We start from the raw sequence: 72,089 nt of genomic DNA, 5'->3' as shown, positions 1-72,089 counted from the left end.
ACAGGGAGACATCTAACGGGATATTTGAGAAGTATTGTATCTGGTATCTGGAGAGAGACTCGTGGCTGGCGGCAGGTATGGCAACCAAAGCTGGCTTGCTTAACCCACTTACGCTTGCATTTAATAGCAGATATAAACAAATGAATAGGTTAGGCAGGTTAGTGTTGACGTAGCTTGCACAACAGACAATTAATACGTGACGTCAGAGCATTCACTGTTGACAGTATATTTTTTACTTGCTAAATTTGTCGCTATAAGTTCGTTGTAGAGACTAAAGTAGCAAATCAGGCCTTCCCGTTAGCGAAGTTGTAACGCTTTCAACTTGTAATTGAGGGTTCTTTGGTTCGATCCGCGGTGGTGAAACATTGTTGTTCGGATCCAACTTTAAACTGTAGCTCCAGTACCGATTAACTTATATCTGCATAAAGTGAACGTAAAAGAAACTTAATTAAGATGCCAGTAATCTTGAAACATACTCCTTTCCCCCTTCCTGCACTATATACTGAACGTTGGTGTCCAATGGCACTCACATTTGCATTTATGTCGGTGCTGATTTTGTCAAAAGAGTTAAACGTCCCTGCAATGACGTAACAATGCAATGGATTAATTGATACTTTCTTGACCAAACAATTTAGTATTACTTTATGATGTATCCACCCTTATTTTTGGCGTAACTACAGGGTGATTCAAAAATATCTTCACACTTTAGGAACGTCACTTCATTTCAGCTAAAATGGCGACACAAGTTTGTATAATGGAGTTCTGCACGACAAGCTCCGTCGCCATGGTACAAGCTTGGAACACTTTCCAAAACGATTGCACCCACTTGTTCGTTTCTGACCACAAAATGAAACTTTCAGAATTTTGCTACCTATTCGTGTATAGTACGTTACTTTAATGTTAGACAGCAAAGTGTCAAGATATTTTTGAATAACTCTCGTATATGTACATCATTCTTGCTTCAATCTATGGGTATACACATCATACAATCAGTGTAACCAGAAGATGGGTTCAAAAATTCTGTGAGTCGCAATCTCTCATTACAGATAAACTACGAATGGAATGGATGAAGGCAACAAACATTAATGCCTCACCAAGATTTGAATTTGGTATGCTCGAACCATTGCACTATAGGGGCAATTACGAGTTTAGCGAAATGATATCTAACTGTTTGATTTATCTACAGAATTCTCGTTATAACCAGTTTTAGCAGAAATGTTTTAGTTCTTGACAATTTTCACAGAGGGGAGCACCGACAAAAGTTAGGCAGAATTTGCACTGTAATTTTGCGAAGTGGTATTTAAGATGACGTAAACTACCGAAATATTTGTGTTTAATCTAACTTTGATTGTGACGGTACAGTGGAATCCATTAGTATTACCGTGCAAACTGCCCTTCACCATGCTCGTGCACTTTATTTGACCCAATTAGTGCTTCAAGAATTAAAAGAAAACTCAAAACAAGCTGTTGACAACATCTGCACCAGCATACATAAAAATCCATCGCTTAAAAATTAATGAAAATAGTAATGAACAATTTGCACGGCAATACTCATGGATCCCACTGTACCAACCCTAATTATGTCTAAAACTATACAGTGTGGCCGAAAAGTCTATTACAGTTATAGCTGCATGGCTTGTGGCAAAAGAGAAACTCAAAAACTGTTCCCCTTTGTTCTAGATAGAGGCTGAGTTGGTATAGGAGGTGCTGCAATCTATTGAACTGAAAATGACCTCACTATAGGAGAAAGCTTAATGTGATCTATGGTATCATGAGATCAAGTCACAGAGTGCTGTAAAACGAAATTTTTGTAATCAGGTGGTGGTCGCTCCTAAAATTTCGCTGTAGAGCACTCTGTGATTTGGTCTCATAATACCATATATCACACTGACGTCATTTTCAGTTCAAACAATTGCAGCGCCTCCTATACCAACCCAGCCTCTATCTAGAACAAAGGAGAAAACTTCTTGAGTTTCGCTTTCTTTTGCCACAAGCCATGAAGCTGTAACTGGATTAGTTTCTTTGTAATAAACTTTTGTAATGTTGGAAAGACTTTATAACCACCCTGTAATATTTAAATGTGTCAAATTCTTAGCGACAGTTTATATACTGTAAGTAACCCTACCAGAAAACCGAATACATGGAAGTGCTTGTGAATGATCGACACCTGAGAGAACATGGTTAAAAAAATAAGTGAACAGCTTACACCTTAAGAGCACCAGAAAATTGTAGAAATTTTTAAGGTGAAATCCAGCACCTGGTGCGGTAAATTCCACTGCATGAATGCTATTCGCGATTATATATAATTGTAGTGTCATCTGGTGAGAGATTCTGGAACAACAGTGGGTGGAATTACGAGCGGCTAGAGACAGCTATATAAGCTTAGAGATATATCCTAATTGCACCAAACCTGACCTGCCTAACCTGCTCGCGATTGCATCAAATAGCAGATATAAACATGTGGGTAGATTAGGTCTTGTTTATTTCTGCTATAAGAAGCACACTTGAGTAGGTTTGGCAGGTCAGGTTTGGTGCTGTTAGGATATATCTCCATGTTCCGGTAGCTGTCACTAGCCGTTCGTGATGGATTTACATGCTTTGACATGTGGACGTAAATGGAGAAAACACGTGACAATCATGTCGATTATTGAACAAGGGTTTACTTCTAGAATCTTGAAACTAACGACAACTATTCATTTCTATGTTGTCATCGCAGGATATTTGGGAAAATCAACAATGCGAGACAAAAAATGGACTTCAACATTCACACTTCATAAGTTTGCCGATTTCAATTCACTGTTTTAATTACAATGTTTCAAGCTCTGCAACATAAAAAAAAAAACTCCGCAAAATACACGCTTGTCAAGCCTAAAAATTATTTCTAAAACAATTTCACACGGTATGGTCTACTGGTTAAGAAGACTTAGGTGGACTGGCCATGAGGCACGACTAGGAGAGGAAGGAAGTTTACAGGATTCTTGTTGGGAAGCCTGATGGTAAGAGACCTGTAGGAAGGCCAAGACGAAGATGAATGGATAACATTGAAATGGATCTAAAAGAAATCGGTCATGGAAAGCATGGAAAAGATTGAATTGATCTTGCCCTGTGTAGAGACAGATGGAAGGCTTGTGTTGCTGCAGCCATAAACCTTCGGGTTTCTGAAGGCTAGAGATTTAGTTATAGTCAACATGCTTCCTCATATAGCAAAACGTTTCTCTGCACTAACTACATGTTTGCGTAAATGAGAAAGCCAATACTCTTGTGTGTGTTGTGTTTCACCTGCTACGCCATAAAAAACTGATTGGAGAAATTATGGTCTAAAACCGCCACTTTGTGTTGCCTCCCAAACACCGAAATATGACCATGATAGTTTTCTTAAAGCATTAACTACAATTGTAGGTTCCAAATAAAGGAATGAATGAATTAACTACAATTATAAAGATACCGTAATGAATACAATTTTAACGATTCAGTTTTAAAAAATATATTTATACCATGATCTATTTTACTCAAATTGAAATAAGGGGTGTGAGTGGTGACCCTTTTTAGTACCAGTTAAATGACCATCTCTCTTTCACGTAGTATATTCTAGACTGTGTTTTGTAGATTAACGAAGCTCTGGCGTCTATACTCATAGCCAAAATGTAAAGAAAGCTCCTTCACGTTTTTTTGCAAATTAATAGAGGGGTTGCTAAATTCTAACGGTTGAATAATATAAATTAAACGGCGATTTCTTGCAGTGCAAAGCTTTGCAAATTGAAGTAAATACGTGAGTCATGTGAGCAGTTATAACATGAGGTAAGCACGGTTTCACTATTTTACATTGCAAATGCATATGCACTTATTCTGATTGCAATTGTTTAAGTATGAACTGCACGAATTGCACTCAGGCCGAGAGGCTCTTTTTTTTCTTAACCATAGCCCGTAATGATTCATTGATTTAGTTTATTTGACTTCGCGTTTTGTGCCTCTTGGCTAATTTGCGAAGATGGGGATGAGTTATGAAATTGATGAATGGACATTCACAAACAACCAAGCCCGAGCGGGATTCCAACCCGGGATCATTGGCGTCGCAGCGCGGTGTGCTAACCACTCGGCCAGCGGCATAGCCCGTTATGATTCTTAGTATCTGCCTATGGGTTAACTCACATTTAGAATTCATTATTTTAATAATAATTGCTAATGCGTATAATTTAATTTATAAATATATTATTTTCTAAACATAGTATTATCGTGGCTGTTCAATGGCTGTTATATAAGAAGATAAAGGAAATTTGAAAACATTTTTAATTTGCGAAACTCGGAACTATCTGAATACTTATGACCAGTATCGGCGATAGGGTGCCAAAACTGGGGAATGGGGAGGGGGGTAAGGAGAGTTATTTTCTCTTGGTAGACAAGAGCATTAAGAGGCAATAGTAAGGGGGCAAAAGTGGCAAAAAATAAGTCGGGGGCACCTGCCCCCAGGTGCCCCCAAATAACCGCTTATGTATAGTCACGGACAGTTCTGGGTTGTAACAAATCCATTGACTTTTAATGGAGTAATTACAATCCAGAAGTGTCCGATTTGGCCCCTCCCTCAAAAAATCCTGGGTATGATTGCACTTCCAACCTCTTTACACGTAACTGATTTCACATTGGACTCGCAATAAGCAACAACAGTCCGTTAGGTCAAAATTACTTCCATTCTAAACGAAGTTATTTACTATCCATCACGCTGTAATGATGAATATTGACAACCGTTTTATCCTACTTATAGCGGCCATAGAGACGGTGACACTAGCGCCACATCGGTAAATCTATATCGAGATTCTCAGCCGATTATATACAGGGTGTCCCAGAAATGTACACCCACGTTAACAGGAATATCAAAATCAAGTTTCCGCTGCATCTTGAAGTAGTACTGGCATTGGAAGATTTACATTCCAAGCGTACCTATATTCTCTCAATGCAGATGCTCCGGAGACGCATTTTTTTTCCAGTCAACTTGTGAATGCGGTTTAATTTCTTGCTGTCTGATTGGCTGTTGGAAAGTTGTGAGAATATCTTCTTTGCGCTGTACTTTAGGTTAGGTTAGGTTAGATTATATTAGAAAGCAGCAAATTTGCGCTAAAAATAGGAAATAAGACTTTCTCACAATCACAGCACCGTCATTTTCCAACAGCCAATCAGAGAGCAAGAAATGAAACCGCATTCACAAGTTGACTGGAAAGAAATAATCCGTGATCCGGAGAGTGCAGTTTAGTGAATGGTACAATGGGATGCATAAGCATTACCAGGCATCCATCATTATATTTTTTCTCTTTGTTTTAGCCAATGTGAGCTTTATGAATTGCAACAAAACGCCAAACAAGCTGCTGACAACCTTTGCACCAGAGGGCGTAAGAGACATTTGCTTAAAAATACGTAAGATGCAAGGAAAATATTAACGAAAATGATCATTATAGCCTAGCAATACTTGCACATCTCACTGTACTTGAATAAATGTGTCCAACAGATGGATTGGATGAAGAGGTTCAGAAGAATATCATCCGTGTTAACCAGACCTCACGCCACTAGACTTTTTGCATAGGGATGCATAAAAGATAAAGCTTACGGTATAAACCGGCAAGAGACAACGAATTGAAGGCAGTCATTAAATGCTCCGAAATACCGAAATCGCCATCTCTCTCTTTTGATTCTTCATTTTTTTCTCTCTCTCTCTCGTTCTTTCTGTGTCACTTCATATCTCTCTCTCTCTCTATTTTTGTCTCATTTCTTCATTTATCTTTCTCTCTCGTTCTTTCTGTGCCACTTCTTTGTCTCTCTCTTTCTCTCTCCGTCCGCTCTCTGTGTGTCTTATTTCTTCATTTCTTTCTCTCTCTTTTTCTACCCTACTTCTCCATTTCCCTTTCTCTCTCTCTTTCTGTCTCACTTCTTCATTTATCTTTCTCTCTCTTTTGCTGTCTTACTTAGAACTTTATTTCTCTATCTCTCTTTCTCTGTATCTCACACATTATGTTTCTTCTTATCCTATTTCTTTCTCTGTATACTGTATCTCGTTTCATTCTTTCCTCTTCCCTTCATTATCTTTGTTCCTTCATTCCTTCTTTTCTCTGTTCTCTCTCTCATCAACATACATACAACAAACGGACAGAAGTTTCCAATTTTTACCCTGTGGACATGCATTTAATACCTTATTAGTTGCGAAATGAATGTGTAATATGAAATTAGACTTCCTGATTCAATCAACGCTGGGGAATCTTTGCCTGGAACTTCTAAGGCTGGAACCGAACACCCGGACAAGCACTGGACAGAAGTTGAGAGACCACGAAATTCCGGCCAGGTCATCTTTAATCAAAGAGGACGACATCTGGCGTGCTGCCTCCTGGTGATGACCACAAGAACTACCCATCGACTTCTCCTTCTCTGGAAGACAAATGAATGGTCCCTGTAGAAGACAGACCTGGGAAGAAGGGGCTGCGAAGAATTCACAGAAGAACGTGGTCGAGGGCGCCAGGCAGTCAATAATTGAGTCCTCCCGTTCCCTCGGGAACAAAAAAAATCAAAGAAAGACGGAGGGAAAGGTTTGGGGAACAGCGGGATGGAATTTCGAACTTCCAGTTCCAGAGATGAGTTTCGCTTCGCTTTCATTGCTTAAAATTTTTTTCTTTTTTTGTTTTCTTCAGGGTTCGAATCCCGGCCTGTGAGTGTCTCCTCATCAGTTGCATCATATCATCACTCATCCTAGCCATCCTCAAATAAAAGTGGGAGAAAAGCGAAGTAAATTAAACCAAGTCAATCAAACTTTTTTTCCTATATTCCTTTTCGCTAGGAATCTTGATTTTTTGCAAACGCTGTAACACAGGAAAATGTCAATTTCCACAAAAAAAAAAAGTATTTACGAATGTGCAGTGACGTGCAAATAATCACGTTAAGTGATTTAGCTGAGTTATTAATTAGAAAGACATTTGTTAGTGACTGGAAGTTGCGAGAAAATAATCTCTCGTTTATTGCAAGATTGCAAGGTAAAGGTAAATCCATAACCAATTGGAGCAGTTTACGTCGTTTTTGCAACCCATCATGGAAGTACAGCGCCACATTTCAACCTGGTGGCGGAAAATTGAACTTTCTTTTTTTTTATCGCCATCCTCTTCCCCATGTTCTGCCTAGTGGATTCATCAAATTTCAGAGTTCTGCGATGCCTCAAACAGGCTACAGAGGGCTCTGAGTTGGGTATCTTTAATTCTGGCCACCCGGTATGTGAAAGTGAAACATGATTGTGGGCTGAAACTGCCACGACGGATATCTTACATTTATGTGTCTACGATTATTGTCGCATTGAAATGATATTCCATTGTATGTGCTCGAGCGTGTGGTCCCATGCAATACTCTACGTCTGAAAACATTATTCACCCATTCGAAATCGCTAAATAACGAGAATTTGGCATAAAAATGGCTCTTTGTTGCGAATTTCGACACATCTTGTGCTAAAACAACGAAAAATACAGCGAAAATCCAACATTCTTGTGATTTACGCTTTAAAATACAAGATGTACCATATTTATACGTGTATAACGTAGGGTAATGTGGCCTATAATGACACACTCAGGTACAATGACATAGTGCGTGTTTCTAGGATGTGGAAGTCTACAGCCCTTCCGATGCACAGTGTAAAAAAAACTTGAACCTGTGAAATGGCCAATGTGTACGACGAATGTTCTGTTGTTGGCAAGTGATTTTGTGAAAAAGTAGGTGGTGAAATTTTCTCTTGCAAGTAACAGGAAATGTATTTGCACATCTTAAACTGAACACTATCGGATTAACAATAGGGGTTTCAGTGCATAGTGTTCAATGGTTTAAACTAGAATGTACTGTCGCGTGGAATGTTCTATTTGCGTCTGAAAAAAACACTTTATAACTTCTTTTCATGTTGTCAGGTAAAACTACACATTACTGATAAGCCTAAAATTACAGTATGTCATTTTACCCTAATAGTGAAAATGTGGAAACATTTATCTTATACTTACCGTCGTCGCATTGAAATCAAGGTGTACCGGGTTCGATACCCGGTGGAGGCACATAGTGGTTCGGATCCCACTTTAAACTCCAGGTCCAGTCCAGATTAGCCTTTCTGTGCGTAAAGTGGACTTAAAACAACAATTCAATCAAAATTACACAGTATGTCATTTTACCATCACTTACTATGTCATTTGAGGCGTACTATTTCAGTACTTGAAAAATTTCATCTTACACTTCAAACGATTATTACTAGTTGTTCTTTGAGCATATATCATTCTAATTATTTTTATATTGTAGGTAAAGAATGTAACAATGGGTTACAATAAAATCAGCTTTCTAACCTGTAGTCTTGTCCTATTTTCAGGCGTTCTACAAAAAGTGTCATTTTATGCCAATTTCACCTACATGTTTTCCAACATTTTGTCAAAAGGAAAAACTGCAATAGTTGTTCATGCATCAGGGCTCGTGTAGCACACAAAACATGTATATCCGAACACTATCTAAGTCACAGTATACGCCAAAAGTCGAAAAAACAAAATGCGATATACGTATACTCGTATGCAGCGGCGTCGATTAGGGGGGCGAGGGGGGCAGTTCCCCCCCACACTTTTCGCCACTTTTACCCCGCACTATGCTAAATCTTATATACAAAGGGGAATATACTGTCTTTGCCCCCCCTAGTTTTGGCACCTTGCCCCCCCCCCCCAGTTTTGGAACCCAATCGCCGCCACTGCTCGTATGTCACGCCCCGGATTTCGACTTTGTTATTTTAGCATTCTTGTCAAGAATAGAGAATGCAAGCTCAATCTTTTGCGATGAATGTTTTAAATATACTTTGATTATGTCATACGATATTGGCAGTTTCAGTCCATAACAGTCTGTATCTTAAGGACAACAGGAGGCGAACCACGTTTCAGCACTTGGCAGAAGGTTTACCAACCTATTGTTTTGATAGAAATAGGTTTACTACCTATAGGCAGGGTTGTTAAATGTCCAGGAATTTTAAATAAATTCAATTCCGGTCCAGGAGAGAAAATTAGTAGGTGTAAATTAGTTTTAGGCCATAAAGAACCTTCTTATGTATAAAGTATTTAAATTCGGTCCAGAAACCTTTTTCCAATGAAGCGATACGTAACTTGGACCGAATTTAAATTGCGCGAGTAAAACGGTTAAGGACCTGCAGCGGAACACAATAGAACCCATTAGAATTTTTGGGTTCGTGTACCTTTAACAACCCTGCCTATAGGGTACCGTACCACTACATGAAGTCACGACCCAAATATTCTTTTTTATTCATCCTTGAAATGTGCTCAATTGTTTATAACCACCCTGTACATTTACATACGTAACATTTTTAGTGCACATAAATCCGTTCAGTGATTATTTCTTAGTCGCCAGTGCAGAATGTCCTAATTCTCTCTTTTGGACACATTTACGAACCAACACGTCACGAGCCTCGACCGAAACTTAGCGCTGGACACAAACCGCCACTTGATGATATTAATCCGAGTCATTTCCCTGAAATTACAGCCATGTCTGAAGCTTTGCCCCACCCTCCCACATCAAGTTTCCCCCTTCCTGAAATACGACCGTGCGTTACATAAAGTGCACCGCGTCCGAAGCCGTTGCGTTCTGCTTTCAAAAACAAAAAAAGAAGAAAAAAAAGCCATTTGGTCCCGTACGGTCGTTCACGGAGACAAAGCTCTTGCGAGTGCTGCACGGAGACCATAACTGCAAATGCATTGAGCGGGCTGCGATGATTTTCTGCTGGGAACCAGGGACGTAAAATCCGGCTGCTGGAAAACCCGGAAGATATTTCCAACCTTGACCGCTTGCTAGCGCCATCAAGAAGGCCTTGAAATCTCCCCCTACTCATAAATACACTGCTGGACAAAAAAAAATCCCGGACACCTTAATATTTGACATCTGAATTGTAATCACTTATGAATTACGCTCTCAGTTACGTATTGAACAATTGAACATTTTCCATACTTTTCCCGTTATTATTTATTTACTTACTCGTATTTACTTATTTGGAACACCTAGTAGGCTCAAAATCAATTCCATGCAATTTTGTTTTAATTTATTGATTTTCAATCCCTGTTGATATTCTTCTTCTTCTTCTTCTTCTGACCCTGTCAGACAAAACACTGTCGACTTTGGCCAACGTTCCTGTATTTGTACTATGGGACAGCAGTAATCTGTGGTATGGGATTTCAGTTACACAACTTTTCCTTACAATACACAGACAGATGACACTAATCAATCTTCATTTTTACACTTTTACATTCTATGTTCTGTTTATATTTCGATTTGACATTTTCGAGCGTATCCATATAAAATCCAAATAATTGGTATTGATAATGATTACCAATTATTTGGATTTTATATGGATACGCTATTTTGTTTAATGTCTAGAGAGCCATGAATTTTAGTTCATAGTAACCATAGTAACAGATATTATTGACATTGTCATTGCTGTTGTTTTTCTTGCAAGTGTATTGTAAGTTTGCAAGCTTGAAAATGAGACGTGGAGAGGTAGTAAAAGCAGTAGCTCTTCGCGATGATGGTCGTAGTGTGCTAGGGTGCTAAATATAGCACGAAGTACTATCCATGAAGCTCTCAGACGGTATGACGCAACTGGTTCCTATGGTAGAAGACCGGGTTCTGGTCGGAAACGATGCACAACAGCACGGGAAGATCGTTTAATGCGTATCATAGTCTTAAGAGACCGTCGTACGACTTCAAATATTGTGGCACGGCGTTTGAGAAATGTTCATAGAGCTGTGGTTTCTTCACGAACAGTTCGTAGAAGACTGAATGAAAGTGGTTTATCATCTCGGAGACCTGCTACAGGTCCCAGGTTGTTAGCACGTCACCGGAAGCGAAGACTGGAATTTGCTACACAACACTTACATTGGAATGTGGAGCAGTGGGAAAAGTTTTTATTCTACGAAGAGTCAAAATTCAACCTACGTTCATCAGACGGGCGTGAACATGTGTATAGAAGACCTAATGAGCGTTGTGCGCAATGTTGTTTCGTTGAAATAACACCCTTTGGAACGGTGTTGTCATGGTCTGGGGAGGTGTTTCTTTACAAGGACGTACAGAGTTGGTTCTTGTAGAGAATGGGGCAATGGCAGCTCGCAGGTATATTACAGAATGTTTGGCAGATCATGTAGTACCATATGCACCATTCATAGGCCCGAACTTTGTTTCTATGCATGACAATGCGCGTCCTCACATTGCGAATATTGTCACGGAGTACCTGGACGAAGTTGGGATTACGCGATTAGAATGGCCACCACAAAGTCCGGATCTAAATCCGATAGAGCACGTCTGGGATCAACAGAAACGACATATCAGGAACCGCGCAATAGTTCCAGAAACAATTGAAGAGCTAAGACGTGCTATTCAAGAAGAATGAGAGCAATTAAACCAAGAAGTGATTGCCAACCTTATTCGAAGTATGCCACGGCGATTACAAGCTGTAATTGATGGCAGGGGAGGTAACACCCGATACTAGACAGCTTATATACCCCCACCAGTACCAGTTAACAATACGTATTAAAAGAAATATTGCTAAGATTTCTTTATTTTTTTTGGTAGTTTTCGTAAATTTCGTTTTTTTCTAATATAACTTATTAACAATAAATTTTAATTTGTTTTCTGTTGAATATATACAGGTTTTCGTATTTCCAATAATTTCTGCAACATTTAGTTAGCCTTGGAATGAGAATTTATGCGTTATCACAAAAAATGCAAGTGTCCGGTTTTTTTGTCCAGCCGGATATATATATATATATATACAGGTAATGGACAAAATAATATGAACACCTTGGTTTGAAAAGGCCTATATACGCCGTCGTGGAAAAGGAACAACACTCAGCAGAGATTTCAACCATCTAGTGGCGATGAAAGCAAACATATCAGTCTATCAGAAGCTGGTGTGAGAGTTGCATGCGAGCAGTCAGCTATCCGTCAAATGCAGGAATGTCCGACCTTTCAGACTTCAAAAGAGGCATGATCATAGGAACCTGCCTGGCTGGAGCATCTGTGACAAAAGCAGCTACACTTGTTGGTGTAGCACGGAGCACAGTGTCAACTGTTCTGACAGCCTACAGACAACATGGAAAGACAACGTCTGCAAAGGAGAATAGTGGGCGAAAAACAAAGTTATCCAACAGGGATCGACGTGTGTTGAAGCGAATAGTGACTCGAAAGCACAAGACAACACTGTCCCAGATAACCGCAGAGATGAACAATCACCTCCAGGACCCTGTATGAACGAAAACCATTCAAAGGGAGCTGCATTCTGTGAACATTCATGGCAGAGTTGCCATCCCCAAACCGTTGGTGACTCCACATAATGCAGTGACACGAAGAAGGTGGTGCCAAGAGCACAAGAATTGGACACAGCAGCAATGGGAACATGTGATATGGTCAGACGAATCGTCTTTCACATTATTTCAAACCACATGACGTGTTTATGTGTGGAGAACTCCTGCTGAAGCATTTGATATTGACTGCTTAGTGCCTACCGTGAAACATGGTGGGGGGTCTGTGATGGTTTGGGGGGCTATATCTTGGAATGGTGTTGGCCCACTTGTCGTCCTGCGTGGGAGAATCAACGCAGAGAAGTACTGCACCATCCTGGGTGACCAGCTCCATCCCATGGTTCAGACTTTGTTTCCCGATGCATGCCCCACCTTCCAAGATGATAACGCCCCTATTCACACTGCTAGGTGCGTTGATGCATGGTTTGATGCGCACAGTGATGAGGTAGAACATCTCATCTGGTGTCCACAGTCCCCCGTAATCGGTTTTCACCTCCAATGACACTTTCGGAACTTGAGACTGTTTTGTGCGAGGAGTGGCTACGTATTCCAGTTCACACTGTACAGGACCTTTATTTGTCTATCCCACGTAGGATACAAGCTGTCATTCAGGCAAGGGGGGGCCCAACCCCCTACTAATACAAGTTTTCTGCAATTGCATTGGTGTTCATATTATTTTGTCCATTACCTGTATATATATATATATTGATTGATTGAAATAAAAGTTTTGGGTGCGCCGGCAGTTAAGGCCATTTTGCATCCTTCTATGTATTCGGGGAAATATCCCCTTATCTAAAATTCTGACTGAAAAGTTAAAGCAAGGGGTGTAAAAAGCCTCTTGGGAAAAATAGAAGTGCAAGGCTGTAAAAAGACGTGAACAAAACAAGCACAACACATTAAAAAGTCAGAAGGTATTAAAAGCTTCCTCACAGACGGTAGGAGAGACCAGCTCTTAGCGAAAATCTAAAAACATTGGATAAAACACTGTTATCATCACCCAACAGAGATTACAAACAGCTGGGAAGATTAAAAGTCTGTCTGAAGATAGCAAAGTTGGCATATTCAATAAGAATGTGCCGAACACTTAAAACAATGTTACAAACACGAAACGTCGGAGGGTCCAACCTTTGCAGTAAGTGACCATGTGTTAGACGGCTGTGTCCAATACGCATCCGTGTTAGAAGAATTTCTTCTCGACGAGAGGGGCGGGACGAGGAACGCCATGCACGTGTGGTGGGCTTAATAGCGTGAAGCTTGTTCCCCGTTTCCCCATCTCCTCTTCCTGCCAAGTGTCAAAAAGGCAAGAACGAAACACATTCTGCAGTATGTATACAGGGTGCGGCAGAAAAAATGAGACGATTTAAATTTGCAAAATCAGTATAACAATCAAAACACTTATATGACTGGAAAATACATACAACGCATTTCATGTGATGTATATGTATTGAAAATAATGTCACTCAGATGGGTAACATTCTCCCACAAACAAATCTCTGCACGTCGACGTACAGCAACCATTGCCTTGTGCAGCATATTCTGCGGAATTTGCTGTATTGCAGCGCGAATAGACACCTTGAAGACATCCAGCGTGCCAGGTCGGGTCATGTAGACCTTTTGCTTCAACAACCCGCACAAAAAGAAATCACACCCTGGCGTGAGATGATCACTCCTGGAAACATCCCACGAAGAACCGTCATCGATATCCCCGCTGTGTAAGCTGTGGCACCATCTTGCTGAAACCACGGCATTACCACGGAGCCTATGAAGACTGTAGAAAGTCTGTCAGCATGTTCACACATCGGTGAGACGTTGCAGTTACACCGCTGTAGATGCTGCACAAAGCTATGACTGTTGTATGTCGACGTCCAGAGGTTTGTTTGAGGGAGAATGGTGCCCACCTGAGTGACATTATTTTCAAGACATATACATCACATGAAATGCTTTTGTATGTATTTTTCAGTCATGTAAGTGTTTTCATTGTTATTCTGAAGTGTAATATAGATTTTGCACATTTAAATCGTCTCAATATTTCTGCTGCACTTTGTGTGTGTGTGTGTGTTTGTATGTGTGTTGTGTGTATGTATGTATGTATGTATGTATGTATGTATATATATATATATATATATATATATATATAATATATATATTAGGGCTGATTTAACACTTGCATTTGATTCAGTGTACAGGAACAAAGTAATAGACGCTTTAAAATTATATGAAGTACCATCTAATTATGTTAACCTTAACCATGTCACGTGCCAGTTCCGACGACACAATGAAAAATGCAAGGAAGAAATGTTTCCCGAGAGCGACGATAGATGGCAGCACGCCATATGAAGAAAAGCAGAGTTCACTGTAGAAACTTGGAGCGGAGAAGAGCGATTATATATATTACAGTAAATGCAAAATACATAAAGGAAGAGTATAAAAATTATAGAATGAGTGAATAAAATGTTGTAAGTAGCCAATTAAGATAAATAAGAATATTCTCGTATATGAAACAATTATGAAAGTTAATAAGTGAGCAAATGAATTCAGAAATGTATCTCCTTTTTTATTCTATAATAATCCTTTGCGCAACAGCCCTGAAGGGCATTGGCTTACCTACCAACTGCCGGTCTCCCTCCCACGCTTTCCTTCGTTACCTCTAAGCGTGGAGATCTTCAACCAGGATTGGAATAGTCGGGGGGTCAGCCCGACGTATCCCCAGCCGTTATAGTAGGTTTCCGGGACCGGATTACGCTTACTCATTCGAAGCTCCCCAATTTCCTCACGATGGTGGGTTGCCACCGGCACTATACGTAGGACGAATAAATTCCGGCCAGAGCCGGATTCGAACCTACGCCGTCCTGCAGCGAACGATCTCAAGACGAGTGAACGCCTTAACCCGCTTTTTTTTTTTACAATTTTTCTTTCATACACTAATTTTACATTTTTTTAATAACAATAGTTCTTTGTACTTCAACATTACATCAGCACCTTTAAAAAATGTGCGAATTCCCGCTCGGCTACGGAGGAGGACCCTTTTTCATCCTAGTGATCAAAATTTGATTTAATACCTCTGACGAGGAGATCATCGTCAGCTTTTGTGTTTGTCCGTCCCTCGGTGGCGCTGTGTCAAATTAGACGCCCCGAAGCACTTACGGTTGCGCTTCTTATTAGACGCACTGGGCCATAGGCAGCGCTTGTTGTTAGCAATCCTGGGCTATTCCCCTTTAGGTCGTTACATAGGAGGTGCCGCTACTGTCAGTTTAGTCGACCCTACTCTTTCTATAAGTATAGCTTGTGTCGTTTGTATAATGCCAAAGAAGCGGGGAAAACGAGCGCATATAAGTAATAAATAAGATTACGCTTTAAAAGGAAAGACAATAAATTAGAAGAAAGAAAAGAAGAATAAGCCTTTTCCAAAAATAGAAGGAAGAAAAGAAGAGGAAGCCTTTTCCCTAATCAAAGATAGAAAAGAAGAAGAAGCCTTTTACCAAAATAGATGGAAGAAAAGAAGAAGAAGCCTTTTCACTAATCAACGATAGAAAAGAAGAAGAAGCCTTTTCCCAAATCAACGATAGAAAAGAAGAAGAAGCCTTTTCCCAAAATAGAAGGAAGAAAAGAAGAAGAAGCCTTTTCCCCAAAATTGTGAGAAGAAAAGAAGAAGATTTCCTTTCAATTATACATATATTTATAAGAAGAATATAACCGACGTAAATTTGGAATCAGCATATATATATATTTCAATGTATATACAAGCTTCGTTATATATTTTCTCTGTATTGTGTACAGTTTTCAGAATATAGATCCGCCTTTAACTATATCCTCTTGGATATAAAACGCTTTCTTATTTGGAATTCTCGAATAAAGAACCTATCCCCTGAGATTAAGATATCTGTAGCCGTAGTATAAGTTTATTTTAAGAAGGGCACTAGAGGGACCGTTGCACAAGTGGCGCCCATAACGTGGAGCCTTACCTTAACTTACCCACGAATGAGATGTAGCAACCAACAATAAAGCAAGCGTCAAAATAAACAGAGAACTGAGTGAAGAATTCGAAGCAGACTGTGGAGTCAAGCAAGGTGATCCCTTATCTACAACACCGCCTAGTATGGTGATAGACTCTATGTTAAAATAGATGGAATTGAGAGGAAACATATCGACAAAATTAAAACAATGTATTGCATATGCAGATGACATTCTTCTAACAGCAAGGACGAACAATTAAAAAGTGAAGCTTTGAAAATGAGTCTCATAATCAATATGCAGAAAACGAAATATCTCAGATGTGTGAAAAGGTAAAAGCAGATTACGAGACCTACAGCTCTCGCCACGAAAACAGTCCTGTCAAGGTCGAAGCTTCCCCTTGCCTCCTCCACACCCCTGACCCTCCAGGGTTGCCACGCTTCTTCTAAGCTGCTCTGTCGACACTTGGCGCGTTGTTCAAATTGTTGCTTATTGGCAACACTGTAGGTGGGTGGCGTGACCTTGACTGGACTGTCTTCGTGGCGAGAGCTCTAACTATAAACGAAGAGAGAAGACAACACAATTGATTTATTGATTGTGTGCCTCCACCGGGTATCGAACCCGGATCGCCTTGACAACACAATTGAAGAAGATATTAAAGAGATAATTATTCTTGGTAATAAAGCATATTTCGCCAACTTAGCTTTATTTAAGAGCAAATTAATATCTAAATCAGCCAAACTGAGACTTTATCATAAGATTTTAAAAACCCGTAATAGCATAACCTGCGAAACTGAGACTTTATTATAGCATAATAAGACCCATAACCACATATGCATGCGAAACTTGGACCCTCAAAGACTCCTGTAAACAGAAACTCTCAATATTTGAAAGAAAAATTTTAAGAGGAATTTATGCACCTCTGAAAGAACCTGATGGAAATTGAAGAATACGAACTAACGAAGAACTCAACAAATTAATAAGGAATGAAAACATCGTAAATTTCATAAAATCACAAAGACTAAGATGATTTGGTCACATAAATAGAATGTCTGATGAAAGATTAGTAAAAGAAATATATAAATGGAAACCATAGGAACACGATGCACGATGGGAAGAAGATACATTCGACGGTATGTGATTAGTACCCTGGTGCTTTAAAAAAAAACAGGGCGTCATTTACTCCGAATTTACCGGTTCCCCCTTTTTTTAATGTGTTTTTTTTTTATATTTATCTCTTGTTTACAATACACAGAATTACATATACCGGGTGGCCAGAATTAAAGTTACCCAACTCAGAGCCCTCTGTAGCCTGTTTGAGGCATCGTAGAACTCTGAAATTTGTTGAATGCACTATACAGACCATGGGGGACAGGATGGAGATGAAGAAAATTCACTTCGAATGGGTGACTAATGTTTTCAGACGTAGAGTATTGCATGGGACCACACGCTCGAGCGCATACAATGGAATATCATTTCAATGCGACAATAATCTTAGACACATAAATGTAAGATATCCGTCGTGGCAGTTTTAGCCCACAATCATGTTTCACTTTCACATATCGGGTGGCCAGAATTAAAGTTACCCAACTCAGAGCCCTCTGTAGCCTGTTTGAGGCATCGTAGAACTCTGAAATTTGTTGAATGCACTATACAGACCATGGGGGACAGGATGGAGATGAAGAAAATTCACTTCGAATGGGTGAATAATGTTTTCAGACGTAGAGTATTGCATGGGACCACACGCTCGAGCGCATACAATGGAATATCATTTCAATGCGACAATAATCTTAGACACATAAATGTAAGATATCCGTCGTGGCAGTTTTAGCCCACAATCATGTTTCACTTTCACATATCGGGTGGCCAGAATTAAAGTTACCCAACACAGAGCACTCTGTAGCCTGTTTGAGGCATCGTAGAACTCTGAAATTTGATGAATCCACTAGGCAGAACATGGGGAAGAGGATGGCGATAAAAAAAAGAAAGTTCAATGTTCCGTCACCAGGTTGAAATGTGGCGCTGTACTTCCATGATGGGTTGTACAAATAATCACGTTAAGTGATTTAGCTGAGTTATTAATTAGAAAGACATTTGTTAGTGGCTGGAAGTTGCGAGAAAATAATCTCTCGTTTATTGCAAGTTGCAAGGTAAAGGCAAATCCATAACCAATTGGAGCAGTTTACGTCATTATTACAACCCATCATGGAAGTGATTGATTGATTTACTGTTTTAAGTCCACTTTATGCACAGTAAGGCTAATCGGGACTGGGCCTACAGTTTAAAGTGGGATCCGAACCACTATGTGCCTCCACCGGGTATCGAATCAGGGACCCCTTGATTACAAGGCAACGACGCCATCATGGAAGTACAGCGCCAGATTTCAACCTGGTGGCGGAAAATTGAACTATTTCTTTTTTATCGCCATCCTCTTCCCCATGGTCTGCATAGTGGATTCAACAAATTTCAGAGTTCTACGATGCCTCAAACAGACTACAGAGGGCTCTGAGTTGGGTAACTTTAATTCTGGCCACCCGGTGTCATAAAAAGAAAGGAAAAGAGACAAAGAGAAAAATAATGTCATTATGCCATACATGTGTGATTGAAAATTTATGATTAGACCCGCTCTGGCACCCACAGCAGATCGCACCTGTCTCCGATGATTTTTTCCTATTATTAAATGTAAGGAGTAGTATTATTTGGGATGTATGAAATTAAATATGACATATGATGTATAATGTTAATGCATGTTTATATTATTTTTATAACAACTGCAGGATTATATACAAGGAGGTTACTTTAAGTCTTAAGAAAGTCGGCCGGTAACAGGATCCGGCAAATTGCGTTACAGGAAGTCCGTAACAGAAACAGCTTGTTTTGTAATTTGTCGGGACCTGTTGCATGACGTAGCCTTCCGTTATTATATTAATGACTCGCGTACTTTCGACGTGGCCAAGGCCACGTCTTGTACGCTCGCATGCGTGACCTTCGGCCAATTTGTGGGCGTAATCATATTATAGATGGGATAAAATGCCTGCATGTTTTATTGGATGTAGGGGTTCACTAATTTTAAAAGTTTAAAAAGTAACTTTGTGTGTGTATGGGCTCTAATAAGGCACAAATATTCAAAGCATTATTGTCTATTTTCTTAATAATAAACTGAGTAAGTAATAACCGTTTCAAGATTATTAGCTGGATGTCTTGCATAAACGAATTCAATAGCGACACTAAATTGGAAATGCAATATTTACGTCTTTTGTCATTTTCACATTTTTAAACGTAATTGGAAAATTATTGTCTTCCTTTATTTCCCTCAAATTCCTGCCTTGCCTCTCTAATAAATTCTGACGCTTGAATTTTGAAATACGAAAAGTCTAGCATATTTCACTTACAGTAGTTTTCGGGGTGATAATAAACTTTCTTTAAGTTTCTTAGCAACGTCCGTTTCCATGGTGAACAACAAGTACCGGAAACTCTCTAAATATTTGTTTGTTATTATATCTCTAAACATTTAATTAAAACAACCACGATGTAAATATATTCGCATTGAGTTTACTAATATAAGTACCTATACGTAATTGTACCTGGGCTGAAACTGCTTATGTAGTAGATGTCACCCTTGTTTGAAGCACCTTTTCTAACCAAAAGTTGATTCATCTTTTGTTGATCTGTGAGAAATATAATGTATCTCGACAATAAAGAATTGAAGGAAACAATGTGTGCAAAAGAAATGCCCGTGGCAACGGTTGCTAAGGACGTGAAAAAAGGGCATTTTCACCCTTAAGGAAGGGCAAAGTGAGCGATTTCTTAATTTTCTCGGCCTTTCGGGACGATTTCATGGGGGGTCGTAATCGGGCATTTTTCGCCTCCGGGGCTTCCTTCATGGAGAACATTTATGTCAGTGAGTCAGTGAGTGAGTGGTGGGATTGGGGCTTTAAATATATTGGACTCGCGTACTTTCGACGTGGCCTTTGGCCACGTCTTGTACGCTCGCATGCGTGACCTTCGGCCACGTTGTGGTCGCAATCATGTTATAGATGGGGTTCTTCATAGATCTTAATGACTTTGAAAATGTCTGCATGTTGTATTGGATGATGGGGAACATATGTATAAGTTTGAAAAGTTTAGAAAGTAACTTAATGTGTGTATGGGCTCTAATAAGGTACAAATATTCAAACTATTATTGTCTATTTTCTTAATAATGAACTCAGTAAGTAATAACCGTTTCAAGATTAGTAGTTGGATGTTTTTCATTTACGAATTAAATTGCGACAATAAATTGAAAATGTTATATTTACTTCTTTTTCAATTTTCACATTTTTGAACGTAATTGGATAATAACTGTTTTCCGTCATTCCCCTCTTTTGCCTGCCTTGCCTCTGTAATAAATTCTGATGCTCGCATTTTGAAATTCGAAGAGTCTAGCATAATTCCCTTCCAGTAGTTTTCGGGTTGAAAATAAACATTCTTTAGGTTCCCTAGCAACGTCAGTTTCCATGGACAACAACAGGTACGGCAAGCTCTAAGAAATTATACCTACTAAACATTTAGTTAAAACAAGCACGATGCAGATATTTACGCATTGAGTATAACAATATATACGTAATTGTATCTGGGCTGAAACTCCTTATTATGTAGATGTCACCCTTGTTTCAGGCACCTTTTCAAAGTCATGAGTTCATTCATCTGTGTGCTATTGATCTGTGAGAAATATAATGTAGCTAGACAATTAAGAATTGAAGGAAACAATGTGTGCAAAAAAGAAATGCCCGTGGCAACGGTTGCTAAGGACGTGAAAAAAGGGCATTTTCGCCCTTAAGGAAGGGCCGATTGAGCGATTTTTGAATTTTCTCGGACTTTTGGGACGATTTCATGGGGGGTCGTAATCGGGCGTTTTTCGCCTCCGGGACTTCCTTCATGGAGAACATTTATGTCAGTGAGTGAGTGAGTGGTGGGATTGGGGCTTTATATATATTGGATGGATGATGTGTGTTTAGGTATTAAGGTTGATTTTGAAATTATACACAAAAGTTAGTAATGAGTATGTTAGAGGTCAGACCTGTTTTAGTGTCAAGACAGGTCTTGCTTAAGTGGGTCATAAGTAAGATTGGAGGGATAATGTTATGAGGTTATATATATATATATATATATATATATATATATATATATATATATATATAGTGTAATGATAATATATAAAAACGTATACATAGAACTATACATTCTGGTTTAGTAATTGTGCGCCAGTCACCTAGTTCCCCCCTATTACCCAGAACAGGTTATGTTTTTTGTCGTTTTTTTTGCCTTAACTGTGTATATGAACTGAGAGAGTTGTATTATTTTGATCGTATGTACTGTTGCAAAGTAATTGTATGAGAAACAGGGACACGTGTTTATTAATACACTACAACCAATATAAAAATATACATCTAAATATTATAGTACGAATAGATAATGTGTAATAATCCGGGTCGTTAAAGGTCCAGGAATTCTAAATAAATTCAATTCCGGTCCAGGAGGGAAAATCAGCAAGCGTAAATGGGTTCTGGACCGTAAATAACCTTTTTATCTTCGGTCCAGGAACCCTTTCTCCGGCTCAATTTCAATTCTGTCCAGGAACCTTTCTTCAATGAAACAATACGCAACTTGGACCGAATTTAAATTGTGCGAGAAAAATGGTTCCGGTCCTGCACCGGAACCCAATAGAACCCATTAGAATTTATGAGTTCCTGGACCTTCAACAACCCTGGTAATAATAGAGCATCCAAGATATGAAAAAGTGGAGAGATGTTATTAAGAAGGCCAAAACGTTCAATTCATGTAAGTTGTAATGCCTGAAGTTGTAATGCCTGAAGTTGTAATGCCTGAAGAAAAAGAGGGCTGTTATTCAAAATATTGATTAATATTAGTGTCTAAGTATTCCTTAATTATACACATCAATTTACCAAGATTTGATTTTGTTTTTAAAATATTCAAGCATTATATCACAGAATATTAAGTAACATGTTATCATAAAATTCAGTTTTTTTTAAAAAAAATCGTGCAAAATGAAAAGAAACTTCGAATTTTGCACAATTTGCAGAATAAATAGACTACGCTAAAATGCCACGCGGAATTTTGCACGCCCTGTGAAAACCAAAATACCGGAAAAGTATAAGCCGGTATCGGTACTTTCCGAAATCGATACCACTGTTATCGGCCGATACCAATACTCGACAAGGTCACCAAGGAGGATTTCAATATACGTGTATATCTATATACAGTTAAACCTGAGTTATGTCAAGGTGAAGACAAAAATAAAACGTACAACTGAGTTTGAGTTAGTGCTTTAAGTCCACTTTATGCACAGTAAGGCTAATCGGGACTGGACCTACAGTTTAAAGTGGGATTCGAATCACTATGTGTCTCCACCGGGTATCGAACCCCGAGACTCCTTGATTACAAGGCACGTATGACTGCGAATTACTTATAAATCAGACTGAAATACCACGTCACATCATTATTAAAATACTGTAATACTTCCCCGTTGCCGCAGTGGTATAGTCGTCGCCTTGTAATCAAAGGGGTCCCGGGTTCGATACCCGGTGGAGGCACATAGTGGTTCGAATCCCACTTTAAACTGTAGGTCCAGTCCCGATTCGCCTTTCTGTACATGAAGTGGACTTATAAGTTAACAACAACATGTTACAATATATATGTATATACGTCGTGGGTGCCAACCACTGTTACGGAGTGGTTAGCACAGTGTGATACGAATCACGGGTTCGAATCTCGGCCTCGGCATGGTTTTTAGCGTCCGTTCCTCAAATTCATCATATCATCACTCATCCGCATCTTCGTGATTAGCCAAAAGTATCAGGAAAGCGAAGTAAAACGAACTAAATAAAATTGTGTGTTTGCACAGCAGGAACATGCATATACATTGGAATTTTTATTTCCTTTTACGTCGCTTTTCTGCATTTTTGGTTAATCAAATCAAATACAAACATCGAAACCATTACAGCACTTTCGGTTTTGTGTTCAAATCACTTCTAATTCTGTTTGATTTACGTTTCTGAATTAATTTCTACAGCTTAAGTTCTAATTATGTAATTGTGTTATATGATTAGGACGCTTTGCGACATAAATAGTTGTACACTTTAAGTTATGGTTTGTGTAGCTCAATGGTGTACCGAAATACATCGTCCAGTTTTGAAAAACTGTGCCCCTACCTAACAATTTCCACTTCAAGCATCACGTTGGTTGGAAACTCAAATGATCCTTCCTTTTTGAATCTACAAACCAGTGTAGTAGATGTTGTGTAAATCCATTCCTGTGTAAATATTCATTTTTATATGTCCTGACATCTAGCGGTGTGCACTAGTACCAATTTCAGTTGATACATGTACGACCCTGCCATCTAGTGGCCATTGCTCTTACTACGTCGACAGTTTGAGAAATAGTGATGTAATACTATTGCATGAGATGTAAAAAGATATTTCTCTATTTCTTGCCAGAGTAGGTGCTGAAACGGCGCGGGAACGGGATGAATAGGCTGTACTCCGTTGATTTATTTTTTAAGTAATGCTAATGATTCATAAATGCAATATACAATTACAATACAAATACAATTGATTGATTGATTTGCTTTATAACTCGTGAAATAAGGAAACCTGCTTCACTCTACCCCGAGCGATCCCCGTAAAGCTCGAACCGGGATCCCTCAGGGTTCGCCTATTAGCCCACTCCTATTCAATATCTATACCCAATACACCAATCACCTAAACCTACATGGCTTAAAAAGTTGCAATACGCAGATGACCTTTGCTGCTACAAATGCACTCTCGACGCCACACAAAGCATAGGGCTCGCCCTAAATAAAACCATAACAATTCTCAGAGATCATTTCAATACACTGGGACTAACAATTTCTATACCAAAATCCAAGATAATTATATTTAACTAGCGAAAACGTGGCAGTTACCCCAACAACGTCAAATAAATACAGCACATTCCGTTGTTGTTGAAAATTTAAAATATCTGTGACTTCGACAGGAAACACAATTGGGCAAGGCATATACAATATTTAAAAGGGGGGAGGGAATGTTCATATACTACGCTGTATTTCGACAACAAAGTTGGGAGGCCACCCACATACAATGTTATTTTTCATAAAAAATGTTTCCGCGCACTGTTTGACTATGCCGCTCCAGCACATGGTGGGCCCACTCAAAAACTCCTCACGTCTACGTCTTTAGACGTACTATAAAGACAGGCCCTACCAAGCACGTATTTAGGGGGGTCCAGGGGGTCCGGACTCCCCTCCCCCGAAAGGCTTACCAAGTACAAAAATGAAATAATGAAAATATACATTGTTTAACATTTATTGCATAATCGATTAATAATTATTTCCACCGAACTTATTTGAAGGCAGTTTTAGTTTTTATAATTGCTTTATTTAACAATAATTTGATGTGTGTCTGTCTAAACAAAAGCTAACGTAGTACAATGACTTCTTCGTTGCATAATTACTTTATTGGTGACTCTTGAGACAAAACTATTCTACCGCACTGGCAAGGACATATTTAAGAGCGAGGCCCAAGGGTCCAGACCTCCCCCCCCCTTTTCCTCTCCCAAAGGCTTACCAAGTACTAAAATTATATAATGAAAGTATACGTGTTTAGCATTTGCTGTATAATCGAGGATTATGTATTTCCGCCGAACTTTGAATGGCAGTACAAAAGATATTAATCATAAACTTTAATTTTAGTCAAGTGGATCTAATATTATTTTTTTCATTGCTTTTATATTTCTATTATTATGCAGTTTTTTTACCTATTCATATAATAATAGCAATTCAGTATGAATTTATATATTTTAATTAATTTTATTTTAATTGAATATAATTATAACAATTATTTTATTTTAAACGTTTATAGTATTATTTCTGTGACACTTGGTTCGCCCCCCCCCCACCCGAAATAAATAAATACGTGCCTGGGCCCTACGTGTCTGTCTAGGACTAATGTCGTCCAGCACTAATGTTAGCGTATATTTAGAAAGCAATGAACCATCTTTGTCACGTATCAAACTTACCGTACAAAATTTGTTCAAAACGTGGGCTCGACACGCACATCCCTTCAATAAAATATTTGCGATACAAAGACAGTGGCACAGACTTCAGAACACCCCCCTTCCCGAATAAACGTTTATTTTTCTTACAGTGTTACAATATTGACCCTGGAGCATATTAAATCACCTTCACCCAACGCGACCCACGCATATACCAACTGACCATTCCCACAGAACCCCGATTAAGAGATACACTATGAAGATCATGGCAGACACGAAAATTACAGAGAATTTTGGCCCACATCAACTTTTACTTATACTGACGGTTCGAAGTCTGCAGAAGGAATGGGGTGTGCTTTTTACATACCATCTCGTAACATAACTAAACCAATTTCACTCCCACAAGACATGTCTATATTCTCGGCGGAATGTTATGCTATCTTGAAAGCGCTACAACTTGCCCTGCAGTTGCGACTCGCTCACTCCTTAATTCTCTCGGACGCATTGATTGTATTTCAAGAGTTATCACGAGCATACAAGTTAATGGTAGTTTCCTGTCTTATTCTCCGAATCATGTTACAACTTCAACAAAAAGGCCTGTCAGCGACCTTCGCATATATCCGAGCACACAGTGACCTAAATAAATATCACTAGATCCCGGATTTATAAGCACAATCAAACAGTAAAATAAGCAAGTTAATAAGCACAAGAAATGAAAAAATAAGCACCAAAATAAGCATAAACAAATACAGGAAAATCTGAAAAAATATTTGTTTATTAGATCTCTTAACTTATTCAAAGCTGTTACAGTATGTAAGGAAGGTCATCCTGAGATTTTCTTGTGTGAAGCTCCTGCGTCTGTCAGTGAAGAATGATTCGTACAGTGAAAATGTTCTTTCCACGTAGCATGACATCACAGGCTCATGTGAAAAACACCACAGTTCTTCTTCGGTGAAATTCTCTTCAATGCCTGTTTCTTCACCAGAAATATTTTTATAAATATGGCACAGTGTTTTGTAACCGGGATTTTTCAGTAATTCCTGCTAGAGCTTGTCGGACACAATTTTAGCAACACCGTGAGTTTCTGAAGACAACGTTACTGAAATTTCATCAATAAGAGAAAGTGAATGTTGCAATGTATTATTTTGAGATTTCAACTGTGTTATATCAGGTAATTTGGAAAAATGAATATGGATGCACTGTATCTTTTCTAGAATACCGTTTCTCTCGTGCTGCTATTTAGAAGCATTGATCTCGTCATCCCGATGCCGTCGTGTGATTGAAATAGGATTGAAATATGACAGATTTGGGTAAAATATGCTATTTTAAACCAAAATCATAAAATACGCAAGCATAACCGTTTCCTGCAGAAATAAGCATTTATAAGCACTTTCAACTTTAGTTAAATTCCTCATCAAGGTATGAAATGCAAAGTATAACCTTTCTTCTTACCATTAGAAGTCTGGAAAAGAATATGCATTTCGCTTACATCCGGGCTCTAAATATCACGATCGAGTAGACGTAATGGCTGAACAGGCGAGAACGAGAGAACACGTTACCCCGATGCGCCTGCCGTACACTGACCTCCTCCCACGGGTCAAAATGAAAGTAGAACAACAATTGGACGATTTGTGCACCCAGCAAATACAACATACCCCTACCTATAAGTGGCACGCACAAGTCGAAAACAAACGTCCTTGGTTTCAAAACATGAATCTACCCCGTGCAGTATTAGTGTTTATAGTCGACGCGCTAGCTACGTTAACGACCGGCTGGCTTTGAAGTCCACGGAGCGCGCCCGCCAGCTGCAACAATCACAATCAACGCACAGTGTTGCCACACATCCACCTTGTCCCTCCGCGCACAAGCACCTTCCCACGGTCTCCACATTGAAGTTGCAAAGTACGGCAACAGCGTATCCGCAGTCATGTGACTGAGACTCCACGTGGAGTAGACGAGCAGAATGACAGCTGCGCCCATTGGCTAAAGGTTGAGTGTGATTGGACGAAAACAACTCGCCCGCTATTTATTCCCACCCACGTTCGTGGCGGCGGCTTTCTTCAGTTCTTGGACGTTAACGAAGTAAACGCGTGGACTATACCATACGAATGCGTACCGGTCAAGTCGTAATACACCCCAGTTCATATACGTACAGTGCCTGCAACTTAATGTCAGCGTGGAGAACCTACACAATCAATCACACATTTGTTTCTCCAATGCCCACTTCGGCAACAACATCGCAATAAAGTGGTAGAGCAGCCACAGGATGAACTTCCAATAAACAATTAACCCATTCCCGATATACCTTTGGACTCTACTGTACTTTATTGTACAGCTTTGCACACAAACAGAAAATCATAACGTAAACAAACACAGACTAGAAATGTAAACAAACTTTCAAATAACAAAACACGCACGTGTTTAGAGACATGGCATCAGAAGAAGAAGAGTGTTACCTAAGTTCTTTGAGAAGAATGTACTGCTACCAACTAGGACCTCTGGCAGGAAATCGCTAGTAGGCGGTGTGTGCCAAACGAAGAAGAAGACGACGACGACCTCCCGAGCGAGAGTACGATGCACAAGAGTCGCGGGTCTGCGCAGGTGCGTACGTTCCCACTATTAGCTATTAAAATTACCACTTGGGCGCTAGTATCGCTTCTAATGTGGTTGCTGTATGTAGGATACCGATCTCCCTTATCGCACAACGAATTACCAACTGCGTACTCTGACGTCATACCAGAGATATCCAGCCTCCGGAGGCCGTGACCCCCAGAGACCTGGATCCTTGCAAGGCTGAGGCCGAAGTCAAGTAACATCTCTGCTTCATGCGCGGAATGAATACATGGTTAGGTTAGGTCTGTTACGTTTGGTTCTCAGCGTGCAATACACTGCATGAAAAGGTGTTATAAAGTGTTTGGTAATGTGCGGGGGTCGCCAAACCACAATCCTACTTAGGGAGCTAAAATATCTAGCTAGGGTGCTGCTGTCTCCCCCTCTCCCTCTCTGTCTCACTCCAGAGAGTGGAAAGGTTCTATGAGCATGGTCCAACTTCGATAAATAGACGAAAGTTCTACATTACCTCTTTAAGAGGAAGAAGACGTCCGGAGTAAAGTATGATGAAGATTTTTGTGTGTGCTCTGTTGTGATGTTGTGATTAGTGTTCGATCCATTGGAGGACTTTGATGAAAATACATCTAGTAACTGAAGACAACTCTAAAAGTGTGTCATAGGAGATCCTGGAAGATTCTCTCCCACCTGAGGTCCACCAGTCGAGAGAAGCTGCATCCTATTCCAGGACCTAGATGTTAGATGTTGGAAGGTTTCACCGTAAGAAGAAGATGCCAGATGCTTGATTCAGCCAGCTGACAGAAGAGGAAGCCATGGGAACACCCCTAACTTCGGGATAGTCCCTCTCTTAATTCTGAATGAGAGTTTCTAGTCTACGGACCATTATGGAAACTCCCACTAGATCTTAGCCTCTTTTTCAAAGATTACACCATTTAATTTCTGAAGAGTCTAAGGACTCAAAGTAAAGTATTTGCCTAATCATTATATTTAAATTATGCTGACCCAGACTTATATGTTTTATATTGTAAATATCTGATTCTAATATTTTATTTCTATTTATTTACTCGTATTCTCTTTTTTCTTTGTCTATTTTCTCTTTTAATATTTTAATCAAAATTAAAGTTCTAAGTAAAAAGCAAATACGCCTTGGTTTAAAATTCTTAGGTGCCAAGGCCTAGTATTCACTCTCCTTGCTCCTCTCAAAATCCTAATCTCCTAATCCATAATGGGGCACAACCGCTCCCAGCAAAGAATATGCACACAAGAACGGCAGGCTGCGGTAACCGCGCTGGGAGAGAGGGTGTTTTTGAGTGCGAGGTGAGAGGTGGTTGGAGAACCTCGTCCCCCGTGCCCCATACCCTGTCTCACTCCAAACCTCTACGTCTCTTCCCCTTTCTCTATTAATCTACCACTCTGTTTCTTTCCGCATCTCTTCTCTGTTCCTCACTTTATCACTGTCTCTGTCTCTCTCCCCTTTGCCTCACTTTATCACTGTCTCTCACTTTCTATCTCTGTTCCTCACTCTATCACTGACTCTGATTCTCTCCGTTTGTTCCTAGCTTTATCACTGACCCGGTTTCTCTCCCTCTGTTTCCCCACTTACCATCGTCTCTGTTTCTCTCCCTCTGTTCTTCACATTATCACTGTATTTGTTTTCCTCTGTCCTTTACTTTATCACCGTCTATGTTTCTCTCCCTCTGTTCCTCACTCGATCACTGTCTCTGTTTCCCACACTCTGTTCCTCACTTTATCCCTGTCTCTGATTCTCACCCTCTGTTCCTCGCTTACCACCGCTTTTGCTTCTCTCCCTCTGTTCCTCACTTTATCACTTTCTCTGTTTCTCTCCCTCTGTTTATCACTTACCACTGCCTCTGCTTCTCTCCCTCTGTTCCTCACTTTATCACCGTCTGTTTCTCTTTCTCTCTGTTCCTCACTTTATCACTGTCTCTGTTTCTCTCCCTCTGTCCCTCACTTTTTCACTGTCTCTGTTTCATTCCCACTGTTATTCACTTTACCACTGTCCCTGATTCTCTCCCTCTGTTCCTTACTTTATCACTGTCTCTGATTCTCTCCCTTTGTTTCCAGCTTGATAAAACTCTTTTTCTCACTTATCACCGTCTCTGTTTCTCTCCCTCTGTTCTTCACTTTATCACTGTCTCTGTTTTCCTCCCTCTGTTCTTCACTTTATCACCGTCTGTTTCTCTCCCTCTGTTCCTCACTTTATCACTGTCTCTGTTTCTCTCCCTGCGTTCCTCTATGACTGTCTCTGTTTCCCTTCCTCTGTTCCTCACTTTATCATTGTCTCTACTTCTCTCCTTCTGTCTCTCCATCCCTCTGCCTCTGACCGAGAATCAGGAGGACAATTAGGGGGGGTACTACTTGAAAAGAGGAATTTTTAATTATTTTTTTGCTGGTGCGTCAACACTTGAGTTATTTGCACTCGTCAGATTATAAGGAGCCAAGCCCCTTACAGTACCTTAAATCACTACCTGTGTCTCATGACTAAAATCTCCTTATCCATACTCTGTCCATGGAATCTCTGGAGCGAACGAACGAAAGCATGTCTCTGCGCAAATAGTGACTCGAGAGAGCTCTACCAATGAACACGTGCGATGGAACGGTATTGAGTAGAAGGGGGAGGAGCAAATGCAGCTATCAGCCTTTGAAGGCGTGTACTGCTTCGTTTCGCCCACTCTGTCGTCCCTTATGCGCGGCCTTGCTCCAGAGATACTCGGGATAGAGTATATTTATAAGCTGAGCCTCTAAAGGGGCGCTCTCCACAAAAAGGGACAAAACACCGAGCCTTTCATAGGATTATGAAAGAGAGCCTCGCTGGCCTTCAGAAAGGAGTTACAGGGGTGTCCTACGTGGAAGTGAGGTTGACTTTTGGGTGCCTCACCAGAAGATCACCCCTTACACCCCCTCCCCCCAGTGGTTTGTGTGTGCGTGCTGTGTATTAGTAATGTTTTCCATTTTTTCAAGACGTTGTAAGAACGCTATGTATTACGGGAGAATTGGGGTTTGCATGTTATTGGATATCATTACTGACATGGTGAAAATTATGATTTAAATTTACATTTTATAAAAAGCTGCAAGATGTAAACACTATTATCCATGATGGACTATAATGTGCGTGTACATATTTACTAGAGTATAACTGGCGCAATTTTCATTGTTTATTTAGTACAAAGGTCAACATTTTCGGTCAAAATTTATATTCATTATCATGTTCATTTCTTTATTTACACAAAGCTTGTACGTACATTTTTTCCACAATTTTCTCCCTAGTTCAGTATTTCTATTACAATCTTGTAAGGTAAACTTGTAAATTACTGTACATTACCAGGTAAGTAAGAGAGGGACATTCGTAGGAGTTAATAAATCAAATATTGATTAAACAATAATTTACATCGCACAACTTGTCACGAAAGCAAATATTTATTATAGAAAGCTGATTACAATATCTTAATAACTGACCTAGGAATCAATCATTTGTACGATTACGCTCCTCAATCGTACTACTTCAACCACTTAGTGTTGGTTCTACGTATATCGAAAAAATAAGTAAAGAGGCACAGAAGATATTGCGACCAACACAAGGTATTACGTTTCTCTGCGTGGTTGTATATCTTAGTTCAAAACAGACTGTTCTTTGATCCTATATCATAATTACGAAACTGGAGTGTTTAAGTTACATTTTTTAAATCAGCTTTAACAAGGAAATTCAAGGTAATACACTACACAACATTTTTCCCACTGTTCATATAAACATTAATTTCTTTCGTATGATAAGACTGGGAACAAAAAACCATTGAAGTAATCTTCAAGTTGTGTATTGTTGTTACTATTATTGAGTGTAACATGTCACCATACATTTTAACTTTGTTTTAAGTACGCTTTGTGTACAGATTTGTCTTACATTTTAAAGTGGGATCCGAACCACTATATGCCTCCACCACGTATCGAACCAAGGATTCCTTGATTACAAGGCGACAACGTTACTACAGCGCCATCGGGGAGGTCCTATAATACGAGGGTCACTATTTATATTTTGAGCCTAACAATGAAAAAACAGGAATTTGGCATTGAAAACTGCTTTATTGTTTTTCGAAGTATTCTCCTTTATGGTCAATACACTTTTGCATTCGTTCGAACCATTTGTCAAAGCAGTTTTTCCAATCTTCTTGAGACACCTCCATAAAATGGTTTTTGAACGCGTCAACGGCGTCCTCCGCCGACGAAAATCGTTGTCCACGCAATTTATTCTTGACATTCGGGAACAAGAAGAAGTCATTGGGTGCCAAATCAGGACTGTACGGCGGATGACCCATCAATTCGATTTTTTGACTGTTCATAAAGTGGGTTGTTAGACGAGATGTGTGACAGCTGGCATTGTCTTGATGAAGAATGATCCGACGGCGTTTTTTAGTTTTCCGTATTTCACCGAAGACCTCTGGCAAACAAATTGTTGTGTACCATTCAGAGTTGACCGTTCTACGTTCCTCTAAAGGCACAGTTGCCACATGACCAGTTTTCCCGAAAAAACAGGCGACCATTTGTTTCGATGTGCTTCGAGCGCGAACAACTTTTGTTGGATTGGGTTCATCTTGAAACACCCATACAGTCGACTGCTGTTTACGTTCCGGCTCATATGCATATATCCATGATTCGTCACCTGTTACAATCTTATATACGTCTTTTGAAGCACCACGATTGTATTTATTGAGCATTTGTTTGCACCAATTGACGCGAGCGTCTTTTTGAGTTTTTGTCAAATTGTGTGGGATCCAACGAGAACATACCTTTCTCACAGCTAAATGAGCATGTAATATTTTATATATGCTGGTGGAACTAATGCCTATGGTTGCCTCAATCTCACAGTATGTCACATGACGATCTTGCAGTATTAGGTTTTGCACAGCATCAATGTTTTCTTGAACAACAACTGTTTTTGGACGACCTTCGCGAATCTCGTCGGTGAGCGAATGGCGGCCACGATTAAATTCGTTATACCAGCATTTCACAGTGGCAAAGGATGGGGCTTCATCGCCAAATGTGGAAGTAAGTTCATCGATGCACTCTTGTCTTGATAATCCACGTCGAAAATCGTAAAAAATCATCGCACGAAAATGTTCACGAGTTAATTCCATTTTATTGTTGTCGCGCAATCTCCAAGGCAACATAAACAACACAAATCAAGCTATTGACAAAACATTTGAAGTACGTTATGGTCAATAATGCCAGACGATTCCGTGCAAACGTCAAATCGCGCCTAAATTCAATCAGTGTTGCCAAGGCTCAAAATATATATAGTGGCCCTCGTACACTAGAATTGGCGAATTCAATTTATGTTTAATAAGATCCATTCTCAATTGAACAAGGTCCTCTTTTTGTTCAGAACCTAATTGTTGAGTAACATTCAACTTACCATAGTCATACTTGTTCGATAAAATTTGTAGTGTAGTTTGTCTTTCCTAGTTGATAGTTTCGACTTCAGCAAAATTACGAAAATAGAATAATTCTTTAACTATTTAAACAACTGCAATACATCTGAGGCAAGACAGACTATTGAAAATTGTAGCTATCATTTTACTTACAATATACTTAGTGTACGGTGTATATATAAGCACACTATTGTTAATGTGATACAATTATTTACAACAAATGTATTTGCTTATATTGTTCTTTTGTGATATCACTATTGGTAAGGATTTTAAGATTTTTTTCTGCAGGTTCATAGTATTAAAGCTCCTCAGATAATACCGTGCGTCCATTTCGATCTGCAGCCGAGAGATCGGGAGAAACGTGGCGGGCGGCGCTGACGGAGGTGCCGACATTTGCGGCCTGTAATGCCCGCATATTTTTATGGACATATGCAGACATTTATATAAATATTGCAAAACTAGCACTAACCTGTGTTATAAGAGTTGTTCAAAGTGATGTCCACCTACATTCACACATTCCTGGCATCGTTTGATGAAATTTTGATTCACACGCAAAAGTTCTTCTTCCGTAATTCTTCCTAGTTCTGCCCTTATATTGTCTTTTAGTTCGTCGATGCTATGAGGGTTATTTCGGTAGACTCTATTTTTCAAGGTTCCCCACAAATAATAGTCACATACGGTAAGATCTGGCGAACGTGAAGGCCATAAACCTCTTGAAATTATTGTCATCAAACACCTCCCTTATAGCGTCCAAAGAATCAGCGGCGGTATGGGCTGTGGCCGAATCTTGTTGAAAATACCCATATTGTCTCTCATTATCTGATAACAACTGAAAAAACGGCGCGAGTATTTGTGTGCGGTACCTCTCTGAATTTATTGTATCTTCAAAAAATATAGGCCCTATTATTATTTTGGCACTTACAGCACACCACACACCAATTTTTGCATCGTGTAACGGAACTTCGTGTATTATTCGGGGATTTTCAGTGCTCCAGTATCTATTGTTCTGTGAACAAACATGACCACGCAAGTGAAACCATGCCTCATTCGAAAAAATTATTAACTGTGGATCAACAATACCATCTACAATATTCTGCAAAACCCAATTACAGATATTTACTCTACTTACGTTGTCAGGGGTCCGTAATTCTTGCACTATAGAAACTCTGTACGGTTTTAATTTTAGTAGCTTAGTGGCTGTATGTGCTGATGATTTTGACGCTTCCATCTCCTGTGAAACACGGCGTAGAGGTTTGTTTGGAGAACGTTCTAACGCTGCACCAATTTCATCGAGTTTTGCTTCGGTTAGAATCCGTCGTTTTTGCTTAGGTGTTTTAAAATTTAACGATCCAGTTTCTCGTAATTTAAGGACAAGACGTCTAACCGTATCTCTGTGTGGAGGTGAAACGCCTGGGAATTTCTGTACAAATTGCCTACACACGTCTCGACACGAGTCTGTTTTCACGTAAGTGTCATACATAAAAATTCTTTGTTCTACGAGGGGGGCTGATAAGTTCTCGGCCTGACCCCCTTCCGCACATGTCATCCTGAAATCATGGATTGCATTTGAACCATTGATCTTTTGGAAGTTTAAGTATCACTAACGGTTTTTCCTTTACAGGCCATTGATTGAAGCATAGCGCAACCAAAAGTGTAATTTACCAAGGAGGAGTTGCGAGGTGTCATGAAGTTCTTCTTCTTGTAACAGAAGTCGCCGAAGGAAATCCATGGTTGCATGCTAGACACATTGGGTGTACATTGCCCTTCACACTCCACTGTGAAGAAATGGTGCTGAAACTTTTAGCGTGGTGATTTTTCCACAGAAGATGGTGGAAGGTGTGGGAGGCCAGTGTCAGTGTCAACTCTGGAAAAAGTGGATGAGGTTCATGACCTAATTTTGGGTAACAGACGAATTTGTCTTCAAGCGATATCTGAAACCTTGCACATATCCAAAGAACGTGTCTGGTCAATAATCCATGATCAGTTGGACATGCAACGCTTTCCGCGAATGGGTGCCCAAACGTTTGAACGCCGATGAGAAACACAAACGTGTGGCATCTTCTCGGGTGATTTTGCCGTATTTTGCGAACTCTAAGGATGATTTTTTGAATCGGCTTGTTACCCAGAATGAAAGTTGGTTCCACTACTTTGATCCTGAGACCAAACAGCAATCATGCGACTGGCGCCACTCAGGATCTCCCAGACCAAAGAAATTCAAAGTACAGAGGTCGGCAGGTCTGCTTGCCTCAATATTCTGGAATAAGGATGGTGTTTTGTTATCAGACTACCTTCCAAAGGGACAAACCATAACATCAGAGTATTACTGCAGTCTTCTAGCTAAGTTAAGGGACGCTATTAAAGAAAACCGCCGGTGAAAATTGAGAAGTGTGTTGTCTCTGCAGGACAATGCTCCCGTTCACAAGGCTCTGGAAGAACAATGGATTTTCTGAAGGACCTAGGGTTTCAGTGCATTGACCACCCACCTTACTCACCAGGCCTTGCGCCCTCTGGTTATTATATCTTTCCTAGACTGAAAAATGTTCTGAAAGGACAGAAATTTAGAAGTGATAACGAGGTTATTGCAGGTGCCGAACAGTTTTTTGCAGACCAGGAGAAATATTTTTTTTTGGAGGGGTTAGAGAAGTTGGAGCAACAAAGTGCCAAGTGTATAGACCTTCGGGGAGAATACGTTGAATAGCCTGAAACTTTCGTGCCTGTACCTAAAGTCCTTCTGGGTCGGGCCGAGAACTTATCAGCCCGGTATAAGACACCTATACTTCAGACTAACAATAAGAAACTGCTTGTTAAAGGCCCGCGAATATTGTATGCCCCAGGCCCCGTACGTACCCACTAGGGTTATGCGTATGCCATGCCATAAGCCACATGCCACAAACAAGTAACGGCAAGTAACCAAGAATAACACTCTTACGCACAGTACGAAATTAACACGCTCTTGGTTTACATCTGCCTGCCACTATATTCACAGCTCTGTAGTTCGCGAAGGAACAAAAAACTTGAGCTAGGAGATTTCGGATTGCAAGGAAGCTCACGAACACCATTAGCTTTTAACGGTTCGTCTGCAGCGTAATCTTGATACAGTGTTGCACATTCGAAACCTCCAAACGATCCCCATCGACACAAAACTCTTTCAAGGATATAAACTTAAGCAGGACGTTACTGGTCAAAACTATGATTAAAATGTTTTACAGAGTATTATCTGTGGCTCTTAACATCATTTCTAAAGCGTATTTATTTGTGTATATAAGGGTGGAACTTGGAAGAATTACAGAAGAACTTTTGCGTGTTATAACACAGGTTAGTGCTCGTTTTGCAAGATGTCCACAAAAATAAGCGGGCATTACAGGCCTCAAATGTCGGCATCTCCGTCGGCGCCGCCCGCCACGTTTCTCCCGATCTCTCGGCTGCAGATCGAAATGGACGCACTGTACAATGCAAAGGTGTTACAGGTAAATTACATGTGCCACATAAGATTAGCATATACTAAATGCAGAATTTGCATTTCTTTTTTCAGATGCATACTGGATTAAGAATGAATAGGATATGTTTCGTTATCCTAATTGTGTTCGTGAAATATGGATCTTTTAACTTCATAACTTTGCCATCTAATGATAGAAATGTGGAATTTATGATAAAACATATAATCTCTAAGTACTTCAGTGGTGTTATTTGCCTTCTCACAGATAATGACTACAGGATTTTAGCAGAAGTTTTCTTGCAAGTAAACAACACCAATGAAGATATCGGATTACAATTCCAAACTATTCTTGACAAAGACTCTCATTGTATTGAAACCATAATTCTTCAGACCATGAACACTGGCTGCGACACATTTATTATTAAACATTCAAATATATCTGATGTATTCTCGTTAATATTTAGATCCACGCAGAGAACAATTCACAGAAGGAACAGAAAGTTTATTGTATTATGTGAGGAAGATTCTAAAATCATTGAGAGCATATTTGATTACAATTTTATAAGGGCCTTCCCGTATATTTACATTATTAGCCCTAAGCAAGAATTTGGAGGCACAGATTACAACTTGGACACACTGAAAATAGGTAACGCTTTGATGCCATTTGCGACGGAACGGGTTGGAGAATGGATTCACAGACAATTTGTACCCAATGAGAAGTTCCTTCTTGATAAACTGCTAGACTTGGGTGGGGTATCTTTGAACATGATATTGAGATCTGTGTTTCCATGTGCATTTATTCGTGAAAATAGGTTCGAAGGGGCCGACTATGGAATTATGATTGAATTCTCGCGAAAATTAAACTTCACATGGAACATATCTGTGCATGAGAATCAATTTGGGTTCTTTGAAGACGATGAAAATAGTGCTACCTTTTTCGGAAGAGCCAAAAATATAGAGTTTCAAGTAGTGTTGCCAGATCTTTACTTGATGCAAGAAACTTTTGATAATTTCTACTTGAGCGACTCCTACATGGAGTCTAGCATTTCATTTCTAACCCCAAAACCTAGAATGATCAAGTACCTATGGAAGAATTTCTTGCCTCTCAGTAGTACAGTGTGGTTATGTGTTTTCATGTATACCTTATTCTGTTCGCTTTGTCTCTACTGTTTTGCACATGTTCTAAAATACATGTCTGCCATATTCACCAAAATTCCATATCAAAACTTCACATATTCTTTGTTAAACTCCATCGCAATTCTGATTGGTTCTAGTATCTCCTATCAGGGACCATCCGCCACTAAACATTTGACAGTGTGGTTTTCGTTTACATCTATTTTACTCATAACTGCGTACGGCTGCAATCTTGTATCGCATCTTACAGTCCCCTTGTATGAATCTCCAATAGATAGTCTTCAACAGTATGTAGATTCTAAACTTCCTTGGGGTACCTACGATATAACATGGACCCAAGCCTTTGATGATTCTCCAGATGACCGCTTGAGGACGATAGGGGAAAGATATATGGCTAGTGAGGACGGAGAAGTTATGAATCAACTAGCCAAAGACAGGAAGTTAGCTATTCTGGTTGAGAAGCTTACTTCTGGTTTTCTCACCAATGCAGATTTCTTAACTGTAGATACTCTTCGCCACTTGCACTCGATGAAAGAAAATGCACGGAAGTTTCATTGGGTCTTCTTGTTCCATAAAGGTTCGCCATTGGTTGACATCTTCAATCAACATCTCCGTCATTTGCGTGACGCAGGGGTAATTGACAAATGGAGTGATCAAACTATTTATGAGTTTTACCCTAAAGATGCTATTCTTGCTTTGGATTCCACCAATGAACAAGTACTCCGTCCACTTTCTGTCGATGATATCTGTGGTATTGCAATTGTCCTCATAACCTTACTCTGCCTATCATTGGTAGTGTTCCTTTGTGAGCTACTTATCAGTAAACATTTCAAATCCCTCAACAGAAATGTACGGTATCCTTGAAAATTATACTAAAAGGTTAATATTTTCTCTTACACGCATTTTGCATAGGACGAATGTATCCAATTAGTATTTCATTTAACGATAACTTCATCTAGACAAATGAGCTGGCGCCAGTGGAGGAGTGGTTAGCACATCGCGCTACGACTCCAGGGGTACCGGGTTCGATTCCTGGCCTGGCCATTGATATTTGTGAGTGTCCATTCATCAATATTATCATATTATCACTCACCCCCTACTTCAGAAATTAGCCAAAAGTGGCACAAAAAGCGAAGTAAAATAAAGCAAATCAATCAATTATCTACAATAATGAGACACCTGACAAAGTTCTCGGGTAGACAGTTCGCAAAATACTCGTACACGTTCAAAATAAAAAGTAATCGTTTTCAGTTAATGACTTGACAATATATATATAATTTTCAAAAGTTGCAGTTATTGTTTATTTATCCATTACACAACTTGAATTGCAAAGGAAATAAGATTTTGGTACAAAAATTGCATCTTTTCTCTCAAGCTCAGTTTCAATTAGCATGCTTGACAGGAAATTATTATATCAATTTTATTCGTGTTTATATATTTATATTTAAGAAAAATTGAGAAAGGAAAACGATTTCATTGTGTACGTACGCACTAAAACTTTTAATACATGCATCTACACAATGTATAAATATAGTGGTTTTAAACCAGCATATCTGCAAGACACACACGTTTAATATTATAATGATCACAAAAGAAGATAGTAAATACTTTATGGGTACAGTATTTGACGTAATTGATTCTTATTTTTAAAATATCTGTAGTGGAAACTTTGTCACTTTGCAATTTCATTTTCAAATACGTATTTTTGCAGTGTTGCCATTAATATTTATTGTCAACTGTTTGTTAATGTATCAGTTATACACATAAATATCTGTATATTGTATAATCATCCTTATTTTTGTATACTCTTTAGACCTATCAGAATTTAAGTAAATGGATTTGCTAGAGATACAGTAATTTCCACAAGTACAGTCCATGGCAAATGTAGTAGTAGGCAAATTGTCAATGACCATGTTCATTCATACTTTTTCTTAAAAATAAGGGTTGAAAGTTGAAAGAAAGAGCACGAATAAGCAGAAGGCAACATCTGCTTCAGAACAATTAACAATTCCATTCGCTAAAATCACATAGGCATAAAAAGCATACAGAACAAAATTAGTGATGGACAATTTCCATACTGTTATCATTGCACATCTTGGTTAAACTGTAAGGTAAAGGGGTATTAAGGACCACCAAATTGCTATTTCATTGAAGAAATTAATCAGGAGCTGTTCAAGAAAACACAAACAGGATACATTCTGAAATGTATATTTTCTAGTTTACATTAATGACAACACAAACGAGTAGGAATATAATGGAAAGGCAAAAACAACAATGAATTGAAAGGTATGTTGTATGGTACCAATTGCCCCTTTGCTGGGGCAATTAGGACCAGCCAATGGGGTGTCAAGGAATGGTCCACTTTTGAATGGTACGTCCTTCATTTTCGAAACACAATAATCTTGAACTAAGTCACACAAGTCTTGTTTCTTAATTCCAAAACCCCACTGAGAAAATAGAATGAAGAACTCCTCTAATTGTGATTCTTCTGCAGCTGTTAGTGCAGTAGACGTTCCAGGATGCGCTTTTAACTTCATACAGCCGCTCAGCAGTTATATATGGCCTTTTCGCGCGTCTGCTTTTTGGCTGGTTCCGTTTCCCGATCTTAACTACGCAGTTTGCATGCCATTTGTGTGCAGAGTACTATTTACACATACAAAAGACGATCACAGACCGTGCACACGGCTGGTTACGAAATTCTAGCACACGGTCCTTAATACCCCTGTTTACCTTCCGTCATGTAACACAATTGAAAAAGGAAATTTGCTTTTCATCATATCAAACCATTTTCTTGCTCATAATAATTTATTTAGAAACTAGTAAAAAAAAGGCGTACAACATACACGAAAATTGTAAGAATACAAAAAATTTAACTTGTGATATATATTTGTTCAGTTATTTTGCTCACAGAATTTGAAACTTGTGTTTATTTACATGTTGGTAGTTGGCTTATTCGCATTATGCCATAAAAATTACCTCCGTCACAAGGGGTAATATTGTCGTTATTAGGAGTTCAACAAAAACTGAAAGGAAAGCTACAAGTTCAAATCTTCAGTGTCTATATAACTTATGTATGTGAGTGTGTAAGAAGACACATTAATCACGGTTTTCGATTCTAAATTTGTCAACTTATACGGTAGGTATAACTGTATTATTCATTATAGTCCCTCCACATTCTCTCTCACGCTTTCTGCCTGTGTATTTCAAAACAAGAGAAGGTCAATGTAGTAAGGTGACATCTATTTTTCTATATGTTACATGTGCATATTTATAACCTTCATATTTTGCACACTGATGCCATTGTTGCTGCTGTTTAATCAATTCGAAGAGACAAAACTATGTTTATTTATACAAAGGTTTCTTTTTAATACATAAAGATAGCCTACAAGATTGGAAGCTTATTCTAAGTATGCTCCAGTCAATATATGCGAAAAAAATTAAGAGAGGATTTTACATTTTTAACTTAGTTTGTAAGTACTTTGCCATAGGGAGTTGTTCATACGCAAAATAGCAATGCTCTTTGTATTACGCAGTGACATCTTCAGGAATTGAAACAAAACTCTAAACAAGCACCTTGCAACCTCTGCACCAGCAATTGTAAAATTGCTTTGCTTAAAAACACGTAGGATGCATGAGAAAAACAAGTGAAAATAGTTATGGACAATTTTTCTAGAAATATATATGTATCCCACTGTACATGCCCGTTGACAATTTCCCAGGGGCTGAAAATAAAGGTAATGTCCTGAAGTGTGGCATGGCCGTATTTAGAGGGGGTTTCAGGGTTCAAATCCCCCCCGAAACATCTTACATGTTGGATTAATGGAAGATCAGAAACCAAAATCCGTAACTCATTTTCAATTTTTCCTTCAAAGCATCACAAACATACAAGGAGACAATGTTGAAACGATCGAGCTAGAAACAGGATTTTTTTCTCGGATTCGGAGCCCAGCCGCGAGCCCTCAATTTTCACTTCTGCTGTCCTCTTTCCAGTGTTGTTCCTGCGTCACAAGGAATATAGACTGAAAATTCCCTTATGATTGTCCCAAAATTCCCTTTCCAACTTTTAAATTCCCGCTCCGATAAAGTCAAAAATCCCCCTTGATAGGAGTTCAAACCTAGGATCTCCAGTTTCGTAGCGCATTACGTTCGTGATTGAGATTACAATCCATGCACCAAGCTAAGTTTCTAAAGAGAATAACTGGTTCTACACTTCTCAAAATTCCAAAAATTAAGTTTTAAAGTCAAACAACAAAAACTTTATGACTAAAATTTGCATCTAAATTTTAGAGCTTGTTCTTGAAGGTATCCAAAAATTTAATAACAAAGTATAATAATTGTGCATTTCAGTACACTCAGTATGAAACGTGAAAAGAAAAAACCTTGTGCTGGATATTCACTCATCTGCTGGATTGAGTAAGCCCCATCAAGGATATAATAATATTATTATTTTGGAATAAAATTGTTTTATTATTATGAAATTTTAATTATTATTGTATATTTATTGTTATTATTTCTATTATTCAAATTTCTGGCGACGCCCATGGGAACAATTATGAATGAACCCCCTCCCGAAAATGTTTCCTGCCTATGGCCATGAAGTGTGGCATATAGCAGTCCATGGGACGCTATATTGACTGGTCAATATCAGTCTTGGGTTAATGTACGAATAATATACGCTGATATAATTTCTAAACGTTCGTTTCCGAGTTACAAATGTCGCTTGTCTCTTGTCACTTCTCTGTCTGAAGGATTCCTTACATGTCATAAGGCGATGAATAAAAATACTAAAGATGGTGGCCAATGCAGTATTTATTATACACGTAACGTTTCAAACATATATCAGGGTGTTCTTTAGCTTGTGATGTACCTATAATTGTTCCTTTCTCTTGGTTATAGAATTTCAAACTTCAATAGTTCTTAGAATGAAGAAGATCTTAATATAGCGTTGAAAGGTAACGTGTAATGTGTTTTAGTTTGTAAGAAATGCTGCATTGGTCAGTATCTTTAGTGTTCTTCTAACATGAAAACAAGGTTTAATAGTGCTAAGATGATGAAGTAAATATATTTCAGTTTTCCATGGGCCCCATAGAACAGGTTCATGTCAAGCAAAAAGAAGGTCATATTCCATATGTAGCTTTGAGGAAAATCTATCTGACATTTCCTCTTAAATAAGTATTTGATTTGATTTGATTTGATTTTAAAATTATGGGTGCGTCAGCACGAAGGCTATTTTGCACCCGTCACATTATACGGGGTCCAGCCCCTTATCTTTACAAAGAACAACTCGAACGTTGCATAAGTAAAATCCTAAAAGCTTAAAATGTTCTGACTTCCGTTAAAAGCTGAGGCTGTAAAGGGCCCTCAGCACACACAAGGACAAAAAACAGGACAACACAAACAAAATTATACTGGCCAGAGTGCCAGTCGCCAGAGCCTCGTTCGTCCGCAAAACGCAGTCCAGGGTGTACTAACGTGGAAGTGAGGTTGACAGTTGGGTGTACTACGTGGAAAATCACCCCTTACACCCCTTAAATAAGTATTCAACTGTTGTTGAGATAGCAGGAAATGGTTACTATTCTCCATCACAGAACGAGCAAAGTTAATGTAGTATAAATATGTAACTTCTGACAAACAGTTCCTATCCTAAGTGACAGTTTTGTTACTTTGCCTGTAAATATATTAGTCGTAGCTGTACAGTGCATAATATAAGGTCTGACAACTTCAATATAGCAGCTATACTCCGTCTACATTAGCCGAGACCTTGAGCGCAATTGCGCATGCACCAACTGGACGAATCCACTGGCAAAATAGGAGTTGAATGGACAAGTGAAACAGATTCTGTGAAAATCGTCAGCTGCTGAAGTTACACACAGAGAAATATTGCAGGCAAAATACGTTGAGAGTTGTGAAAACCATCACAGACACGACAAAGCGAGAAATAATAAACGAAACAACCGAACACATACAAACTACTGAATGTTTCTACCTGTTCCTGCTTTCTCCTATTGAGCTAGTCTTCCGCCGTCAGATGGATATGGAGTGACATGCCTTTATGACATGCACTGTATTCCTACGCGAGAAAACCACGTGGTGTTTGAAAAATTGTTATTCTCCTATGTTCTAGTTCTGGTGTTGTTTCGAAGCTCATAACTTCAAAACAGCAGCTACACTGGGTGATGTGGCGTTATGTCATGTACTATCAGAGGCGTAGCAAGGGCTGGGCAAGGTGGGCGACCGCCCGGGGCCTCGTGCTCCCAGGTTTATATTTAAAAAATATATAATAATTAGAAGTGAGAGAAATATGTGAAAAAGTTATATTGTTTGCCCGGCAATAAAAGTAATACTGAATACGTTACACGTTTAGCATTTGAGAAGCCACGTCTCTATAAACAAACTAAGAATAAAAGAATTTTCCGTTTTAGCAATTCTCTGTCTATTATTCATTCGTTTTATGCGCTTGGAAGCAGCGTTGGAAACCTTTGAACGTAAAACGGGCCGGTTTCTGTCTCTGACGGTATGCTTGGTTTAAGCTTGACGAAAGAATTTGAAACACACACACATAGGGTTACTAAAACTTTAAATTCACGAAACATTTTACGGCAGTGTGTTATATATTTATCTGAATTCTGATATCATGGAACTCAAACGAAAGAATAGTCTTACTTATTGTTAAAATTTTGCTAACTTATGACTGGAGATTTTGTATCGAACAACACTGTGTGTCAAATTTAGAAAACGGAAGGGGGCCTCGCATTTTAATCTCGCCCAGGGCCTCGCGATATGTTGCTTCGCCACTGTGCACTATATTCCTACTTGAAAGGTTACTGCACTGCTGCCATTGGAACAACCAACGAATTTCTGACTAGGCTCGTTCCTACAATTCATAGCGACTTAACTGAGAAAACCAAGTGGAAATACACGTTACCAGCTTTACAGATTATAGAATAAAGTAGGTTTGACCTTCAAGGAACTCAAATTTCATTTCCGAAACAGTTCTGCCAGAAATGCCATGGAGGACACTAATAAGCCGACGGAAAGTAGGACAAAGCTCCCTCCAATATCGGTCAGGAATAACGGCCGAAGGGACTTCTGAAGGGTATGTGGATGCTTGAAATCAATCACTTTTCCTTTCATTAGGAAGCTCTGGATAATTTCCTGGTCCCATTGTTGTGTGATTCCGGCGTCCCGAAGCCAACCAATATATTTATTGAAGTTTAGCAGCAGAGGGGATCCTTTGGTGAACAATATGGTTGAGTGGTAGTTCACAGCCTCTTCCTTCATCAGGTAAAGTCTCTCAAGGGTAGAATGTTCAAGATATCCCGTATTGCACAGGTAACCAGATGAAAGTTCCTCAACCAGAATAGCTATTTGTCCAGCTTTAGCCAGTCTGTTTAACTCTTCTGTGCTGGCACTGAGGTATCTTTTAGCTAAAGTCTTCATAACCTCATCTTCAGACTCTTCTATGTCTTCAACCCAAGCATCATCGTCTGTACCCCATTGAAGGTTAGACTTTACTAAGTCCTTAGGATTGTCGATTGGCGGTTCAAATCTAGGAAACGTTAGATAAGATATCAGGTTGCTATTGTAGGCCGTTATCAAGATAAGGGATGTGGTGAATGATGAAATTATCAGTTGCCTGATAACGTTATCAGTCGTTGGATTTGGAACTCCGCCCCCAACTAGAATGTTCAGGGATCTTAGTAAAGAATAATCAAAGCGAGTGTACGGAATCTTGACGTACGACGAACGAAATCTGATGACAATTTTGGAAAACAAGCACAGATAAAGGGAAGAACACAGCAGAAATATGAAAACAAACCCCCAAACTGGCTTTCTGAAAGGTGAGAACACTGACCATAGGTACCTCATCCGTTTGGGCTTTGGGGTGAGGAAGGTGATGCTAGCTTGGGAGAATGCAACGCTCATTCCAAAATGGGAGAACACTGGCCCAGCGATAAAGCTATCTGGTATCCCTGCTTCGTACTTTAATTGTTTCAGAGCTCCGTAGAAGCTTCCAGAAGTTTCGTTGTCCTCGTAGAGACCCCAGTGAGCGTCCCACTGGAAAACCTTCCAGCTGAAGTTGTGCTTCCTGGAAAATTCCATCATTATCCTGTACTCGGAACCGTCGTAGGATCCATTCGTAACAAACACTGAAGGTCTGTACGGTTTAACTAAGAGATTTAACGTCCTGCCATTAAGATCCAATAACTTATCGCTTGGCAGAGTCAAGGCTGGTACCGTCTGATCGTGACTCCACTCGGCGACCTGTTGTGATGACTCTGGTACCAAGCTGTTTCCAATAGCGTGTGTTAGTATACCGTAAGCTCTGGAGCCACTCTTGTTTGATGTGTTAGCAGGAATTATAATGTAAGTATGTGGAAACATTTTCATCCAATCATAACTGAACTCACGCCGTAAATCTGTGTAAACTTCCTGGTACATAATCACATATATTCTATCTCGACTTTCAATTGTTTCCTTGATGACGCCATGAAAGTCACGTAATACTTCTGAAGCACTGAGTGTGAAAAACAAGTACGTGTTGCAACCTGATTTCAGTGCCTGAAGCATCGTGACTCGTCGACTTCCCTTCCCATTTTGCGAGATGATAGAAATATATCTTTCAAAATTCCAATCTCCTAGAAAATTTTCTACCAGGATGTACGAATCATAAGATACATACATACACTTGTCTTCGTTAAAATGCGTAAACACCATTACTTCAATCAGCTTCCTTAGGTCATTATCAGGATCTCTCAGTCTTGAAAAAGGAGACACAGTACTTATTAAGCAGAATATCATTGCCACTTTCATGCTTACAGATGAAATAATAAAAGCCCAACCTGAAAATGAAATGCGGAAATTATTATTTTTTTCACTGACTGTTAATCTATTACTAGAGCTAGAACTTTCATGAATGCATATCATTTTTGGTAAGGGTGATATATTCCTTCCTAACACATGTGTAGAATTTCGTGGTAATAAAATATTCAAATGCTGATCAAGGCAAAATGTATTGTAGATAAAATTATACACTAAAACGTAACGTTTCCACCCTCTAACAGGGTCTTCTTCAGACAAAGATTCATAATAATTTCTTGTTAATAATTCAGAAATTGTTGTGAATCTTTGTCTGAAGAAGACCCTGTTAGAGGGTGGAAACGTTACGTTTTAGTGTATAATTTTATCTACAATACATTTTGCCTTGATCAGCATTTGAATGTTTTATTAACATGGAAACAAGGCTTAACAGTGTGAAGACGAATTAATTTAAAGTGCATTTTGGCAATTTCTATGTGATTGGATACATTTTGATTGTTCTAGCTTGTTCAAGGTATTACGAACTTTATATAGACGCTCATCTTTATCAAAGTAGATTAAATTTGTTTCTCTTGTGTAATTAGGAAGAAGCTTTTTAAGTTACAAGCTTTGTTGGCTGACAATAGACTCTCAGTTACGTTTGAAATTTTGCAAAAAGTTGTCATTGTACATTGCAACTCTCGGCTTATAATAAGTCAACAAGAAGTATGTGACAATATCCCAGCAGGTGATACTGAAATTTGTAGACCTACATACTTTGAAATTTCGTATCTTTTATTTGTTTCTCTACTTACTTTTATTCCTACACAAAAGTAATTCGCTCATTCACTTTATGAGAAAACACAACTTAGTTGTTAGAAACTTATGTTGTTGTTGCGGCATATTTTTCTGTTTTAGAGAAAATGTTTGGAAATATTGTGTTATAAATCCATTTTTATTTTGAGTATTTTGATCTATCCCTACTTAGTACTTAAAAAATATTAAACTAAATGCGATTATATTTGAAAAACTTCGTCCTAAGATACGACAGTTATATGGCATGTGACTACTACTTGAAGTTCAATAGATATACTACCCATACAAAAGCAACTAACAGTTACTGTTCAAGTTTGAACTTTGTAAGCCCACTTTATACTAATTTGAACTGAAGCTACAGCTTAAAGAAGGATCCGAACCACTACGTGTCTCCAACGGGTATCGAAACCGGGACCCCTTAATTACAAGGCGAAGACGTTACCACTACGCAATCTAGAAGGCCTTAGTTTTCAAGTACCAGTAACTGTAACTGAGTTACTGTTTAAAATGAGTAACTGTAAGTCAGTTAGTTTTAGAAAATAACTTTCCAAACTGATATAAACACACACACACAAACTCCAATGCATATATAGATGACAAACATGCAATTGTCTCACTTACTAAAGGAAAGTCGTTCCTCCTCAAATAAAAATCCAACTATATGAAGAGCACATATTCATTTTCAGTTCTTATGAAGGCACAATTTCCTGTTATGGCCTTGTAATGTGCAAAATGCTATTCCAGAGAGTCATTTGTTTCTCGCATGCAAAAGACACAATCGATATTCTTTATTATCTGCGATCTGCATGTCTTCTCCACTTGTCAAATGACAACGGCAACAATGAGTCAGTCTCCTACTTCATTCTTCACTACTTAGTGATAAATAAGACCAGTTGTAAAATGAAGGGCGCTATGTAAACATCCTCCCAGGCCATGAAATATATATGCACATGTGATCGTAGCTGCATATTTACTTTCTTCGTTCTTATTCCATTTATGTGAGATGAGAATCGGCCGTCCTTCTGAATTACTTGTTTGTTCTTGAAACGAGCGTTCGTTCAAAATCATTTCGATAAGATGACGTTGTGTTGCGGAAGCAAATAATTTATATGACCACAATTGCAAAATCTTGCAAGAGAATCTATAGTTTCGTAAGCGTTATCAATCATATCTGTGTTTATATTTTTTTCCTAAGAATATGTTGTGTTTTAATGTGGTTTCTATGTTAGCACAATGATATGAAATGTTGCAGACGAATTTTATGGTACTGATTCTGTATTCTGGCACCCAGTTATGCCTAGCATAGGTCACGTGGTTGCTGATTCAAAATGATGAAGAAATACCCCTCTCCTCCCTTTTCCGACTTCCTTACCTTACAGTCCATGTCATTTCATTCGCTTTAGAGTTTATGTTATACGAAAGTTTGAAATGAAGGAACTATCCAACAGATTTTAATCAAAAAACAAATAATAAAAAATTAATTTTATCTTTTAATTGCTGAGGATAAAGTACATATTACACAATTCTCAAAGATGCGTTTCGTACATATATGTATACAATGAAACATATTTCTGGAACAGTATACTTTTCTGACTCCAGCGAAAACAACACAGTATTTGAGCTTACATTTCAAGATATTTAGTTTGCATTCACAAATAAATAATTGTATGTTTTCGATCTATCTCAACTTCACTGGAACACATTATTGTTACAAGCTAGAAAATATGATTCCAAATAAAATTTTAGAACTTTTTGAACAATATTCTCTACCCAACTGTTATGTTTGGTAGAGAATAGTTATAACTTCGCATTTCTTGCACTCATTTATGAAAAGCTATCAACTATACAATGAAAAATGATGCAGAAATACATTTAATGCGCAATTTTAACTCGTTCTGATACATGAACACATTTCCTTAGCATTGGAGCTATAAAACAAGGAAAGTAGCAATTTTACACTACTCATTTTTGTTGTACATACATCATGCTTCCAATAAATAAAATGAAAAATTTAAAGTATAGACACGGTAGGAAAGTTTAATATACAAAGTCAAGTTTGGAGGATCTGAGAAAAAATAGGTTTGTGAACAAAGATTCCTATTAGCTTGGCATTTTCTTATTCTTGGAATTATATTAAAGACTAGCTGATTACCAGGCGTTACCCGGGAATTTTAGCTTAGCGACTCCGAAAACTATGGATTCAACACTGATCTAGGTCATTTTTGACATTTTATTTTTCACCACCTCTCACCACCATGGCGATGGGTGATGAATTTGGGGTTGAACGGCATTGGGAGTGTCACTATTCATCTTAGCGACCCCGCAAACTATGGATTCCACACTAAAATCGGTCGTTTTCGATTATATTTACATGTCACCCCTTCCCACCCCCACCCCTAGGGGTGCCAGGGGTGTCTTACACCACAGTATTTATTTCCAGATTGTAAGTGATATGTGTACGAAGTTTGAAATCGCTCCAGGCGTTAGAGAGTTATGCCGCAACAAACATACATTTATACATACATACATACATTTTTATGTATAGAAGATTACATGTTTAACTGAAGAAGGATTTCTGTTTTGGTTACTTTACGTTCCTTTTCTACTTTTCTAGGATGATGGGACAAGGACAATGATGTATCCATGCTATATATTAGATTCGAATCTAAGACTCTTTGCTTCCTACTGCGTTAAGCTAACCACTCAACCTCAGGACGTGGCTGAACACTGATCGGAAGTTATTCTATACCACAAATATTCATAAACCATCCTGTTTTTCTATATCGCTTATGTTTCGACACAATCATTATTCATTAACATGGCCTAAGTAAATAATGCGTGCTTAGTGTGCATATAATTATCATTACCGGCTACAAATATTTGTTTATGTTAGAACTGTCTGCATACGTATTGATACAAACGTACACTAACAACTCGAAGTGATGGTAAACCATTACTTAGGATTATGATTGATTGTTATAGTTTCTTATGCAAATATATGATTACATTCTTAAGGAAAGTTCATTAACTGAGCATGGGTCGAATGTGTATAATTTAGTAGTGGCTTTGTGTAATGTGTTTGCATTGTATCTTTTCATTTAATACCAAAAATAAATGGATGGAATCGGTATTGTCTTGATTCGTATGTATCGCCATCATTGTTACCTACTGCATGACTCATTCGTGATGATAAGTAGATTTCGGGGACTGATTTTGTGGTTTAGTTCAAGTTTCATCATCAGAGAGAAAAGTAGGGTGGTGGAATTTTTCAGCTAACAGTGATCTCACTTTCATATGGAAATCAATTTTAGTAGAAAATATGTTCAACTCATACTCTTTTGTTCAAAGCAGAACTTAAATAAGTTACAACTCCTTCCCATCATTATTGAATTAAGTAAGTATGGTATACGAGATTATTAGATACATAGAGATAGATCAAGCTTATTAGATATGTAGATGTTGGGTAGGTGGATTGTTCTCTTCGTGATGACGTAACGACAGTTAAAGGCATTGGCGGATTTAACGAGAGGGGCACAGGGGCACGTGCTCCTCCCAGAAGTGACGTCTTGGTATTATAAAAAGTATAGATAGCATTACAATATAACGAACAAAGAAAGTTTGAGCAATTCTTTTCCAGGTGGTAAACAAAAACAACAAGAAAAAGTGTAGAACCTTGTAATATAAGGATTCTGGGTTCGTATCCTGGTTGAAATGCATTGTTCAGTGGTTGGATTCTACTTTGAAGGCCGAATTCCGGTTTATCTGACCTCGAACTGGACCTCAAACGAACACTTGCAATTATTTTGATCTGAATATATTATGAAAAATTCATAAGACATGAAGTGCTGAACAAACAAAAAAGGAAAACACATTTTATATTCATAATAAAGATACACTCCAATATCACACAAGTCACAAATGCTCTATGTGTCCAGGTTAAGTGATGTGGCAATGCGAAAATCCATCTCATTCCAGACACGAGTTAGGACATCACTGTTGATAACAGCCATGGCGTGGGTGATTCGGTCCCTTTGATCATGGATATTAGAGAGCAGTGAGGACACAAACATTATCCTTCACAACCTCTGCTCGAAAACGCAGTTGCACAGCTACGACGGACGAACTTCTTGCAACTCAAAAACGCAAAATGCCTGCTCCCGTACCTGAACAACATATTATTGCTGCTATGGCCCTGTAGCAGCAAAACACGGCAACACCGCACCGTGCATTGCTTGCATAAAAAACTTACATTGTTTCCATCTTTATTGAAGTTATTGTTCTAACAATCCGTTGCGTAGTTTAATTGTTATGACTGTTTTAAATGTGTCACGGACTTATGAATAACCCTGTATTTATATACAGGATGTACCAGAAGTGATAGCGCATACTGAAACTGTGAAAAGTTCACGATAGTAGAAGCAAAAACGTCTCAGTATTGTTGCTTTTATTACCAAGGGCTGTTATACTGTACAGTATGTTAAATGTGCAGCAAGTGTTTAGTTTTAAACAAGGAAATCTTGAGTGCGCAAGGAGAGAAGCATACGATGTGTACCAACAATCAAGTCAGCGGTGGATTGTAACAATACATTCACAATCATCTCGAAAACAGTTCGTTGAGACCCCATGTTCACTGAGTCTTTATTGTTTCTAATATCGTGTAGTTTTGCACAGCTTCAGTTTCCGCTATCACTTCTGGTACACCCTGTATGTATGTATGTATGTATGTATGTGTGTGTGTGTGTGTGTGTGTGTATCATAGGCGCCGACTCCATGGGGCTTAGTGGGGCTTAGGGGGGCTTAGGGAGGCTCGAGCCCCCCAATGTTAACGATGTGGGGGCAGAGCCCCCCTAATAATTTGCTTAAGAGAATCTAATGTATTACTTTGCTTCTCTTGTAAAGTTTACTCTGAATTGTGCCACATGAATTTAACTTTAAATACACATTTGAAATGTTCTAGACCATCAACGCTGGGGGGGGGGGGGGTGAGACCGCTAAACCATCAAGTTTGGGGGCGGGCTATGAAAAGAGACAGCAAAACACATGAGGGAGGTTATCTAAGTGTCTCCCTCCGATTTCCATGAAACGTGGCAGGTGCATACATGGCCCAATGGAAGAAATACGCGTTTTTTTTATTTCGGCTAAAAAAAACGGTTTAGGGGGCAACCCCCTCAAATGTCAAGATGAGGACAAATTGAAGTGGGATCTGACCCCTGTGCCCCCCTTGGATTCCCATGAAACTTGGCAGGTGTATGGAGGGGTCCAAAGGAAGAAATACGTTTTGTTTCGGCTAACCACGCTCCGTGTCCCTGCTCTGGTCCGTCTTTTGTTATCTATCTATGTGTGTTCCAATTATATGTGCGTGTTCTTCCTATGCCAGATTTACGTGGTTTCGGGGTCAGATCCCCACTTAAATTTTTCCTCATCTTGACATTTGAGGGAGGGTTTTGCCCCCTAAAACCGTTTTTGAGCTGAAACAAAAAACACGTATTTCTTCCTTTGGCCCCCTCTATACATCTGCGAAGTTTCATGGAAATCGGAGGGGGACACTTAGATAACCTCCCTTGTAAGTATAGTATGAGTATTGTTAACATCAGTGCCGGATTAAGGTGGGTGCTATTGATGCTGCAGCATTAGGCCCATTCCTGAAATAGGCCGAAATGAAAACAGACGAGAATTTTCCGAAAGCTGAACAGTTTTCTTTTGCTATATTAACCTGAAAATAAATCTTCGAATGAAATTTGGAGCCCCAATTTCGGACGTCTAGACACAGCGTTACATATTATACAGTTACGATTATTCTTTGCGCTGTGACGTAACTATAACGTCGTTGTGTTTATTGTTCACCGAAGATTTCAAGTTAATGCTATCAATTTTACGTTAAACAGTTTACATAGTAATTTAGCTGCGTCTTTGCAATACCTTGGTGATTGTTGTCACTTTATTGTTGTTCGGTAAGTGCGAGGTAGTAAATTTTTCACCTTGAAAGTTAGTTGTACAGAAAAAAACGATGGTATGCAGCACCAGGCCCAATTTCGTCTTAATCCGGCCCTGGTTAACATTTTTACTAAAGAGTTTCGAAAGACGATGTGCATGAACTAGGAAAGTGGATAGGACATTCGGGCTACAAATGGCTCTCACATGACATTCAGAATGAGATCATTGATATATTACGGAGATCTGTTTTGCGCTCCGTGGTAGCAGATGTTAAAAGTCGGGAATGTTAACAATTGACATTCTGAATTCGAATTGTGGATGAAAATTTTGATATTTTTTGGGAAATTCATGGGCTTTTACGAGATTCCGAACACCGAGGTCAAAACTTAAAAAGGGAGGGATTGATCAGAGCCCCCCCCCCAATAATTTTGACAAGTCGGCGCCCCTGATATATATATATATATATATATATATATACATACATACATACCTACATACATACATACATACGCCGGCCACCGTGGCGGAGTGGTTATCACATCGCGCTACGACGCCAGGGGTCCCGGGTTCGAATCCTGGCCTGAACATGGAAGTTGTGTCCATTCATCAATTTCACCACACCCTCATTGCCATCTTCGCAAATTAGCCAAAAGTTGCACAAAAAGCGAAGCAAAATAAAACAAATCTATCAATGAATCATACATACACATACATACCTACTTAGGAGACAAGAATTTCTAATATTTAGAAAAATATGCAAATTATACTTCCAAGTTACGTGTTAATAACTTTCAGCATATTCTGTGCCCCTCCCAGGAAAAAAATCTAGATCCGCCTATGGTTAAAGGTGAATGAAAGTTATGCCCTAATGTTGCAATATGCAGATAGAAAAATGTCAGTGTCAACTCACACGTGAAATCTAATGCACAAATGCGCACAATCTTTTAATGTCAGTTTCTATCGCGGATGGATCCACCGTTCAATGTAACTTCACCTGGAATTGAACCCGCGACTTTCTCTATTAAGAGGCCAGAGCTTTAGCCATTACGTGATCGGGAAAGCCTATTAATGTAGAGAGAGAGATATGACTGATTAGGCAATTAGCTAAGAAGTCCCGCAGCGAAATTATTTAGTCAAAACACAATAGATTTGAAGATATGCAGTAAATTGGTACGAAAGCAACAATCATATTTATGAAGAGTTGTCGAAAGTATAGTGAAAACATGAATACTCGTTAATCAAGTATGTAGTTTTCGTATTTACCTCATTAACTAATTTATCACTGTGTACGACAGTTCATCGAACAGATGCTTAATGCAATTACATGGAAATTAGTTGAAGAACAGTTATTGCTAAACAATTCGTCATCGTTAAGCTATGTTTGTATCTCGATCTTTTCCAAATCAATTATAACAGCTCAGTGTTCTGCGTCTGACTCGATGTAGGTCAAATTAATTAACGATAACAAGTGTAAGTCCAGGTACCTATTAGCAATGTTCAAGTATTACATCGGCTGTCTGGTATGTACAGTGGGATGCACAAATATTGTTCGTCAATGTCCATGATTATTTTCCTTAGTTTATCTCTTGGATCCAACGTAAGTTTTTTACGCATTCTGGTGCAAAGGATGTCAGCAGATTGCTTAGTGTTTTGTCTAAGCTCTTGACGATCTAATTGGTTAAAGCAAAGAAAATAAACATGGTGACTGGGCAATCATATGCTCAGCGAGGGGAGGGTTCAACCGTTTTTATTTTGTGGTCGATTATTTACTTTCTAATTTTACTAATGCTTTGAGTGTATTCACCTGATTCCGTTTGCGAGCTCTGGGTTTATGGCACCATACCGATCAGTCACTCGCAAGTCTTTAAGTTAGTTAATTAGTGAACAGCAAATAAGATTAATACAAAAGGAAATAAACTACTAATAATATCTAATTGTTACCTTATATTTGAAAATAAACCTTCAAATCCAATATTCACTACATTTTACACTATAAACAGTGGTATCAACTTGTCTTCTTATGCTGTTCTTCTTATGCCAGAGAATGTGGTGTGGGATTATAATAGTAATAATTTGTTTCAACAACAACAACTCTTCACAAGCTTAACTTTACTAGCGATTAAGACTTCCGTCTAATGCGTTTATAAGTATTTTCTCGACGCCCGGATAAAGTTTGGTCAATCGCGGTGAACTCGCAACGCGACGACGGATGGCACTACTGCCAACCGAGAAAATCCTTGCTCACCGAGAAAGTTGATGTTACGGCTTTTCTGTTCCCATCTGCACTGTTCTCGTCCTTTTTGCATCACTCACCCCATTGCAACTCTAAGGCTGTGATTGGTCTTTCTATAATCACACCATGCAATGTTAACCAATAGCATTCAAACTACCCGGCTAGCTACAGCTTCTATTGCGACACTATGCAAAACACGCTCACTGTAATCCAACACTCTTCCTACGCATGCGTTGAAAGGCTGAACTACAACATTTTGTTTTCATCCCGTTATAAATTCAAGTTAAACGTTACAATTTCAGTGAATGCATGAAATATTTAATATTTTAAATAAATCTGACGGTAGCCGTCTGATTTTGGATGACACACCACTTAAAATGAGCTATGAATAAAATAATTTCTCGTTGTATCGAATCTGTGATTGTTGTTCGTATTATGCGTTGTAATGAATGCGTTTAAGCTTGCACTATGTACACTAATCCTTGTAACATTGTGCGCAGTATAACAAGCGATTCTTAGCATCTGCTCGCATTGTTCGGCTCTCCGCCTCATTTAGTCATTTCTGTCGCGCAACCAGATAACGGTAAATGCTGTAGTGATATTAAACTTATCAGTAATAGAAATTATAATAGAATAGAACAATAATAGAAATCGCGATGTGTGTAGGAAAATTCCAATTCGGAGCTTCTAAAAGAAAGAGGAAGGCTGAAATAGAAAAGCAGAATAAAAGTTTTGTGAGTCACTGATGAATATTTGAAAACGAATACAAGGAAAAGTGTTGCAGCTGATCTTAAAATACAGTGTCGGATTACCAAATAGGCAGAGATGTCACCGGCATATGTGCCTCAAACCCTTTAGGAGTCCCTCGACAACAGATCAAAATGATAATGATTTCATCCTGAAAGAAAATTACAATCAAGAAATTTTTTAAATAAATACTGAAAAATGCTGTTTCATTTACCATATTGGTATAAATTTTGAATACTTACAAAAAGATGAATCGACGTTATTAGTTTTGTACAATTATTTCAATACAAATTTACCTTATTTCCACATTTTTGCTACAATGTTAAACTGAACTTGAATTCTTCAGGATAACAATTCTATTAATCCTATTCTGTAATGTTTAGCCGATGAATTATTCATTATATTGAGGAAACAAACTAGGGTATTATTGATAATAATATAGGCTACATGTAGTGAAACTGTACTATTCCGAACTTCGCTCATAATTGCTATAATTAATTGGATTGGTTGATTGATTGAGTTTGTGTTTTAAGTCCACTTTATGCACATCAAGGCTAATCGGGACTGGGTCTACAGTTTAAAGTGGGATCCGAACCACTATGTGCCTACACCGGGTATCGAACCCGAACCCCTTGATTACAAGGCAACGACGATAACCCTGCGTCATCGGGGAGACCCTAAAATTAATTGAAAAATTGTACATGAAGAAAGGATAAATCTAATTAATAATATAAATGTATTTCATTTTCAGGTTATGCAAATGGACTCTCGACTGTCATGATGAAAATGGCAATAATATTATACTTACTAAATCCTGCATCTGCGTTTTCAAGATTGGTAGAATCTAACAAGGATTTGTGGCAGCTCATCAAGTTATTAGTATTTAAGAATTTTAATGAAGAAAATTGCGTGTATGTGTTTTACGATTCGAACTTCCTGATAGAAGAATTTCTCGGAGACTGGGACTCAGGAAAATATATTAATGTTATCTCACAAAGTGGAATTGAAACTGAAAAATCATCAATGTTCTTAGCCCTGAAGTCAAGTTGCAATTCATACTTGTTTTTCTCGCAAAATGTTTCAGAAGTATTGTTTGTCTTTTATAATGCTGTTAAAGAGTCAATTGAAAGAAGACACAGAATATATTTGGTTGTCTATCAAGAAGATTACAATAACTTACAAAGCTTGGGTGGAGATTGGATGAAACTTTTTCCATACACTTATGTTATTATTCCTGATAACAAGTCAGTCTTAAGTGATTCCAAAACTTATAGTGTAGTAACTTTCAGTATTGGTGATAATATGATACCGGAATTTCCTTATGTGATTGCTGAGTGGAGTTATGAACATACTGTGCCAAATGTTATTCTACCAAATAACAAGTTATTGGATCTTAACGGTAAGACTTTGAATTTGCTGCTGAAGCCTTACACACCATCATGTTTTCCTATAAATGGTTCGTATGATGGTACCGAGTATAGAATCATGGTAGAGTTTTCTAAGAAGCACAACTTTAGCTGGAGAGTGGTTGAATGTGACACTCACTGGGGTTTATATGAAGACAATGAAACTACTTCAAGTTTCTATGGAAGTGTGAAAGGGTTGAAGTACGATGCAGGAATACCAGATAGCTACATTGCAGAGTCAGTGTTCCTCAACTTTGAAATGAGCGTTCCGTACTCGCAGACAGGTATTACGTTCGTCACTCCAAAACCAAGACGACTCCGAAACGTGTGGTCAGTCTTTTCTCCGCTGAGTAAAGACGTTTGGGCTGCCATTGTGCTGTTCGTTCTGTTTGCTTCACTCAACTTGCATTTGTTTGCTCTCCTTGTAACGCGACTTGGCTTGTCGAACGCCACTGTACCATACATCCACTATAGTTACTCTCTCCTGACGGCCTTCAACATATTGGTAGGATTTGGAGTTCCCAATCAGAGTAACAACAATGCCATCAGATTCTTAATCGTCTCCTTTCTATTATTATCAATTCTACTGATTACGGCCTACAGCTGTAACCTAGTTTCTTGGCTAACACTCCCCATATTTGAGAGTCCAATAAACACACCTAGGCAGTTACTAGACTCAAACCTTCCATGGGGGACAGATGATGAAGCTTGGGTAGAAGATTTCACAGACTCTGAAGACGCACTATTGAGAACTTTAGCCGGAAGATATGTCCCTGTGGAGAACATTGAAGACTTGAACACATTGGCTAGAAATGGAAAAATAGCTGTTTTGGTTGAAGAACTTGAATCAGGATATCTATGCAATGTAGAGTTCCTCCATGGATCAACTCTTCAGAGCCTCTATCTTATGCCAGTTGAGGCAATGAACCATTACTCAACCATGATTTTCCATAAAGGGTCACCGCTTCTTGAGAATTTCAACCCCTACCTTACCCGTCTTCGAGACTCGGGTATCACCAGCCAATGGGACGTGGAAATTGTCAACCAACTTCTTATTACGAAGGGCTCCATAGATTTCAAAAATCAACGTTTGTTCGTGACGTCATTCCGTCCATTATATGTGAATGACATAGGAGGAAGTTTTATCTTAATTCTGATTGGTTTAACTTTAGCCCTGGTTGTTTTTCTTGTTGAATTATGTTACAAAAAAGGTAATGCTTGTTTTAAATTCACTTCTGCTTCAGATAGTCGACCTACAGTTAAGGTAGATAGGAACCAAATGACAGAAATAGTTGCACAGAACTGTTAAACTTTTTCATACTATTGTCATTACTCATAAATCTACGTTTATTCACGGGACATACCCACAGGAATATTTTGTTTTTGAACATATGTCTTTCAGTGTGAGATAAATAACAAATAATACTCCCTAAATGTACATCGATTTAAGAAAAAAGACCTGACAGATATTCAAACAGCGCGGCTCAAGTTGATGGTACACATTCTATGCTAGAAACTTTATCACTGTCCTTAGCAAAGAGCAGGGTCAGAGTTGAAGACGGGGGTAACCTCCCCTCAACCGTTTGCTATTCAAGATCTTCTATCTCTGCTTCAACATTCGTAACTTCATTAAATTATGGACAAAAAAATCTTTCCACTCTGAGAATACATGTTCTGTGATAGTTATATTTTGGTGTAAATATTTTTCGGTATTAGAATTTAATTTTTTAAGATGCTGTAGTGATAATTCCTCTGCAGGCATGTCAAATCTCTGTGCAAGAAATGGAAATTCTTGAACTCAGTTATATGAATCTAAAATTGTACATATTTGAAATAAAATTGGCAAGAAGTAACGCAACTATGGCAGTTACATGCATTTCGTATCAATAGAAAGTACTGGTACAGAGAAGTGTTTGGAAAGTAACTTTTAAATTAACTTACATGCAGTTAACTTGCTCAAAAGTAACTCAGTCACAGATACAGTTACTATTTTGGCAATTTAACTTAGTTACGGATTATCTATAACACCTCCAATCTGTTGCAAGGAGCTTTTCTTCACTATATATATAGAGGTTGATTCAGAATTCCTATTACACACTTCTAGGGGTTGTATACAGACTTAGTAGATCAAGTTTTGATAAGAAACCCATGTCCGGAAACGTACCTTTTTGGTACTACACAGATGACAAGATCGCATGATTTCACATCTCCCGCTTCACGGTAGGCAACCCACATTGACGGAGGGCGATGTCTTCAGTTACCTGATGTCTTGTGTGCTGCTTCCAACGTTCTCTGTTTACAATCTGCTTGCACAGCACATGTGGTTCCAACATGATGGCGCACCAGCACACTTTTTGCATGGCGTCCGACAACATCTCAATCAAACATGCGGGGACAGGTGGATAGGTCGCAGTGGACCAACTCCTTGTCCACCACGATCGCCGAATCTAACTCCTCTTGACTTTTTCGTATGGGGCCACATGAAGAGTCTTGTTTATGAGAAGGAAGACCTGGTTTCACGAGTTCTGGCTGCAGCAGACACGATTCAGCACACACCAGGTATTTTTGAGCGTGTGTATGCAAACATCCTTCGGAGGTACACTGTTTGCAACGAACGTCAGGGTTGCCACATCGAGAAGCTCTTGTAGTGACGCAGGTAAAGCGGGATGTGTGAAATTATGTGATCTTGTCATCTGTGTAGTGCCAAAACGGTACGTTTCCGGACATGGGTTCCTTATCAGAACATGATCTATTAAGTCCCCCCTAGAAGTGTGTAACAGGAATTCTGAATCACCCTGTATACACACACACACACATTAACATTTTATGTCTACTTTTTTCATTTTTTATCAAACTATACATTTATTGATTACTGTTGAAACGTGCCAAAAGTAACTGTCAATGTATCTAATAATTTCGTTAGCTGAAGAAAGTAATTGAGTTACAGTTGTAACGAGTAACTGGTTGCAGTTTCTAATTTCTCGAGAAAATAAGTGTTGCATTCAATTGTGTTGCAAGTAAGTCGTTACTTGCCAACACTAGTCGAAAGCATGTTATTGTAAGGAAACGTGAGAAAATTGAACTTTCAGCGTTCAAGGTAGCATTTCCCTACTTTCTCTGTTGTTACTTCAACTTTACTAATAGACTAATTTCTTTTCTGATACTATATGTCTGTGTCGGAAAAAATCAAATGGTCTGATGTATGGACACCACATCACATATGAACTCATACCTCTTGTGATTATATGCATTATTTTTACGTGCTTGCCTGATATGAAAATATTCCACAGAATTTTTACATTTAATTTAAAAAAAAATATATTAAAGAGACTAATAATTGACGCAAATATACATTCTCAAATACGTTCTTAGGTGGAATTGCATTGTCTTGATTATCTTTTATTAAACTCCACCCACATGTTAAGAACCTGCACGAATGTAATCCTGTTGTGGAATAGTAAAATTACCACAATTACATTAACCTTAATATCGTTACTGGGGTTTTAATATTGTTCACGTTTTCTCAAAATCTTACCATTTATTTTAATATTAAAATATTCTGAAATTATTGCTCTGTACTTTTACAGAAAATAACTCTCCAAGTGTGTTAGAAATTGTTCTCAAATTCTTGCTGTGTGTTTTAATTTAAATTATTTTCCATAACAATATCACAATTTAAATTTTAATTAATTCAAGTTAGTACAGGGGTTAATATAATTTATCTTCATACACATCTATCTGAAGTTTTTAGTTTTATGGTGAGTTACAAAGATATCTTGCAAGTTTTGTAACAGTGAGCTCTGGTATATCGTATAGTAATTCTCGTACATGTACTAGTTTATATGTATGTATAGAATTTCCGAAAAGAAAATGTTTGTATCTTGTTTGATTAGTGAAAAAAATAACCCTTGCACCTATAAACTTCAACACTGCTTTGCCTTTGTACCATTTCACTTTTATTTCTTACCAAACCTGACTTATTGAGAGGAAGTGTTAATTTCTGCAATGATAGATATTTTTGTTTGTTTTTATTCATATGCAGTGTAAAATGTTGCATTATTTCCGTTAAGATCGTTGTACGATTCCACTTATAATGTATAAACAATTAATAGCAATAGAGAAACATTACATACTTTCAAAAGGATGTACTTTAATTTATTATGATACCATATTATCTCGCTATGGCTGCATAAGAGTGCAAAAACATGTATATAACGAAACCTTATCTCAGTAGAGTATTGAAAACTTCAAACACCAATTGTGAAAAGCAATACGACTATTGACAAAAGTCTCCAAATTAACACCAGCATGAACTTAAATCTTGCCTCAGAGTTCATATATTTCAATTTTGGGTTTAGTGACTCGAAAATACAAACTTGGCCACGGAAATTTCGAAATATATAGCGTTCGGTATCGAAGATTTTGTTCAGAATTCTTGGCTTTTCCTCACACAGCGATCAACCTTTCTTTTGAAATCGGCATAGTTTTCTCTCCATTCCTTGGCTGCGTCCACGTTAGCTGGGCTTTCATCATTGGGGTCGGCAAGCAGAGAAATTACAGATATGAGGATGGTTTCAACAGTATGCACTGGTAGCCATCTTTCGGATGCTTTCTCATATCCCCACTTATCATCACCAGGCTCGTGAAGAATAGATATGCAAACTTCACCATTTTTGTCGATGTTAGGATGCCATATTTCAGTGACGAACTTCAACTGTGGTGGCCTTAGTGGGTATTCCTTAGGGAAGTACAGGTGAGCCTTGAAAATACCACCCTCGTACAATGTATCCGGAGGTCCAATAATGAGCACTTCCCATCTGTAAATATCACTATCGTCTATTAAACCGGCTGAAAAACCTTCTATTGGGTTCTTGCTCAATTCCGCCAGCTGTTTCCTCAGAAGCAAAGCTGATGCTTGTGGCTCCGACATCTTTTCCGTGTAAGCAAACACTACAATTTCCTCAACATGAATTGGTTTTCAAACTTCTAAGCTGCTGGGCCCACTCGGTAGCTATTTTTTCAGGTTTTCCTCGCTAAATCTAGCATTGAATATTCTCAAACACAAATCGTGTCTATGGAGTACTTTTACGAAACAAAACACTGCCGCAGATAACATCCAAGATGAACAATACAAAGGTGAACACGCGAGTCGGACAACTAAATCTAATGTCGCTAGGTGTCTCTAGTATCGTCATATTAGCATTCAATTGTTTAAAAATTATATTTCACTTTAAAATGTCAACAATTCTAACAAAATTATGGGTCTAATATTGTAAATTAAAAGAGTAGGCATTATGATGTTAAATAACTAATCAATAATGGCAATAATAATTTTAAAATGTAATATTTCGCGTATTTCGCGATTCCTAGTATATTGAAAAACATCACCACCCATGGCTGGCTACGTACCAACTCATATTCTAGCTTTCATTTCAGCTCATATGTTCTGTTTTCTATATATTATTGTGTTTTTACTCTCAATAGGAAGAACTAGAGTTAACAATGTCGATCATTTTCGATCCAATTCGAAAATGGAATGTAATAATAACGTACAAAGCCAATTATTCTGATTTCTGAAAATTCGGTGTCCCCAGTTTTGAAAACAAACGTATTATAAACATTGTATGCCGTCTTATTAACAATTCAATTTCTGTAAAATATTACAAAATAAACTTCTCAGACAGACATATATATTTCTGACACTAGAAACCGGAACAATTGTATTAAGTTGCACTAGTTAACGCCTATGTACAGTTCTTTGATTTGGATATAAGTGCCGCTAGAACGCGTCCCGCGTAGCGACTGGGATGACGGTGTTTGCTGGCAAAATCGGATATGATATCGCCTCAAGTCAAGAGCATCGATTTATTTTATTCATTTTAATTAAAACATTTCAAAATCACAAGTAATTACGTACATTTGCTACAGAAGATGTTGTAAATGTTGTACTATATTTTCACAACTTTTGAGAAAGTACCCGCGTTGTAAGGGGTGATTTTCCTGTAAGCAAATGTAAACCTCACTTCCATGTAGTACATCATGGACTGCATTGTTGAAGGCTAACGAGGCTCTGGTGCCTGGACTCACAATCAGTATAATCCTCTATGGTGCTTGTGTTGTGTCGTCCATATACGTTTCTGATTGTCCCTTCAACCATTTCACCTTATCACCATTCATCCCCATCGTTCCGATAAGCCAAAAGTGGCAGAAATGCGACGTTAAACACATTATAAAAGCACTAACAACACTTATCAGTTTACCTCTAATCACCTTAGGAAACTACACAGATGGAAATATAAGTCATTCTTCAACACGACGTATCCGAGAGTATGAAAGTAACACGGCACATTCATGCGACGTACCATGGATCTATTCTCGATTACATGTTGTTGATCAGAATTAACACTACTGCAGTTTTCCACCGTGTGCTTACCGAAGTGAAACTTGACGAAATTGGCTTGGGAAGATACCAAATGCGCTGTGCACTTGAGGTGATCCGATTTCGGCGGCAAGCGGCGTCCTTCCACCCGCTGCGCTGGACGCGTTCTAGCGGCACAATAACCAAATGAAGGCACATAAAAACTTCTGTAGGTTTAATGACTGTAGGAGTAATATAATATATGAAGTGACTGTAACCAATAAGTAACCTGAAAATGTAACTATATTTACTAATGACGACATGTATTACATGTAAAAATCCTTAATGATGAAAAAAAATTATTCTGTTCTATGAGATTCCTGCCTCGAATTTATACACTTTTCCGCAACGAATATTAGTAGTGAAACACAGTGTAATGTTGCAAGAACAATAAAGCTTCCAATAACATCTTCGATTGAAAAGGGTCGATTTGGCTCTTTTTTCGTGATTCCATTTATGGCCAACCAAACGCCTCTTTCAGGGTAAATCTTTCTTACAATTTCAGTTTCCCACTGACTTATTATACCTGAATCGCGAAGACGACTTAGAAAAGTGTTAAAGGGGTGAATAAGGGGAGATCCTTTATAAAACAAGATGGCTAGGTAATTTCTTACAGTATCTTCCTTTAATACATGTAGCTCCTGAAGAGTGTCTCTCTGAAGGAAATCAATGTTGACAATGTGGCCAGTGTGTAGCCTTTCAACCAAGACTCCAATATCGCCTCTTTTCGCCAGCTGGTTGAATGTTGTCATGTCTTCAATCTTGAAAAATCTCTTGCCTAATGTTAGCAATAGGTAGTCATGTGGGTCTTCAAAGTATTCTAACCAGCTGTCATCGTCTGTTGACCACTTGATGTTGTAATCTATAAATTGCTGTATGGAGTCTATTTGTGCCTCATAAAAGGGTAATGTGAGATACGACACTAGGTTAGAACTGTAAGCTGTTATCAGTAGTGTAGAGGTGACGAGGAACCACACTATCATGTGTTTTATAACGGGATGACCTTCGTTAGGAACTGAAGATCCCACGATAATCCTCACTATGGCGAAGAAAGAATACTGGCATTGTGAATAAGGCAGTCGCCTATTCGTTAGGTGAAAATGCTCTAAGGTAATAGAAAACAATGATAAGCAAAACCAACAACAAGACAACTCGCACAGAAGGACCAGCCACACTACACTTGAGAGTGGTAAAAGCACAGACCACAAGTATCTCAATCTTCTCGGCTTTCTGACAAGAAAGCTAACACTTGACTGCATGTATGGGACACTCAGATCGAAATTACAGTATGTAATGTTCAAAATAAATTCATCAGGTATCGCCGCTTGATAGTTTGAATCTTTCACAGAACCTAAGTAGCTTAAAGTTGTTTCATTATCACCATAATCACCCCAATCCATGTCCCTAAAATGCACATTCCATGTGAAATTGTGTGCAAGGGCAAATTCTAACATCACTCTGTAATCTGTGCCTTCGAAACCAATCTTGTCGTGGAAAGAAAATGGGGCGTAATGTTTCATGAGCAGATTTAGAGACATGCCGTTCAGATTTGAAAGTTTGTTTTTGAAAATGTTACTTGCAGGATTCAACTTAGATCCTTCCCAAACAGCAACATTTTCAATTTGTTCCATAGTCAAATTGTGCCCTATTGTGAAGGAAATGATATCATAACTTTGTATCCCTTGCACAAATGTTTCAGTTTTAGGTAATATTAAGTATATGTACACCGACAGTTTAATAAAAAAAGGATGGATTATTTTCTTTATGGATTTTCGATTTCCTCTGTAAACCACCAAAAAAATTCGTTCTTTTTGTTGACTAGTCTTTTTCATAGCATCACCTATCGATAAAAATGTATCAAAAATATGCACAGTGTTGATTAGAAAAGTACCACATTCTACATTTACCACATGTTGAATCAGATTTGATCTGTCTGAATATCCAGACTTGTAAACATATTTGTTGAATACTGGAAGATATTGAAATGCATTTGACTGGCTTATAGCTTTTATCTTGAAGGCATTTTCATCATTAATAAGCACAACACATCTGCATTCTTTAATGTGTTCGAACACCAACTCTTGTAAAAGCATTTCTAAACTAGAGTCTTGCGTTTCGATTACTTTCACGTGTGCTGTTCCTATATGAAGCACGCACATGACAATATAAAGTAAATTTGTCTTCATAATCTGAAAATATCCTGCAAGCAAGATGAAAAAGGACTGTTAATTTAAATATTTTCAATTCTTGACTCAAAACTTTAATAATGTTATTGTTTAACTGTTACTGAATGTGAAATTCAACGCATTGTTAATGAACATATAAACAGTAAACAATATACATATTCACTTTTGAAAATTCAGTAACAATTAGCAATATGCTATAGACACATTGAACAAAATTAATCAAATGTTACACCATTAGGTATCTTGACGTTCACATTTTTTTTTAGAAAATCGTACAAAAAATATGTAACAAATGACGACTCCATTTAAAGTTAACAAAAATCTAAGTCGCGTGGTTAAAGAATATATTTTTCGCAATAGAAGTTAATAGGTATTTTTCTATGTGGATATACCATTAAACACACATCATACTTTCAGAGTTGAACTTTCACATCAATTAAACTAACGCTGGAAGACAATTGAATTCATTCTTTCCTTTTCCTTCCCTTCAAAAATTCTTATTTTGTGCAGTTCTTTATTCGCACTTTCCCACCATTAGATAACTCCAGTGAATAATGATGGATGATAATGAAATGAATGACCTTCCACACCTCGTCTCAGAATCGAATTTATAAGCATGGTAACCACGAGACCAAATATTTTGACCCCTAATAGATAACATATCACTTCAAAAAATCACAATATAAGTATAACTGGTATTAGAACTAATGTGATTCTGTCATGAACACAACCAGGAACATGTATAAGTATAAGCATAGAACTAACATGTAAATATGGATAGCAACTCCAACTTACAACTAAGTAATTGTACACCAGTAATCTTCAAAAATCACAGATGTTATTTGCACATTTGCCTTGAGTATATGTATTGCTACCTTCAACGAAGTTACAAGAAAGTGCCAGCGATTCAGAAGACAAGTCGTAAATTCATTAATAAGTTTCTCAATGGCCACTGTATATCGTGGCTTAAGCTATATTCAGAAATGAGAAACAATAAAGAACCGAGAAGTATTCTGTCTCACTCTTTCAGTACCTTCCACTCAGAATAGTAATGCCACTTCGTAAAAGAACAATAAAAAGTACATTAAGACTAAATAGATACAGCACAATGGTCGTTAATAGGTGTTCAAGGCAGACAAAAGCCATTGTCACTTTACTTAGCAAGTCAATGATCAATATTCTTCGTGCCAAGCATTGTGTAAGGTAAAGGTTGCATGCACTAATGTTACGGTAATAACCTCTCTACATATAAAAATGGATGTATGTGTGTGTGTGTGTGGATGTGTATATTTGTTTGTTACGGCATAACTCTCGAACGCCTGGAGCAATTTCAACCAAACTTGGTACACGTATCCCTTGCAATCTGGAAATAAATACTGTGTGGGTAAGATACCCCAGGCACCCCTAGGGATGGGGTGGGAAGGGATGACATGTAAAAATAATCGAGAACCACCGATATTAAATTCCGCACAGACATCCGTGGTTCTATGCAATCCGCACAACGATAGTGTTTCTCGGGTTGTCTAACATTCAGACTGTGTTGCGAATGGAATCCATAGTTTTCGTGACACTCCCAATGTGGTTCAACAACAAGTTCATCACCTATCGGCATGGGCGGGGGGAGAGGGGGTGAGAAATAAAATGCCACAAATTACCTAGATTAGTGTCGAATCCATAGTTTTCGGAGTCGCTAGGCTAAGATCACATTTTAAAGTAGTTACATTTTACACTATATTTAGAATTCATTATTTTCCTGTCAAACACAAGATTGGGATAAATAAATACTCGAGCAACGCCGGGCAATCAGCTAGTAGCTTTAATATACACCGTGATTCTCTCGTCAGAAAACCCAAAGATCCCTCATTAACCATTTATGGATGGTTCCCTATGGAAACTTACATGGCTGAAACCGTCACACCCCTCAACGAAATGGACTGACCCTGTGACAGTGGCGGCTCGTGGTGATCCAAAGTGGAGGGGCGATAGCTCACAAATTTGCTCTTGATTTGCTTTATTTTACTTCGCCTTTTGTGCCACATTTGGCTAATTTGCGAAGATGGGGATGAGTGATATAATGAAATTGATGAATGGACACTCACAAAATCCATGCCCAGGCCGGGATTCGAACACGGGATCCCTGGCGTCGTAGCGCGATGTGCTAACCACTCCGCCACGGGGGCCGGCACAAATTTGCTATACTAGTAATGCGAGTTTAAATGATGAATTTCGTATAACAGCCAACGTGATAAGAAATTGATACGTTCGTGTTTACCGAATATCATGTTTTACACGTTTTAAATTAATAATTATTTAACAGTAATGCGAAGAAGATGGAAGAAGAAATAGAATTCTAACAGATTTAGTCGTTTAACAGAGGGGAAAATTCAGAAGAAGGGATATTAATTTTTACACAACTTGATAAGCACAATGACGAATATTTACGTGCATTGATCGTGAAAATTTCTAGTAAAATGTTACACAGAAAATGTCTCCTGTCCAACAAGACTAATTGATATGTGAAATAGATCACCAAAATAAATATCTCACTGGAAAGGTGATATCTGCTTCACCAGAAGCTCTAAAGTAAAAACTTCAAACTTACCAGAAATCTTCAGACATGCTTGTAACTAAAATTCATCCTTCTGTCCTTCAACGCGAAATTTGCGAGTGAACTCACGACCTCCCATCTTTGACACTTGTTCTAGATTCAAATTCGGACTAGATTTTTTATGTTTATTTTTTCATCCAGACTACAGACTTCTGGTAGAAAAACTTCGCACCAACAATTTTTTCACACTGTTCATACCGAAAAAGCTTCACTTTTCCATGGAAAACGAAGAGTCGTTTTATTGCTTCGGGGTTGCCAGACAATTTTGCCAAATTTTAAGAAATTTGTAGTTTACAGGTTCCTGTAGCGGCTCTTGGTGAGTTTAGATGACGAGTATCTAATTTATTTAACATCCGCCTTGAAAAGAAATTGGACAACTTTGTCACATTATCAGGAATTTTTTCAAACGTGCTAATCAAAACATGTATTTAAATCTATATGATGTACTCCACATCATTGTAATCCAAATGTACTTTTCACTAAACTCAGAAAAAATACAACGCTTATGTACGATAATTTTGTGTGTAACAAGAATCTATAGCCGGCTTCCGTGGCTAGCATACTGCATTACAAAGCCAGGGCTCCTTGGTTCGAATCCCGGCATGAGTATGTGTGTTCTTTGTGAGTGCCCCTCCATCAATTTCATTATACCATCACTCATCCTCATCGTCGTGATTACGGAAAAGTAGCAGAAAGCGACGATAAATAACAAAAATCATGCAAAGTCTGTACTTTTTCAGTTACCGATATTTTCTTTCCTCGTTGGAAATTGCGTTATTTATTGCTCTACTCTTATCATAAATGAATAAGATTATGGAATACAGAATAATTTTTTTCGACGGTTGGTAATTTTCTTTCTTACGTTAACTTCATTGCTTCTGGCAACTCTTCATTGTTTACCGTTCTCCGGAGAGAGGGCCAGTTTCGCCTAAGGGGTGGGTTTCGGACGACAAACCCTCCGTCCTCCCATGCAGAGATCCCGCGCGTGTTATTCCGCCAGTTCCTCGCCTCTTACCCCTCGCAATCGCGCCTTAGAATGCTCACGTCTCGTAAAGTGGGAGGACGGCGCCCCGCCAGATTTCTCTCGAAGTTCCGTATTCCCCCGCACGGTGGCGTGCAAACTTTGCAATTGTCGCGGAAGAATGATTACAGAACCGACTAACCAACGATCTATAAGCAATGGAATATTTGCAATTCAGACAATGCAAAAGCTAACATATAAATGTTAATGTAATGTTTGTTCACTTGAGGTTGCACACGGCAGTGCGGCGTCCGTATCGTCCTTATGACCGGCCGCCCCTGCCCTGTGACCTTGAGACGCGACTCTGCGTAGGGTGATTGCGTGTGCTACAAACATGTAGACTACTCAGTTGAACAGAGTGCGTTTGCTTCTGTTACTGATGTCACGTTATCACATGCATTTATCAATTTGTTTACAAGAGTGCTTTGATAATGGAGGGAGACACTTTTTTAAATGGGGTCTAAGTGGATTTTAAATGTAACACACATGGTAAATGCATGTCAATTTTCATAGGGAACCATACACAAGAAATTACAAGTTATCGAGATATGCTCTGGTTTCCTAGCGACAGAGTTAAAGTTGAAGTCCTGATTCGAACGCCACTTTCTAAAAGTTCAGTTTACCTCTGACAGTATATCCTCTCCTCTAAGTCAAACATCTCTTTCACCAATAGAGTCCACGTGAAGCAATTGCGATGTTGCCAATTCAGTTTCTTTAGAAATTCTAAACGTGAAGTTGTGGTTACCAGTGGCGCAACCACAGGGGGGCATTGCCCCCACCAACATTTAAACGGAAATGAGTTCTAGGGGGGCAAGGGGGGCAAACATTGACGGCAAAGTGTACCTGCATGGGGCAATTACCACCCACAACTTCAAATTTTATGCAAATAAAAATATTTTTAATAAAATTTTCTTGTTCGCTTCGCTCGCAATACCTGCTTTTGTCAGTCTTATCAAGTTCAGAACCGTAGCTAGGGGCTGCGGGAGTCTGCCCTGGGTACCGAACAATCTAAATGAAAAAAACGTTTTAAAATTGATTGATTGATTTGTGTTTTTTTAAGTCCACTTTACGCACAGAAAGGCTAATCGGGACTGGTCTTACAGTTTAAAGTGGGATCCGAACCACTGTGCCATGTGCCTACACCGGGTATTGAACCCGAAACTCCTTGATCACAAGGTGACGGTGTTACCACTACACCATCGGGGAGGCACAAAAGTTGTAAAACAGAGAATGCGTTGGCACCCCATGAAATTATTTGTGCCCTGTTAAATCAATATTGCAGCCTGCAATAAAATTGGATCCAAATTTTTTCTTGCTCGCTTCGCTCGTAGTATATCATTCTTCTCTGTAATGCATTGTTAATTATCAGACAGAGAAATAAGACTTGTCTTCATTCATTTTGTTTTAAATGCATGAATAATTGCTTTGAGGAAAGGGAGCGTGCACATTTTGAGAGACAATTTATGTAATTTTTGCTGTTGGTTTATTGGGAGATACTAGATGAATTGGTTGTGTAATGTATTTAAATAATATATGTTGTATATAATATGTATTAAAGAAATTTTGAATACGCTCCAAGTTGCATATATGTGAAACATATATCGTGCATGCATGTTATACCGTTAATGTAAAACTGAATTATATTTAAAATGCATTTATCAAGCATTTTCTGTCTTTCAAAAAATAGTTTGTGTGCTTGTTTTCCATTATTAATGTCAAATTGAACGTGTTGAAAAAATAATTCAAATCTATTTTTCGAACACAAATGCTTAAGGCTCGGCTGGACCTTTGGTATGCAAATGGCCGATATTTTTCAAACTTTCCTCTCCATTCGAAAAACTTCTTGGATACTTCAAAATATGAAACATTACATAAGCTTAGAATTCCTTCTAGAGCATTGACTTGAATTTTCAAGTAGTTTTCTTTCATTGTTGTCTAGATATTATCAATAGTATAATAGACTTATGTAATCACAAAACTATTGATAATATCTAGACAA

At 38.5% G+C, this 72,089-nt stretch overlaps 2 protein-coding genes and 1 pseudogene across 2 annotated transcripts; 1 reads left to right on the top strand and 2 right to left on the bottom strand.

Moving 5' to 3' along the window:
- Window positions 1–44,900: 44,900 nt before the first annotated feature.
- On the bottom strand, window positions 44,901–46,493 carry LOC146003340 (ionotropic receptor 93a-like). Its single transcript, XM_083141622.1, has one exon. It carries the CDS (start codon window positions 46,491–46,493, stop codon window positions 44,901–44,903), a length of 1,593 nt encoding a protein of 530 aa, XP_082997748.1.
- A 1,551-nt stretch (window positions 46,494–48,044) lies between these two features.
- LOC146003831 (uncharacterized) lies at window positions 48,045–60,505 on the top strand. Its single transcript, XM_083142256.1, is given in 4 exon segments — window positions 48,045–48,062; window positions 49,631–49,694; window positions 57,203–58,977; window positions 60,173–60,505. Coding segments are annotated over 4 exon segments (2,190 nt in total).
- A 1,490-nt stretch (window positions 60,506–61,995) lies between these two features.
- Window positions 61,996–62,975, bottom strand: LOC146003530 (ubiquitin-conjugating enzyme E2 G1 pseudogene; annotated as a pseudogene).
- Between the last annotated feature and the right edge of the window lie 9,114 nt (window positions 62,976–72,089).

The sequence above is a fragment of the Lepisma saccharinum genome, chromosome 20 (genome assembly GCF_977018435.1).
Source record: "Lepisma saccharinum chromosome 20, izLepSacc3.1, whole genome shotgun sequence".
In the NCBI taxonomy this organism is placed as follows: Eukaryota; Metazoa; Arthropoda; class Insecta; order Zygentoma; family Lepismatidae; genus Lepisma; species Lepisma saccharinum.
The sequence above is the reverse complement of the archived record's forward strand: the minus strand, read 5'-3'. Positions and strand labels throughout refer to the sequence as shown.

What these genes read in the sequence shown, in the direction of transcription:
- LOC146003340 (XM_083141622.1), bottom strand. Translation starts at nt 46,493, where the DNA reads ATGCTTCAGGCACTGAAATCAGGTTGCAACACGTACTTGTTTTTCACA.